This window comes from Capra hircus, chromosome 3, assembly GCF_001704415.2.
Source record: "Capra hircus breed San Clemente chromosome 3, ASM170441v1, whole genome shotgun sequence".
Taxonomy (NCBI): Eukaryota; Metazoa; Chordata; class Mammalia; order Artiodactyla; family Bovidae; genus Capra; species Capra hircus.
Window position 1 is genome coordinate 97,089,342 of NC_030810.1, and position 65,671 is coordinate 97,155,012.

At 39.0% G+C, this 65,671-nt stretch overlaps 2 protein-coding genes across 2 annotated transcripts; both read right to left on the bottom strand.

Annotated features, from left to right (window-relative positions):
- Nucleotides 26,737-28,878, bottom strand: LOC102177854 (disintegrin and metalloproteinase domain-containing protein 30-like). Its single transcript, XM_005677983.2, has one exon. It carries the CDS (start codon nucleotides 28,876-28,878, stop codon nucleotides 26,737-26,739), a length of 2,142 nt encoding a protein of 713 aa, XP_005678040.2.
- Nucleotides 43,102-45,249, bottom strand: LOC102177580 (disintegrin and metalloproteinase domain-containing protein 30). Its single transcript, XM_018046514.1, has one exon. It carries the CDS (start codon nucleotides 45,247-45,249, stop codon nucleotides 43,102-43,104), a length of 2,148 nt encoding a protein of 715 aa, XP_017902003.1.

Genomic DNA, 65,671 nt, shown 5'->3' on the forward strand with positions numbered 1-65,671 from the left:
TGATGAGGGCCATTTTGATTGGTGTGAGGTGATATCTCATTGTGGTTTTGATTTGCATTTCTCTAATAATGAGTGATGTTGAGCATCTTTTCATGTGTTTGTTAGCCATCTGTACGTCTTTGGAGAAATGTCTGTTTAGGTCTTTTCCCCAGTTTTTGATTGGGTGGTTTGTTTTTCTGGCATTGAGCTGTATGAGCTGCTTGTATATTCTGGAAACTAATCCTTTGTCATTTGTTTCATTTGCTATTATGTTCTTCCATTCCAAGGGTTGCCTTTTCACCTTGCTTATAGTTTCCTTTGCTGTGCAAAAGCTTTTAAGTTTAATCAGGTCCCACTTGTTTACTTTTGTTTTTATTTCCATTACTCTAGGAGGTGGGTCATAGAGGATCTTGCTTTGATTTATGTCATTGAGCGTTCTGCCTATGCTTTCCTCTAAGAGTTTTATAGTTCCTGGTCTTACATTTAGGTCTTTAATCCATTTTGAGTTTGTCTTTGTGTATGGTGTTAGGAAGTGTGCTAATTTCATTCTTTTACATGTAGCTGTTCAGTTTTCCCAGCACCATTTATTGAAAAGGCTGTCTTTGCCCCATTGTATATTCTTGCCTCCTTTATCAAAAATAAGGTACCCATAGGTGCACGGGTTTATTTCTGGGCTTTCTAGCTTGTTCCATTTGTCTATATTTCTGTTTTGGTGCCAGTACCATACTGTCTTGATGAATGTGGCTTTGTAGTAGAGCCTGAAGTCAGGCAGGTTGATTCCTCCAGCTCCATTCTTTTTTTTCAAGACTGCCTGGCTATTTGGGGTCTTTTGTGTTTCCATATGAATTGTGAAATTTTTTGTTCTAGTTCTGTGAAAAATGCCATTGATAATTTGATAAGAATTGCATTGAATCTGTAGATTGTGTTTCTTAGTATAGTCATTTTCACAATATTGATTCTTCCTACACAGGAACATGGAATATCTCTGTTTATGTCATCTTTGATTTCTTTCATTAGTGTCTTTTAATTTTCTGTGTACAGTTCTTCTGTCTCCTTAGGTGAGTGTATTCCTAGATATTTAATTCTTCTTGTTGCAATGGTGAATAGGATTGATTCCTTAATTTCTCTTTCTGATTTTTCATTGCTAGTATATAGAAATGCAAGTGATTTCTGTGTATTGATTTTGTATCCTACAACTTTGCTAAATTCACTGATAAGCTCTAGTAATTTTCTGATACTATCGTTAGGGTTTTCTATGTATAGTATCATGTCATCTGCAAACAGTGAGGGCTTTATTTCTTCTTTTCTGATCTGGATTCCTTTTATTTCTTTTTCTTCTCTGATTGCTGTAGCTATGACTTCCAGAAACTATGTTGAATAATAGTGGGAAAATGGACAACCTTGTCTTGTTCCTGATGTTAGGGGGAATGCTTTCAGTTTTTCATCATTGAGAATAATGTTTGCTGTAGGCTTATCATATATGGCCTTTACAATGTTGAGGTAGGTTCCTTCTATGCCCATTTTTGGAAGAGTTTTAATCATAAATAGGTGCTGAATTTTGTCAAAGGCTTTTTCTGCATCTATTGAGAGCATCATATGGCTTTTATCTTTCAATTCATTAATGTGGTATATCACACTGATTGATTTGCCTATATTGAAGAATCCTTGCATTCCTGGAATAAATCCAACTTGATCATGGTGTATGAGCTTTTTGATGTGTTGCTGAATTCTGTTTGCTACAGTTTTGTTGAGGATTTTTACATTTATGTTCATCAGTGATATTGGCCTGTAGCTTTCTTTTTGTGTGTTGCCTTTGTCTGGTTTTTGTATCACGGTGATGGTGGCCTTGTAGAATGAGTTTTGAAGTGTTCCTTCCTCTGCAATTTTTGGAAAGAGTTTTAGAAGGATAGGCAATAGCTCTTCTCTAAATGCTTGATAGAATTATCCTGTGAAGCCATCTGGTCCTGGGCTTTTGTTTTGGGGGAGATTTTTGATCACAGCTTCAATTCCAGTGCTTGTAATTGGGTTGTTCATAATTTCTATTTCTTCCTAGTTCAGTCTTGGAAGATTCAAGTTTTCTGAGAATCTGTCCATTTCTTCCAGGTTATCCATTTTGTTGCCATATAGTTGTTCATAATGGGCTCTTATAATCCTTTGTATTTCTGCATTGTCTGTTGTAACCTCTCCTTTTTCATTTCTAATTTTGTTGATTCAATTCTTCTTTTTTCTTGATGAGTCTGGCTAAAGATTTGTCAATTTTGATTATCTTCTCAAAGAAGCAGCTTTTAGTTTTATTAATCTTTACTATTGTTTCTTTCATTTCTTTCTGCTTGGATCTTTATGATTTCTTGCCTTCAACTAATTTTTTTAAAATTCTTCTTTTTCCAGTTGTTTTAGGTGTAAAGTTAGCTGTCTATTTGATATTTTTCTTGTTTCTTGAGGTAGGATTATATTGCTATAAATTTCCCTCTTAGGACTGCTTTTGCTGCATCTCTTAGGTTTTGAGTGGAGTATATCTCTCTCCATGGATACATCAGGAATACGCCTTCAGACACAGAAGTGCTTGCAGAACACCAGCTGAGAGCAGACAGGAGTGCCTGACCAGCATAAAAGAATATATAGACCCATGCAAAATTCGATGGAATCTTTGTTCCTGACCAGAGATCAAGCCCTGAGCCTTTGGAATAGAAGCACTGACTCCAAGACCCTAGACTACCAGAGAACTAACCCTAGGGTGTATCAGATAGTGAGAATTTTTTGATAGGAAGAGTTCTTTGATAGGTTTCCACAAAGGAAACCACTGGAATACGAGACCTGGCATCACCCAACCACCAGTAGTTCTCTGTGCAGGATGCCTCATCTAAACAGCAAACAAAACAAAAATAAAAACCCAATCACCAGCAGACAGAATTACTACATCACTCAGCCTTGCTCATCAGAGGAAAAGCAAACAAACAAACAAAAGCTCAGCACAAATCTCACCCTATAAGAAGCATACACAAACCATTGGATCAACCTTAGAAGGCAGAAACCAAAAGGAAGAAAGAATTCAACCTTGAAGCCAACACAATAAGGTAAAAAATAATAATGAAAGAGCAGAGAAATACTACACATATGAAGGAACAAAGTAGAAATACAGAAGTCCAAATAAATGAAGAGGAAATAGGCAAACTACCTGAAAAAGAATTCAGAATAATGACAGTAAAGATGATCAAAAATGTTGAAAACAAAATGGAGGAAATGCAAGAATCAATTAACAAAGACCCAGAAGAATTAAAGAATAAACATGCAGAGACAAACAACACAATTACTGAAATTAAAAATACTCTAGAAGGAATCAATAGCAGAATATCTGAAGCAGAGAAGAACAAATCAGTGAGCTAGAAGATAAAATGGTGGAAATAACTTCTGAAGAGCAGAGTAAAGTAAAAAGAATGTAAAGAACTAAGGATAGTCTCAGAGACCCCTGGGACAAGGTCAAGTGCACCAACATTTGAATTATAGAGGTCCCAGAAGAAGAAGAGAAAAAGAAAGGATATGAGAAAATTTTTGAAGAGATTATAGTTGAAAATTTCCCCAACATGGAAAAGGAAATAGTCAATCAAATCCAAGAGGTACAAAGAGTCCCATATAGGATAAACCCAAGGAGAAACAGGCCAAGACACATGCTAATCAAACTAACAAAGACTAAACACAACGAAAAAATACTAAAAGCAACAAGGGAGAAGCAACAAGTAACATACAAGGGAAACCCCATATGCTTAACAGGTGATCTCTCAGCAGAAACTCTGCAGGCCAGAAGGGAATGGCAGGATATATTTAAAGTACTGAAAGGGAAAAACCTACAACCAAGATTACTGTACCCAGCAAGGATCCCATTCAAAATTGATAGAGAAATAAAAATTTTTCCAGACAAGCAAAAGTTAAGAGAATTCAGTACCACCAAATCAGCTTTACAACAAATGTTGAATGGACCTATATAGTCAAGAAATAGAAGAGAAGAAAAAAGATCTACAAAATCAACCCTAAACAATTAAGAAAATGGCAATAGGAACATATATATCAATAACTACTTTAAATGTAAATTGATTAAATGCTCCAACCAAAAGACACAGACTGGCTGAATGAATACAATGAGAAGACCCATATATATGCTGTCTACCAGAAAGCCACTTCAGACCAAAGACACATATAGACTGAAAGTAAGAGGATGGGAAGATATATTCCATGCAAATGGGAAGCAAAAGAAAGCTGAAGTAGCAATCCTCATATTAGACAAAATAGACCTTAAAGAAGATTACAAGTGATAAGGAAGGATACTACATAATGATCAAGGGATCAATCCAAGAGGAAGACATAACAATTGTAAATATCGATCCACCCAACATAGGAGCACCTCAATACATCAGACAAACACTAACAGACATAAAAGGAAAAATTGACAGTAACACCCCACTTACATCAATGGACAGATCATCAAAACAGAAAATTAATAAGGAAACACAAGTCTTAAATGATACATTAGATGAGATGGATCTCATTGATGTCTTCAGGACATTCCATCCAAATGCAGAAGAATACACCTTCTTCTCAAGTGCACATGGAACATTCTCCAGGATAGACCACATCTTGGGTCACAAATCAAATCTCAGTAAATTTAAGAAAATTGAAATCATATCAGACATCTTCTCTGACCACAACACTATGAGACTAGATATCAATTAAAAGAAAAAAAAGTGTAAGAAACACAAACACATGGAGATTAAACAACACGTTCCTAAATAACCAACAGGTTACTGAAGAAGTCAAAAGGGAAATCAAGAAATTTCTAGAAACAAATAACAATGAAAACGCAACTTAATATAATTCTTAAGGGCCATAGGATTTTTTGAATGATAAATGAGTATTAGCTTCAACTTAAAGTCATTATCTTCATTAGCCCCTAACAAGAGTGAACTTATCCTTTGAAGCTTTGGAGGCAGGCATTGACTTCTCCTCTGTAGCTATTTAAGTCCTATGTAGCATCTTCTTCCAATACAAGGCTATTTCATCTTAATTGAAAACCTGTTGTTTAGTATAGCCACCTTTATTAATTATCTTTTGTTAGATAACTTCTGGATAGCTTGTTGCAGCTTCTATGTCAGCACTTGTTGCTTCACCTTGCACTTTTATGTTATTCAAATAGCTTCTTTCCTTAAACCTCATGAACCCACCTCTGCTAGTTTCAAACTTTTCTTCTGCAGGGAAGAAGGGAACATAGTTTTCTGTGCATTGGCATGGGAGATTCAGGATCTCATTGGGTTCTGCTTTTTTTATTAGCTGAGAGTCTTCAGGTAGCTACTTAGTCTCAAGAATACTGTTTTTTATTTAAAAAATAAGATATGAATTGTATATCTACCATAAGAAATCTTTGAAAATTAAATGAGATAATGAATGCAAAGAGTATTGCACAGTGCTTGGTATGTGGTAAGAACTTAACAAATATCAGGGTTTTTTTAAAAATGAACACCTTATAAAATGTATTCTGGGTGAGAATTATCTAGTGAACAGTCAGTCCTTAGTGTGGCTGGCGTGATGTGGGTGGCAGTTTCCCTCATTGAGGGATCTCCAAACAATCGAAATACCTCACTATCACAAAATATTTCAAACATAAAACAAAGTGAAAGACTTTTACAAAGGTGGTATACTTCTACCAACATGCTAATCACTTAGATTCTATCATTAGCATTTTACTAGTGGCTCAGTGTTAAAAAAAAAATCCTCCTGCAATGCAGGAGACACGGGTTCAATCCCTAGGCTGGGAAGAATCCCTGGAGAAGGAAATGCCAACCCACTCCAGTATTCTTGCCTGGGAAATCCCATAGACAGAGCAACCTGGTGTGCTATAGTCCGTAAGGTCACAAAGAGTTGGACATGACTTAGACACTAAACAACAACAAAAAACTGACAAAAAAAATCCTTGCTTTATCATACAGCTATACATTTATACATCTCCCAATTTACCTATCAATTCATGGGTCTTTTTGGATGTATTTCACATTATTCTGCTGACAAAGGTTTGTATTGTCCAATCTAAGGTTTTTCCAGTAGTCATGTACGGATGTGAGAGTTGGACCATAAAGAAAACTGAGCGCTAAAGATTTGATGCTTTTGAACTGTGGTGTTGGAGAAGACTCTTGAGAGTCCCTTGGACTGCAAGGAGAGCCAACCAGTCCATCCTAAAGAAAATCAATCCTGAATATTCATTAGAAGGACTGATGCTGAAGCTGAAACTCTAATATTTTGGCCACCTGATGTGAAGAACTGACTCATGGGAAAAGACCTTGATGCTGGGAAAGACTGAGGACAGGAGGAGAAGGGGACAACAGAGGATGAGATGGTTAGATGGCATCACCGACTTGATGTACATGAGTTTGAGCAATCTCTGGAAATTGGTGATGAACAGGGAAGACTGGATGCTGCAGTCCATGTGGTCACAAAGAGTTGGACATGACTGAGTGTCTGAACTGAACCAAACAAGGTAGTTTGTAGACATCTGTACACTTCCATCTAAATATTTCAACATACATATCAGTTACTAAAGTTTAATATTTATTTACATCTTTAAAATTTTTGAGGGAAAATTTACATACAACAAAATGCACAAATATCTAGTATACATTGCAGTTTTGACAAGTGCATACAAACATGTAAATCAAATCCCTATGAAGCTCTAGAATATTTCCATCACCGTAGAAAGTTCCTTGTGTCCCTTCTAGATCAATTCCTAACCCCATCCATAGGCAAGTGCTGTTTCAATTTTTTTTCCATCAAGATCAATTTTAAATTCCAGAATTTCTATCAGTGGAACTAAAGAGTATGTATTCTTTTGTGAATGACTTCTTCAACTCAATAAAATATTAAGATACATCCATGTTGTTTTGTATAATTTATTCCTTTTTAGTATTCCATAGAATGAATATATCATAGTTTATCTATCCTATTGATAGATACCTGAATGTTTTTAGTTTTTGTTATAATAATAAAGCTGCTATGAACATTCTCATATAAATCATTTTGTGGGCCTTTGTTTTAACTTCTCTTGGATAAATACCTAGGAATTATTGAGTCATAGAATCGGTAGTTATTTAGTTTTCTAAGAAATCTTTCAAACTTCTTCTTATAGAAGTTATATCATTTTACCTTCCCACCAATAATGTATGAATAGAGGGAAAGCTTTTGCTACTTTTGAAGGGATTTCTCTATGTATGTGTGAATTTTTCTGTCTAGGGACATGGCTAGTGAATTCAGAGGCAAAAGTAAGAGATACAGGGTCACTTTCACCACCACCATCATCCTGGACTCTAGGAAGTAGGTCAAATGGATAAGAATCCAAGGACCAGCATGAATTCCAGTCAAACCATACAGAGCATTCAAGTGATTAGCACATGGGAGGCCCTGGGTTCACTGGCACAGAAGCGTCTCGGGATGAATTATGATATCTGTGCCCATGGGGCAGGTACACACAGTCTCTGTCTCTTGGTAATCTTTGAAGATAAGGATGGTCAAACAAAATAACAGCATATCTGAAGAAACTCGAATCTTGGGAAGATTTAAAAGAGGAATGTTTTTCCCCCCAATTACATTTTAAAAAATAGAAGAATGCAGGCTTAATGCCAAGAAGCAATGAATTGGCATCAAATTTAAGCCTCAAGGTCATGGTGTAGAGTCAGAGGGAATGCTTTGGAAAAGGCCATCAGTTGTTTTTCTAGAGAAAATATAAGTTCTTTGTTTATTTTTTCCTTGATATAGCCCATATGCTCACTTCAAACCCCTGAATGATGTCCTTTGTTTAACCATCCCCTAAACATTCTTTAGATAAGAATTTTATGGCCATCCTTCACAGGGTTTGGCCTTAAAATCAATAAACCTATGGTTTTATTGCAATGTCTTGCCTTTGTTTCCTTTTTGTATGACAAAATTTATAATATGCAAGTTTGCTATCTGCCTCCTCCCTTTATGCACACGTCAAATGAGCAAACATTTGGCCATAACACAGATGGTCATGGAGTTGGTTCAATGTTTGTGAGTACAGCAACCTGAGAACCTCCTATCTGAAATCGCCCTAGGAATGCCTGGGCACAGTAGAGAGAAGGTGTTCAACTGGTTACTTTAGGATATGTACTTCCAAAATCAAAGTGATTGAAAAGGAACCAGACTTACAGAATGTCAAGGCCATAGGCGAATTTAGAGGTCATTGTTCCCTCCTCCTCATTTTATAAGGGAGATAGTGGAATCAAAGCAGGGATTAGACTTGACTTCTGCAGTCACAGTTCTTTGGAGACTGTGTACAGTTGATATTTTGTTTATGATGGAGAAATCCTCTCCAGCCAGTTCAAATTCTAGTGGGATAATTGAAAGTACAGAGAGCATCTTGCATAAATAAATCATGGCTAGGCCTTGTGGGCTCCCTGGGGAAATGAGAAGCCATTAGTGGCTGATGCAGATACTGACTCCAGGGTCGTCCAATGGTCTGTGGTTCCTTTTGGGCATCTTTTGCTTCTTCCCTTAGCTTGGCATTCTTTGTATGCTCCTCAACACATAATTGAACATGACTGCCCCAGGCCCAATGCTACCTGACCCTTCAGGGTCTAATCTGAAGAGCCAGAAATGGCTTGCCTTTTATAACATGTCTGTTGGAATGACAATTACAAACTCCAACACCTTGACTCCTGGTTTAGTGATTTATGCTGAGTTTTCTTTTCTGAATGTGAGCGCAAATGATGGGAGAACTTAGACTCAGTCTTCTCAGTTGCTAAGTTAGGGATAGGACTCGTTCTACCCTACAGGGTTTGCTGATGATTAAACCCATCCAACACACGTAAAATCTATAGAACAATGCCTAGAAAGTATATTAGCGCTACCTAATGTATTAGCTCCTGGAGAAGGGAATGGCAACCCACTCCAATATTCTTGCCTGGAGAATCCCATGGACAGAGGAGCCTAGCAGGCTTCAGTCCATGGGGTCAAAGAGTCGGACATGACTGTGTGACTACCACCACCACTAATGTATGAGCTAGTATTCCTTTGTTGTTTCACTCTCATCATCCCCACCATTTGTTCTCCACGCATCTCTACCCTGCTTTGTGACACTGAAGTCTGCTCTCCTTTAGGATGCACGCCTTGGACTCCCTTGCTTGCAGGCTCTCAGTTAGGTTTGGCCAATGGAAGGCACTAGAGGGAGGCTGGAAAGTGAGAAGAGAGTGAAATCGGTTTATCCCTCTCTTTCCCTGCTCTGGTACTGAGCATCTGACAGTAGCTGTATCCTTCTGGTATTTCAGTGGCCCCTCTTCCCCAGTCCCAACTCTCAAGAGGTCTGTGTAGCAGTATTTATCTGTTTCTTTGCCTCCCACCAAGGCATTAAGATATGCATGGATGAGAAGAGCACTGGTTTCCAGAAAAAGGCCTTATGGTTGTATTGTCCGTAGGCTGGAGGTGATGGTGGGAGATGCTAGCACAGATTTGGCTTCCAATATCCATGATGTTGATGGGAATAATAGGATTCTGGAGGAACACAGGACAGGTGGAGGCACTTAACTCCCTAGAGACAAGGTGGGAGCAACTACCTGGAGGGTCAGGGATATGCGGTGGTGATTAATCATCATACAGTCTCTAGGAGGGAAATAGACAAGAAGTCTGCTTCCCAGGTGGCGCTAGTTGTAAAGAACCTGCCTGCTAATGCAGGAGACGTAAGAGATGTGGGTTGGATTCCTGGGTGGGGAAGATCCCCTAAAAGAGGGTATGGCAAACCACTCCAGTATTCTTGCCTGAGAATCCTATGGACAAAGAAGCCTGGTGGGCTACTGGAGATCTATAGGGTCACAAAAAGTCAGACACAACTGAAGTGACTAAGCAGGCAGGCACTACTTCAAAATGGTTTGATTTACATAATAATTAGAAAAACTTTGGTTGAGGCAACAGCAACCTGATTGAGTCACTAAAGTAGAATCTGTGACCTCTCTTCCTGTTCTTAGACTTGGAACTCCTTGCCTGAGAGGAGACTGAGTTTCTCTGAGAAGGAATGAACTCTGCAATGCAGCCACAAATGTGGCTGACCTGACCTGTAAATCTTCCTCCAGGCCTTCTGCCGAGGGCTGTCTCTGTTAGTTGCTCAGTCACGTCCAGCTCTTTGCGATGTCATGGACTGTAGCCAGCCAGGTTCCTTGTCGATGGGGTTTTCTGGGCAATATTACTGAAGTGGGTTGCCATTTTCTCCTCCCAGGTAGAATCCACGTCTCTAATTCTCCGGTGTTGTAGATGGATTCTTTACCACTAAACCACCGGGGAAGTCTGTCTGTGGCCATTTCCAGAGGTGAGTGTGGAAAGAGAAATACCCAGACCTTCTAGGGTTTATTCAATTCTGGCTTTGAGTAACGCAAACATAGGAGGATATGTAGTGGCTATGAAAATACGCCACTCATGTTTCAAGCTGCAGAAAATATAACTAATCAGCAACCCCAGCAAATATCCTCTAAGTCCAGAGCTCTGACATCTTCCCAGGTTCAGGACTACCCTGTGAAAAGAAAGCATTTACTTCTCTCCAACTGAACACACGTGATGAAACTGTAACCTGTTTTCCTGTGGTAACTCTGACTTTTTCTCCCCAATCTCTTTTGTTTCTGCATATTAGCTTATTAAAAAGAGAACAGATATTTAGACTCCCATGAGTCTTTTATTGACTCTTGCAGTAGGAGAGTGATGTCAAATGTCAGGTGTTCTTGTCTACTCTGTACCATGTGACTGATTCTTCCACAGAACCCACATGGTGCCAAATCTTTTGTATAGTTGCTCATCTTAATAGACCACACTAATTAGCTGAGTAAGAAACAGACCCAATTCAACTCAGCATATAGGCATCCCTTCCCCATCATCTAGTACTTGTCACCACTCTAAGGTCTTTTTTATTTTATATTTGCTTCATTTCTTATTGTTGCATAACAAATTACCAGAAACTTAAAGCTTAAGCAAAACTATTTATTATCTCACAGTTTTGATGGGTCAAAAGTCCAGGAATGGGTTAGCTGAGCCCTCTGCCTAAGGTCTCATAGGTTATAATTAGGTTGTTATCCAGGTATTGTTTCTTTCTGGATTTTTGGGAAAGAATTCATTCCCAAGATCATTTAGGTTGTCAGCTAAGTTTAATTCTTTGTGATTATGGAACTGAGATTTCCATTTTCATACTGGCCACCAGCCGGAGGCCTCTCTCAGCTCCTGGAAGCCTCCCACATCTTTCGCCACATGCCCCCTCCCTCTAGCAAAGAAGGGACCAAGAAGCTGTGCAGAGAGGTGGCCTCTAAATTCCATGTGGGTATTTCATGTGAACACTTTACCAAGGATTAGGCTGCCCCTGTACAGGAACAGACTGGCTGAGGCTTAACAGAGAGTGGTTGAGTATAGATCAGAGGTCTTTGAGGTCCAGCAGTGTTGGTAAATAATTGTTGGAGTTCCTGCCCATCCAGGGTGTGGGGAGATCTCATTAATACCTCATTAGCACACCAGGTACTCACCAGAAAGGCTGTACCTTAGTAATAAGTACCATGCTTTAGAATAAAGCCTATTCTAGACTAGCCTTATCAAAGCTTAAAATAATATTCTGCTAAATAATACACTAGTCAAAAAATCACAAAAAAACTGAAAAATAAATCAAATTTAATGAAAATAAAAACACAATATACTAAAATTTGTGGGATCAGCTAAAGAGGCACCTAGAAGGAAATATATAGCTTTAAATGTTTATATTAAATATAAAAGTATAAATATAAATAAGAAAGCTTTAAACACAGTGATGTAAATTTCCATCTTAAGAACGCAGAAAAAGACAGTCAAGTTAAACACTAAGAGAGTGGAGCAAAAGAGATAATAAAGAACAGAAATCAATAAAATCAGAAGTAAACAACAGAAAAATCAAAACTTTGGTTTTGGAAAAGATGAACAAAACTGATAAACAGCTAGCAAATTAATCAAGAATTTAAAAGGTGATAGATTCTATATATATTAAAAGGGTAAAAATTACAATGAACAACTTTATGCCCATAAATGCAACAACAGATAAAATGGACAAATCTCTTGAAAAATATAATTCACCAAAAATGATCAGAGAAATATATAGTAATAATTTTCCTCTGTATATGAAAGAAGTTGCATTCATAATAAATAAAAACCTAAAACAAAATGAAATCCATGCCCAGATGATTTCTTATTGAATTCTCCTCTTTATTTAAGGAAGAAATGATAGAAATATTATATAAATTATTTCAGAAAATAGAGAGGGAGGAAACTTCCTAACTTCTCTATAAGAAAAAACATTATACACAATTATTTCTCAAACACACATATGAAAAATCCTCTACAATTATTAGAGGATTAAATCAAATCCAGGCATATATGAGGGGTATAATAAGCACATCCAGAACAAGCCTGAGTTATCTATAATTGCAGTTTGTTCAACATTTGAAAACTAATCAATATTATTCACTCTACTAACATAATGAAGTAAAATGCTACACAAACCATTTCAATAGATGAAGAAAAAGCATTCAACAACACCAGAACTCATTGATTCTTTTAGAAAGATACTCTCCACAACTAGGAATAAGATGAACTTTCTTCAGTCTGACAAAATGTACCTATGAAGAACATACAGATAATACCATGGCTGAAGATTAAGTGCTGCAAGCTTTCCACCAAAGACAGGGAACAATGTAAGGATGTCTGCGATCATCACTTCTATTCAATACTATTCTGGGGACCTTAGCCAATGGGGAAAAATAAAGAGAAATAAAGGGCTTCCCTGGTGGCTCAGATGGTAAAGAATCTGCCTGCAGTGCAGGAGACCTGGATTTAATCCCTGGGTTGGGAAGATCCCCTGGAGAAGGGAATGGCAACCTACTCCAGTATTCTTCTTGCCTGGAGAATTCGAGGACAAAGGAGCCCAGCAGGCTACAGTCCAGCCTGTTGCAAAGAGTCAGGCATGACAGAGTAACTAATGCTTTCAAAGGGAAATAAAATGAAATAAAGCATGGGAAATGAAATAAAACTGTCTGCAGAAAACAGGTGTACAGAAAATTCTAAGAAATCTTAAAATTATTAGTATTAATTTTTAAGTTTATCAAGGTCAAAAGATTTCAAGTCTATGTACAAAAAATAAAAATTCTCAACAAATAAAGAGATACAACATGTAGAATAAATGGAAGGGGACTTTCCTGGTGGTCCAGTGGTTTAGACTTCTCCTTCCAATGCAGGGGCTGCAGGTTTGATCTCTGGTCAGGAAAATAAGATTCCAGATGCCTCAGAACCAAAATATCAAAAAATATAAAACAGAAGCAGTTTTGTAATAAATTCAATTAAGATTTTAAAAATGGTCCACATTAAAAAAAAACAACTGAACTAAACAAAAAGAAAACTTGAAAGGCTTAATTATTATCAAACTGTTGTTGTTGTTTAGTGGCTAAGTCATGTCTGACTCTCCCCATGGACTGTAGGCCAGTCTCCACTGTCCATGGAATTTTCCAGGCAAGAATATACTGGAGTGCATAGCCATTCCTTTCTTTAGGGGATTTTCCTGACCCAGAAATGGAACCCAAGTCTCCTGCATTGCAGACGGATTCTTTACCCTTGAGCCAACTGTGAAGCCCAGTGTTATCAAATACATCCTTTTATTCTTTACATTTCCTGGGTGTCCAGTGTTAGTTGAAAAATGTGTTCCTAAGTCACCATTATAGATATGCTTTCTTAAATTTTCTTGAAAGTTTAAAAATTTTTAATTAAAAATTTATATTTAAGGTTTAAATCCATTTAGAATTTTTTTTCTTTTTGAGTATGAAGAGGCAAAGCTCCCACATTATTTCCTTCCAGATAAATAGATACCTAATTGTGCCAGCATTGGTTATTTTTTTTTAATTATATTTTGTTACTGATTTGATATGTCATTATCACATATCAATTTTTATAGACTATGATCTACATCTGAGTTCTCCATACACTTCTACTTACCTACTTATTTATATGCCAATACCATGCTATTGTTCTTTTTAGAAAACTAAAATATTGTTGATGTACAATATTATGTCACTTTCAGGTACACTACACAATGACTTGACATTTACAAACATAATGAAAAGGTCACATGATAAGTCTAGTAACCATCTGTCCCCATACAAAGTTAGTACATTAATACAGACAATATTCCTTATGTTGTACATTGTATCCCTGTGACTTATATATTATATAATGAAGCTTTATACTTAAGTTCCTTCACCTATACTGTCCACCTCTCATTCCCTTCCTTCTGGCCACTACCTATTTGTCCTCTGTATCTATAGGTCTATTTTAATTTTGTTTTGTTCTCATGTTTTGTTTTTTAGACTCTACGTACAAGAAAGATCATGTGATATTTGTCTTTCTCTGTCCGACTTATATCACTTAGCTTATCCTCTATATCTATCCATGTTGTTGCAAATGGCATAATCTCATTCTTTTTAGGCCTGAGTCATATTCCACTGTATATACATCTTTCCTTTTTTCCTATTCATCTATTGATTGCTTCCATATCTTGGCTATTATAAATGATGCTGCAATAAACATTACAATCTATATATCTTTTTGAATTGGTGTTTTTGTCTTTTTTTGGGTATATATATATATATACCCAGAATGAAATTGCTGGATTACATGGCAGTTCAAATTTTAATATTTTGAGGAAGCTCCATCCTGTTTTTCACAGCAGCTGTATCAATTTACAATTCTACCAACAGTGCACAAGGGTACACTTTTCTCCACATTATCATCATCAGTACTTGTTATTGTCTTTATGATGATGGCCATTCTGATAGGTGTAAGGTGGTATCTCATTGTGGTTTTAATTTGCACTTCCTTGATGATTAGTGATGTTGAATATCTTTTCTTGTGTCTGTTGGCCATCTTATGTCTTCTCTGTAAAAATGTCTATTTAAGCCCTCTGCTTTTTAATTGGGTTGTTTATTTTTATGTTGATTTGAATGAGTTCTTTGTAAATTTGTATATTTACTTGTTTTTAATTGGAAGATAATTGCTTTCAATGCTGTGTTGGTTTCTGCTGTACAACACAAATTAGCTATAATTCTGTATATATGCCCTCTCTCTGGAGCTTCCCTCCCTCCTCCCTCCCTCCCCCCACTAAGTCATTTCAGAGTGCCAGGCTGGGCTCCTTGTGTTATATAGCAGCCTCCCACTAGCTCTCTGTTTTACACATGATAGTGTATATATTGTGCAGTCATCTTCTCCTGCAAAGACACCAAAATCACAACTAGCTGAACAACCATCAACAGGAGGGTGTTGGAACCCACACATACACACAGAAAAAAGATATCCCACATCCAAAGACAAAGGAGAAGCTGAAACAAGACATCAGCAGAGTTTGAGAGAATAGCAAGGAGAGATAAGAAAGCTTTCTTAAGTGAACAATGCAAAGGAAAACAATAAAATGGGAAAGACTAGAGATCTCTTTAAGAAAACTGGAAATACCAAGGAAACATTTCATGCAAAGACGGGCATGATAAAGAACCGAAATGGCAAAGACCTAATAGAAGCAAAGTAGATTAATAAGAGGTGGAAAGAATACACAGAAGAACTATACATAAAAGGTATTAATGACCAGGGAACCACTTTGGTGTGGTCATTCACCTAGAACTGAACATCCTAGAGTGTGAAGTCAAATGGGCCTTAGGAAGCATTGCTATGAACATAGCTAGTGAATTTCTAGCTGAAAATCAAATTTAAAATCCTAAAAGATGATACTGTTAAAGCCCTACACTTAATATATCAACAAATTTGGAAAACTCGGCAGTAGCCACAAGAATGGAAAAGATTAGTTTTCACTTCAATCCTAAAGAAAAGCAATGCCAAAGAATGTTCAAACTACCATGCAGTTGTGCTCATTTCACATGCTAACAAGGTAGTGCTGAAAATCCTTCAAGCCAGGGTCAGCAGTAAGTACATCCATTTTTCAGATGTACAAATGGATTTAGAAAATGCAGAGGAAACAGAGACCAAATTGCCAACATCTGTTGGATCATAGAAAAAGCACAGGAGTGCCAAAAAAATCTACTTCTGCTTCATTGATTACGCCAAAGCCTTTGACTGTATAGATCACAACCAACTGTGGAAAATTCTTAAAGAGATGAGAATACTAGACCACCTTACCTGTCTCCTGAGAAACTTGTATGCAGGTCAAGAAGCAACAGTAAGAACCAGACATGGTTCAAAATTCAGAAAGGAGTATGTCAAAGCTGTATATTATTATCACCCTGCTTATTTAACTTATACGTGGAAAAGACTTTGATGCTGGGAGGGATTGTGGGCAGGAGGAGAAAGGGATGACAGAGGATGAGATGACTGGATGGCATCACTGACTCGATGGACGTGAGTCTGAGTGAACTCCGGGAGTTGGTGATGGACAGGGAGGCCTGGCATGCTGCAATTCATGCGGTCACAAAGAGTCGGACACAACTGAGCAACTGAACTGAACTGAGAGTAAATCATGTGAAATGCTAGGCAGGATGACTCATAACCTGGAATCAAGATTTCTGGGAGAAATATCAATAACCTCAGATATGCAGATGACACCACTCTAATGGCAGAAAGCGAAGAGGAACTAAAGAGCCTCTTGATGAAGGTGAAAGAGGAGAGTGAAAAAGCTGACTTAAAACTCAACATTCAGAAAAACTAAGATCATGGGATCCAGTCCATCACTTCATGGCAAATAGATGGGGGAAAAATGGGAGCAGTGAGAGACTTCATTTTCTTGGGCTCCAAAATCACATGGACAGAGACTGCAGTCACAAAGTTAAAAGACGCTTACTGCTTGGAAGAAAATCTATGACAAACCTAGACAGTATATTTAAAAGCAGGGACATCACTTTGCCAACAAAGGTCCATGTAGTCAAAGCTACATTTTTCCAGTAGTCATGTATGGATGTGAGAATTTGACCATAAAGAAGGCTGAGTGCCAAAGAATTGATGCTTTCAAACTGGTGTTGGAGAAGACTCTTGAGAGTCCCTTGGACAGCAAGGAGATCAAACTAGTCAATCCTAAAGAAAATCAACCCTGAATATTCATTGGAAGGACTGATGCTGAAGCTGAAGCTCCAATACTTTGGTCACCTGATGCAAAGAGCTAACTGATTGGAAAAGACCCTAGTGCTGGAAAAGATTGAGGGCAAGAGGAGAAGGGGATTACAGAAGATGAGATAGTTGGATGGCATCACAGACTCAATAGACATGAGCTTGAGAAAACTCTGGTGAAGGACAGGGAAGGCTGGTGTGCTGCAGTTCATGGGGGTCACAAAGAGTTGGACATGACTGAGCGACTGAATAATTGCAACAAATACTACTTTGGGAATTGTTTTCCCAATTTGGCAATGTATATATGTATCTCTTACTATATTACTTGTCCTCATACTATAACTTACTATTAGCATGATAAACCTCCTTATTTCTTACTTACTGAGGTGCAGACTGCTTATTTTTCCAGCCAATTCTCTGAACCTGAAACTGAAAGTAAGTCTTTCAGCAGACTATACATCTCTCAGCAGAACATGCAAATGTCAAATATTGATTTTTTATGGCTAAGCAATATTCCATTCTATCTATCTATATGTATGTATACATATTATATATATATATATGTACCACATCCTCTTTATCTATATAACTGTTGATGGATACTTAAGTTGCTTTCATATTTAGGTCCTTTTTAAATTTAAATATACATTTAACAGCATTCATTCATTATAAATGTATGATTCAATGACTTTTAGTAAATTCATAGAGTTGTGAAACCATCACCATAGTCCAGTTTTATAATATTTTCCTTACCTCCTCAATTTCCCTCCTCATTTAATTCTTCTGCAGTCAATTTCTACCCCTTTCCCAAACCTCAAGCAACCTCTGCTTTCTGTCTATAAAGCTTTTCTGTATGTTTTGTATAAATTGAATAAGATAATATATATTCTATTACAACTGGCTTCTTTCCCTTAGCATAATGTTTTTGAAGTTCATTTATGTTCTAACTTGTATCAGATTTTGTTGCTTTTTATTACTGAGAGGAATTCCTTTGTATAGAAACACCATATTTGCTTATCCTTTTATCAGTTGATGGGTATTTGAGTTGTTTACAGTTTTTGGCTCTTATTAATAATGCTTCTTTGAACATTCCCAAACAAATCTTGTATGAATCTATATTTTCATTTCTCTTGAAGATATTCATAGTAGTGGAGGTACTAGATCATTTGGTAAGGCTACATTTGACTTTTAAGAAACTGTCAAAGTGTTTTCCAAAGTGGATATATCATTTTACATTCCAACCATAAATGTATGAGGGTCTGGTTTCTCACATTCTTAGCAACACCTGGTATTGTCTGTCTTTTTAAAAAACATAACCCCATTAGTTGATGTAAAGTGATATCTTAGTGTGATTTTAATTTTTACTTTCTAATAACTAGTGCATCTGTAATACAGAAGACATGGATTTGATCCTTGGATCAGGAAGATCCCCTGGAGAAGGAAATGACAACCTGCTATAGTATTCTTGCCTGATAAATCCCGTGGACAGAGGAGCCTGTCGGGCTATAGTCCATGTGGTTGTGAACGAGTCAGACATGACTTAGTGACTAAACAACAACAGGCAGTCCTAAGATGGCAGAGGAATAGGATGGGGAGACCACTTTCTCCCCCACAAATTCATCAAAAGAACATTTGAACGCTGAGTAAATTCCACAAAACAACTTAACCCTGAGCTTCAATATACAGGCTGCCCAAAGTCACACCAAATCCACTGACATCTCATAACTCATTACTGGACACTTCATTGCACTCCAGAGAGAAGAAATCCAGCTCCACCCACCAGAACACCAACACAACCTTCCCTAACCAGGAAACCTTGACAAGCCACCCATACAACCCCACCCACAGCGAGGAATCTCCACAATAGAGAACTCCACAAACTGCCAGACTACAGAAAGGCCAACACAAACACAGCAATATAAACAAGATGAAGAGACAGAGGAATACCCAGCAGGTAAAGGAACAGGACAAATGCCCACCAAACCAAACCAAAGAGGAAGAGACAGGGAATCTACTGGGTAAAGAATTCCAAATAATGAGTGAAAATGATCCAAAATCTTGAAAAAAAAATGGAAACACAGATAAACAGCCTGGAGACAAGGATTGAGAATATGCAAGAAAGGTTTAACAAGAACCTAGAAGAAATAAAAAAGAGTCAATATATAATGAATAATGCAATAAATGAGATCAAAAACACTCTGGAGGGAACCAACAGTAGAATAACAGAGGCCAAAGATAGGATAAGTGAAGTAGAAGATAGAATGGTAGAAATAAATGAATCAGAGAGGAAAAAAGAAAAACAAATTAAAAGAAATGAGGACAATCTGAGAGACCTCTGGGACAATGTTTAATGCCTCAACATTTGAATCATAGGAGTCCCAGAAGAAGAAGACAAAAAGAAAGACCATGAGAAAATACTTGAGGAGATAATAGTTGAAAAATTCCCTAAAATGGGGAAGGAAATAATCACCCAAGTCCAAGAAACCCAGAGAGTCCCAAACGGGATAAACCCAAGGTGAAACACCCGAAGACACATATTAGTCAAATTAACAAAGATCAAACACAAAGAACAAATAAGGGAAAAACAACAAATTACACACAAGGGGATTCCCAAAAGGATAACAGCTGATCTTTCAATAGAAACTCTTCAGGCCAGGAGGGAATGGCAGGACATACTTAAAGTGATGAAAGAAAATAATCTACAGCCCAGATTATTGTACCCAGCAAAGATCTCATTCAGATATGAAGGAGAAATCAAAAGCTTTCCAGACAAGCAAAAGCTGAGAGAATTCAGCACCACCAAACCAGCTCTCCAACAAATGCTAAAGGATCTTCTCTAGACAGGAAACACAAAAAGGGTGTATAAACTCAAACCCAAAACAATAAAGTAAATGGCAATGGGATCATACTTATCAATAATTACCTTAAATGTAAATGGGTTGAATGCCCCAACCAAAAGACAAAGACTGGCTGAATGGATACAAAAACAAGATCCCTATATATGTTGTCTACAAGAGACCCACCTCAAAACAAGGGACATATACAGACTGAAAGTGAGGGGCTGGGAAAAGATATTCCACACAAATAGAGACCAAAAGAAAGCAGGAGTAGCAATACTCATATCAGATAAAATAGACTTTAAAACAAAGGCTGTGAAAAGAGACAAAGAAGGCCACTACATAATGATCAAAGGATCAATCCAAGAAGAAGATATAACAATTATAAATATATATGCACCCAACATAGGAGCACCGCAATATGTAAGACAAATGTTAACAAGTATGAAAGGGGAAATTAACAATAATACAATAATAGTGGGAGACTTTAACACCCCACTCACACCTATGGATAGATCAATTAACAGAAAATTAACAAGGAAATACAAACTTTATAGGACATTTCACCCCAAAACAATGAATTTCACCTTTTTCTCAAGCACACATGGAACCTTCTCCAGGATAGATCACATCCTGGACCATAAAGCTAGCCTTGGTAAATTCAAAAAAATTGAAATCATTCCAAGCATCTTTTCTGACCACAATGCAGTAAGATTAGATCTCAATTACAGGAGAAAAACTTAAAAATTCCAACATATGGAGGCTGAACAACACGCTCCTGAATAACCAACAAATCACAGAAGAAATCAAAAAAGAAATCAAAATATGCATAGAAATGAATGAAAATGAAAACACAACAACCCAAAACCTGTGGGACACTGTAAAAGCAGTGCTGAGGGGAAGGTTCATAGCAACACAGGCATACCTCAAGAAACAAGAAAAAAGTCAAATAAATCACCTAACTCTACACCTAAAGCAACAAGAAAAGGAAGAAATGAAGAGCCCCAGCATTAGTAGAAGGAAAGAAATCTTAAAAATTACAGCAGAAATAAATGCAAAAGAAACAAAAGAGACCGTAGCAAAAATCAGCAAAGCCAAAAACTGGTTCTTTGAGAGAGACTCATCAGGAAACAAAAGGAGAAAAATCAAATCAATAAAAATAGAAATGAAGAGATAGAGCGATCACAACAGACAACACAGAAATACAAAGGATCATAAGAGACTACTATCCACAATTATATGCCAAAAAAATGGACAACTTGGAAGAAATGGACAAATTCTTAGAGAAGTACAACTTTCCAAAACTGAACTAGGAAGAAATAGAAAATCTTAACAGACCCATCACAAGCACGAAAATTGAAATTGTAATCAACACTAATAGATGGAGAAATATATCATGATCATGGATTGGAAGAATCCCTATAGTGAAAATGAGTATATTACCCAAAGCAATTTACAGATTCAATGCAATCCTTATCAAGATACCAATGGTATTTTTCACAGAGCTAGCACAAATAATTTCACAATTTGTATGGAAATACAAAAAACCTTGAATAGCCAAAGCAATCTTGAGAAAAAAGAATGGAACTGCAGGAATCAACCTGCCTGACTTCAGGCTCTACTTCAGAGCCACTGTCATCAAGACAGTATGGTAATGGCACAAAGACAGAAATATAGATCAATGGAACAAAATAGAAAGCCCAGAGATAAATCCACACACCTATGGACACCTTATCTTTGACAAAGGAGGCAAGAATATACAGTGGAGAAAAGACAATCTTTTAAACAAGTGGTGCTGGGAAAACTGGTCAACCACTTGTAAAAGAATGAAACTAGAACACTTTCTAACACCATACACAAAAATAAACTCAAAATGGATTAAAGATCTAAACATAAGACCAGAAACTATAAAACTCCTAGAGGAAAACATAGGCAAAACACTCTCCGACATACATCACAGCAGGATCCTCTATGACCCACCTCCTAGAATATTGGAAATAAAAGCAAAAATAAACAAATGGGACCTAATTAAAATTAAAAGCTTCTGCACAACAAAGGAAACTATAAGCAAGGTGAAAAGACAGCCTTCTGAATGGGAGAAAATAATAGCAAATGAAGCAACTGACAAACAACTAATCTCAAAAATATACAAGCAACTCCTGTAGCTCAATTCCAGAAAAATAAACGACCCAATCAAAAAATGGGCCAAAAACCTAAACAGAAATTTCTCCAAAGAAGACATACAGATGGCTAACAAACACATGAAAAGATGCTCAACATCACTCATTATCAGAGAAATGCAAATCAAAACCACAATGAGGTACAATTTCATGCCAGTCAGAATGGCTGCGATCCAAAAGTCTACAAGCATTAAATGCTGGAGAGGGTGTGGAGAAAAGGGAACCCTCTTACACTGTTGGTGGGACTGCAAACTAGTACAGCCACTATGGAGAACAGTGTGGAGATTCCTTAAAAAACTGGAAATAGAACTGCCTTATGACCCAGCAATCCCACTGCTGGGCATACACACTGAGGAAACCAGAATTGAAAGAGACACGTGTACCCCAATGTTCATCGCAGCACTGTTTATAATAGCCAGGACATGGAAGCAACCTATATGTCCATCAGCAGATGAATGGATAAGAAAGCTGTGGTACATATACACAATGGAGTATTACTCAGCTATTAAAAAGAATACATTTGAATCAGTTCTAATGAGGTGGATGAAACTGGAGCCGATTATACAGGGTGAAATAAGCCAGAAAGAAAAACACCAATACAGTATACTAACGCATATATATGGAATTTAGAAAGACAATAACGATAACGCTGTATGCGAGACAGCAAAAGAGACGCAGATGTATAGAACAGTCTTTTGGACTCTGTGGGAGAGGGCGAGGGTGGGATGATTTGGGAGAATGGCACTGAAACATGTATAAAATCATATGTGAAATGAATCGCCAGTCCAGGTTCGATGCATGACACAGGATGCTCGGGGCTGGTGCACTGGGATTACCCAGAGATATGGTATGGGGAGGGAGGTGGGAGGGGGGTTCAGGATGGGGAACACAGGTACACCCGTGGCAGATGCATGTTGATGTATGGGAAAACCAATACAATATTGTAAAGTTTAAAAAAAATGGAATGAAAAAAAAATAGGTAAGAAACAACAGACAGCACACCCAGTGGTACACATACAGGGTGATTACCATATTTTGAGAAAGTACTCAAAAAAGTGAGGCTAAAAATAAATTTTAAAACGTGAAAAAACAACAACAATAACTAACGATATTGAGTAACTTTTCTTGTGTTTTTATCCAAGCCGTCTGCTAATCTTTAAAACTGGGTTGCCCCTTATCATTGAGTTAAAATAATTCTTTATATTTGTAAATAGAAGTGCTTTATCAGATAAATGGTTTGCAAACATTTCCTGCCAGTCTGTCATTCGTATTTTCCTTCTCATTATGTTTTTTTGAAACATAAAAATTTTTAATTCGATAAAGTTCAAATTATTTTTTTTTCTATTATGGCTTATGTTTTTGGTGTAGTGTCTTACAAATCTTTGCTTAACCCCAAATCGCCAAGTTTTTCTCCTTTGTATTTGTTGGTGTTTAGTTGATAAGTTGTGTCAGACTCTTTTGAGACCCCAAGGACTGTAGCGCGCCAGAATCCTCTGTTCTTGAGATTTCCCAGGCAAGGATACTGGTGTGGGTTGCCACTGCCTTCTCCAGCATATCTTCCTGGCCCAGGGAGCAAACCTGCGTCTCCTGCATTGTGGGTGAATTCTTTACCACCTAGCCACTTGGGTCCCTATTTGTATTTACTGGGACATTTTATACTTCTAAAAGAGAGTTGTGTTTCTGTACACCAACAATAAAGTACTGGAAAGAGATATCCTTCATTTGGAAAACATGACTGAATCTAGGGGGCATTATGCTAGGTGAAAAGAAACACAGAAATATACAAGCACTATACAGTATGATTAATTTGTGAAACAAAACAAAATACCATAGTCATATAAACCAAATACCCTGGTGGTTGCCAGGGGCAGGGTAGAGGGGAAAATGGGTAGATATAAGTCAAAGAGTATAATCTTTCAGTTATAATTAAAATAAGTTCTGAAGATCTAATGTATAGTATGGTAACATACTTCATAATACAGTATTTTATACCCGATATTTGCTGAGTTGCTTATAGGCATTCAGACTCCCTTAAAACAATTTAACTATGTGAGATGATGGATGTATTAATTATTTGATCTTGGTAGTTATTCTAAAATGTTTATGCATATAAAATAATCACATTGTACAACATAAATATATGTTAATATATTTGTCAATTTTTAAAAAAAAATTCTTTAATTTTGTTCCCCATCCTGAAACCCCCTCCCCCTTCCCTCCCTGTACCATCCCTCTGGGTCGTCCTAGTGAACCGGGCCCAAGCATCCTGTATCATGCATCGAATCTGGACTGGCAATTCGTTATATATGATATTATACATGTTTCAATGCCATTCTCCCAAATCATATTTGTCAATTATATTTGTCAATTATTCCTCAATATGGTAGGAAAAATGGTTAATATGATATATCACAATTAAATTTTTTTAAATTTACTAGGGTATAATGCTAAAGAATACACCTGCCAATGGCAGATATGTAGTTCTATCCCTGAGTTGGGAAGACCCTCTGGGGAAGGAAATGGCAACCCACTCCTCTCACCTGGGAAATTCCATGATCAGAGGAATCTGGTGGTTTATAGTCCATGGGATCACAAAGAGTCAGATACAACTTAGCAATTAAAACAACAGCAACAAAATATCCGTATAGTTTCTAAATAAATCCTTCTCACTAAATTCAATTTCCTGATATTCACATAATGCTCTCTTGATAATGTCATTACAGATCTGTTATGTAATATTTTAAAAGTTCTTTTTTAAATTAATTAATTTATTTTTAATTGAAGGATAATTGCTTTACAAAATTGTGTTGGTTTCAACCAAACATCAACATTGTTTCCCTCAATTTGTTTTTTGGAAAACTGTAAAATAATAATACCTACCTCACAGAGCTATATTCAGGACTATCCACATTAACATTGATGAAATGCTAAGAACATTGCCTGCCACACAGTCAAGTCACAATAAATGGTAGCCACCATTATCAGTATTGCAACTATAACTAGAAGTGCTTGCTTTTTAAGGACATTTTCTGGTGGCCAAGCTTGATAAATGTTAAAATTATAATCACAAGAATGGGGTTATCTTGATCTTTCTCCCCTGAGTAAGAAGAATCCCCAAGTAGTCAGGGCTCAGTTTTTACCATGAACCTCCCATGACATTTTAAGTCAGAACTATGTGGCTAAGAAAAGAAGAGTCTGAAGTGGGGTATAGTTGACCTGCAGTGCTGGCTGGAGAAGCATGAGCCCCGCGGAAGCTAAGGGAACAGCAGGAGGGTTCAGCCCCAAACAAGACCAAAATACTTCGGCTATCAACGGGCTGGGATGATGACCAAGAGGTGGTCACTGACTCCTCTGAAGGGGCCACTCAGTCCTCCTCTCCTCCCAGCCAAAGCACCAGGCAGAGGGGTGCTTGGAAGCAGACATGGGTGTACTTGGGATGAAAGGTATCCCTCATTGCCCTCTGCTCTCTTTAGGGGTGTGGCAAACCTAAGGCCAGATGTCCCCCAGCACACATTCACAAAAGTCTTGTCCCTGCAAGCAGAAATCCAAAGCACAGACTTCTGTTAAGGGTCTTGCCCACAGGATACTGCCAGCTCCTGTCATCATTTGTAGACTGTGGTACAATGCAGGAGTTATGATAGATTAGAGCCCTCGACCCAACTGAGGCCAACCCAAACACTGAGTCAGAGACCTGATTTCTAAAGAGCTACAGCGAACCGCACAGTCACTGTAACAGAGGAAGATCCTTAACTGAGGGACTCCCCTGGTAAACTATCACTTTATATATTTATATTTATATTTATATTTATAAAATATCAGAGAAGGCAATGGCACCCCACTCCAGTACTCTTGCCTGGAAAATCCCGTGGACGGAGGAGCCTGGTAGGCTGCAGTCCATGGGGTCGCTAAGAGTTGGACACGACTGAGTGACTTCACTTTCACTTTTCACTTTCATGCACTGGAGAAGGAAATGGCAACCCACTCCAGTGTTCTTGCCTGGAGAATCCCAGGGACGGGGGAGCCTGGTGGGCTACCGTCTATGGGGTCGCACAGAGTTGGACACGACTGACGTGACTTAGCAGCATATATAAAATATGGCAATCAATATTTATAGATCAGTGTGGAGCATAGACACAGGTGATTTTTATTCATGACAGTGAGGGAGGCAGAGGGAAAGGGAGACAATGGCTTTGTGTGCTGGGAACTGAGAGACAGGATTTTGCCCTGATACCCACTGTAATTCTATGAAACTCACAATGTGAGTGTTCAGAGAAGCTCCCAGGGCATTTTTTTAAGGATATTCAAAACCTGAACAGACACTAAAGGGAAAGTCAAATAGGAAAGCAAAATGCATTGATTTGATTCCAAATGAAGAATACCATTTATTTCCTTATCAAAACCTTAAAGAATTAATTGAGATAAATCGAAAGAGGAATGAAGATTGGTTTGGATAAATGAAAGCTTGTTCAATTTATGACCATGTGTAATAAAAGTAGTGTGTCAATTGTCTGATTACTTTTTTGATTAATTTTTTGGTGTTTTTTTCTTTTTATGCCTTGTTCTACTCCAGGGTTAAAGGGTGGTATTTCTTTCCCTTTGGATTAGATTCTTATGATTTTCCTGTAAAACACAACAATCACTGAGATAATTAAGAAAATAAGGCGCATTAATATAAGAATCACAACCTGAAGAGAGATGGGCATGTTTTTCCTTAGTGGTCCTGGAGGCCCACTGTCGATGCTTCCTCCATATCCGACCTCCTCACACAGCGGAGGGGCCCAACCATACAGGCAGTGGCAGTTTCTGTTACTGTTGCAGACTCCTCGGTGGTTGCACTTCTCAGGGAAACAGTCAAATTTCAGGACTGAGCTATTCACACATTTTCTATTAAAACACACCCGCTCCTTACCACAGGAGGTACCATCATTTATCACGCCCAGGTCAGGTAACCCCATAGGTACCATGGCTAGATGATAGCCAATGCCCCAGCACATGAGATTTTCTTCATGCAGGTGAGTGGATATCAGGATAGTGTGATCTGGCATATGAGGGAGGGTTTCGACATTTATACACTGTAGCCTGCCACATAAGGATCTTTCTTTGGGACACTGCTCATACTCATGAACTCCTAAAATACCACAGTTCCCATATTGATCACCTATTACATTAACTGCATCATAACACTGATGAGGAGCCCCCAAAGCATTAGCCCCAAAAATGTTTTGGCACTGCATAGTCCTGGATCGGCAGCCCTTTCTGACACAACGGGACCTGTACTTGCAAGGGGTTCCATCCTGCTTATAAGTATCACTTGGACAGAAAGCTGAGGTCCCATTGCAGTACTCCGCAAGGTCACATTCATTTTCTTCCATCCGACACATGTATCCAGATGGACGAAATCGACAGTTATGACAACAAAGTCCAGCACTACAGCTGGCTCCTTCTTTGAATTTACAATCTGGTCGACAACACCAGTCTTCTTTACACTCCTCTCCTGAACCACAGTCACATTCCTCATTCTCTTCCACAATTTTGTTTCCACATCTCTTAACCACATAGCCTAGGCCTGGGAGATTATTTAGACAGTTTAATCCTGAACTTACATGTGAATAAAATTCGGCATAACTACAATTACTAAACCCAGTTCGTCCAGTGCCCATGATACAACTATGCCTACCCTCACACTGGCAGTATTCATAATCATGGGTCATTCCCACACTATGGCCCAGAACATGAGCAGTCCAAGTGGCGGGGCCAAGGATGTTTCTATCTAGCACAGAACTTGTAGATCCAGAAGGCATCACACTACACACACTCCCCCAGTGATGAGCAAGTGCGTCCTTAAACTTTCTGTGAACGTACAGGTGCGCCCAGTCTGCTGGAATCCGAAGACGTAGGTCACGTGACCTGTACTGCACAAACTGGCCTAAGACTTGTGATAGCTGGCCGAAATTAAGTCTTATTTTGTTTCTGTCTGTCCATACTTCAACAGCTAATAGTTGTATTCTCATACGGACATCTTGAAAGTAAGAGTCTGCAATTGAAGTCAGAAGAATGGCATCACTTATGACTTGAGTAAGATTGGAGTTCAAATATAAATACCTACTGTTATCAAAGACCAGGGCTAATTCCAAGTACTTTTGGTGCATATATGAATTAGTAAATTCCGGTATCAGAGACATGTTCTCACGCTGGGCCATCTGCTCTACTGTTTCATCATCAGTTAAGCCACAGAAATCAGAGGGAAATTCCTCCTCTTTCTTCATGAGATATATCACGTGCTCAAAATTGGAAGAAGCCTTGCGGGGCTCGATTTGGTAATGATTGGCAGCAATTTTCAGGACGCCCCGGAGACCTCCCATGCATGTACTTATGGTAGCTTCAGAATCCGGATTTCCTTCAACCAAGCCCATATAGTTGCAGTCCTTGGGTACATAAGGGTGATCTTCCAAGAGGCTCCCCTGTTCTGTGAAGGAGAAAACCTGCAGATTCCGAGGCAACAGAAACCTCTTGGGCCACAGATGAAGGACACGGTTCTTGCCTTTTACCTGCAGGAGGTAGGACACGTGCCTGGCCGCTCTCTGCTCCCCTCCACGGAAGCTCAGCTTCTTGGGAATGGTGATTTCATAGGAGTCAAAGCCCCACTCAGGGTGAAAAATTAAATCCTTGCCAAGAGAGTCAACCAGGAGCACCGCCAGGACTAGCGACCGGCCTGGGGAGAAGCAGGTCCTCACTGACCTCATGGCACAGCCTGTTCCCCAGTGAGTCAGTCCCTGCCACTGTGGCCTTGAGAGTCAGCCTTCCAGGGACTTCCGCTAGAGGCGCGGGGAGCAGTGCGGAGGCTACTGACTTCCCCTGCAGCTGCACGCCCCCCCCAACGCATCCGGTTCGTTCTCTGGGCGGTGCCGTTGGGCGCACGTGGGAAGAATCCAAGGAAGGTGCGCGAGAATAAAATGAAAAGCAAGGCTGCTTCCAGGCTGTGGGGAGAAGGCACGGAGCAGCTTGAGAAAGGGAAAAGGACTAAAGAGTAAGAAGAACACAGAGACTGACAAAGGCTCTCTGTATCTTGGGCTATTTCTTTTGTTTCTATTGGCCTCAGGACACACCTGATTTTTCCATGGGCTGATGCGGCTATTTCACAGATGCTGTGCCCACCTCACCGTTACACCATTTTCAGTGTTCACGGGGAGTCTCTTGTAGCAAAGAGGATTCCTGGAGTCAGCCAGAGGACCACCAGAGCCTGAGAAAATCAGAGCTGACTCATGTCCCCACCTCCTTACCTGGCTTCAGGCAAGGGGACGTTTCTAAGTTCATTTTGCCAGATGGTTCTTTCTGCTGTGTGTCCTTAGGATGCCAGGGATCGGCATGCTTTTTGGTGTGGGTGTGCTTTGGAGGTAGAATCTAGAAACAGTCAAATCCTAGGAAAATCCACGAAGACTAAAATCAATTCCAGTTGTATTACAGGGAAAGGTCAAAAAATAGGACGGGGCTTGTATCTGGGAGACTAGTTAAGATGATCTTGTAACAATCCAGGCAAGTGATGTTATCTATGGAACAGAAACGGCATGCAGTTCCATAAAATACATAGTATTTTTGGAAAGCTTATTGTGTACCCTCCACTATTCTCAGCTCTTTTTATGAATCAGTCCATTAACTCTTCACAAAAATGCCTAGTGTGCAGATAATGATAACGCTTATCGTCCATACTTCACACATGCTGCTGCTGCTGCTGCTAAGTCGCTTCAGTCGTGTCCAACTCTGTGCGACCCCATAGACGGCAGCCCACCAGGCTTCCCCGACATGAGGGAACTGAAACTCTACTTTTGCTCTGATGGTGTTACTGTGTGCCACTGTTGCCACACACAACCCGGTCCTCCTGACCAACACACAACACACGATGTTTAACACTTACCTCTGCTCTCACTCTGGGGGGTGGGGGGACAGGAGTGGACAGCTTCAAAAAATAGGCTGCTTGATTTATATGATTGAATGAATTCTCCTAAATGAAAGAAGCTAGAATTAAAAAGAATATTCCCATTTCTGGCTTCTGTATTTTGGTCTTGACACTCAAGGAAAAAGAAAACATCAAAACAAGTTGACTTACCTATGGAGGAGAAATATGACAAGCTCTTCTCAGGAAATGGAGATTTTTAAGGTGCCATTCTCCTGTGCTGTGAGAAAGCGCCAGAACACAGCCCTGCTTAGCTTCTAGCAGAGAATGGGGAATGCCTTGAAACGGCCACTTTCGGGGGGTGGCAAAGGAGGAGGCCTGTGTACTGTGGAGATGACCTGGTTGGCAGGCAAAGCCCTGAGTATAATTAGCAGACAGTAAGGGAGGGCCCGTCTAGAGGTTTAGGTTCCCAGTCAAGTCAGTTGCTGAGCTGAGAGGCAGTGGAGGTAAAGTACATGAAGAAGGGAAGAACTCAGCAGAGAACTGACTGGGGATAAATCAAAGTTTCACCTAGTGTGTCGAGCTCCTAATTCAGGTTGGAAACCAAAAATCACAGTTTCTTCAGTCTGTCAATCTGGTTGACATTTTTAATTGCCCATCAACCTAAATTGTGGAGGACAGTTGAGAGCTATCTTCTATATTCATTCTATTTTATCATCATTTTCATATGTATACCATTTGCCTTTAGAGCACTGGAGTATTTCCTGATTGAAACACTAATTCTGAAGCTCCTATTGCTACAGTATTATCTTAGAGCTAACCTCTGCAATATCTGTTAACAAAAACCTTTGTGGAAATAGCCTGCTTTGTCCTGTTTCTTATTTACAAAATTATACGTATGTATTGTAAAAGGTGGAAACAATCCTAGGTGACATAGAGTAGAAAATGCAAGCCTTTCCTTTATCTCCAACCTACATGTGATTTCAACAAACTTATTCTTTCCCCACAATACCAAGAAAAGATGGTAGTTGAGGGTTTTCTTCCAAATAGAAGACATCATGTATAAGCGTGGTGGTTGGTATGGGGGCTGAGAATTTTGGAAGGATAAGCTCTCTGATGAGAGAATGTGAATAGTGATGAACCAAATCCCATTTCCATCTTCTGTGTAGTTCACTTCATGCTCATCTGGGGAGCAGATGTTTTTGACTGTGCTCTGGAGTCCTCACAGAGGTATTTTGTTGGTTTGTAGTGGAAGAAGCAGTGTCAGGGCTTCCTAGTCTGACATCTCATTTATGACTACAGTCTCTTGGAGGGATCTTTTTGCAATGATAGAAATGTTACGACTGTTCAGTATTGTAGCCACTAACCACCTGTGTTTATTGACCACTTGAAATATGGCTATTGTGGCTGAACAGCTGAATTTCAACTCAATTTGAAATTTGAGAGAATTTAAATTTAAATAGCCACATGTGGTTACTAGCTGCCATAGTAGCACAGCTCAAGAAGGCCTTATTTCTACAACATTTCCAGTAGTGTTTATTATCCAGTTCATTTGTAGACTCACTTTAGAAAAAGATAGCTCAGTTGCATTCTGTGGTTATTAGTGAGGTTGAACATATACTGTCTCAACCAATCCACTTAAGTTTCTTTAACATTCAGTAAAACCTGCTGTATAACATTATAGTAGTTTCAGGCATACAACATAATAATTCAATATATGTATATATTGTAAAACCATCACCACAGTAAATACAATTAACATCCATCACCACCAATAATTATAATATTTTGTCTTATGATCAGAACTTTTAACATTTACTGTCTTAGCCACTTTCAATACACAATACATTACTCAATAATTCTTACATTTTTCTGTTCATATCCATTGCCCATTCTTCTATTACAAACTTTGCTCTGCTTTTCAATTTAATGGAGCTACTTATAAATTGGAAGTCAATTCGGCCAATCTGTTATTTGTTGCTTTACTTTTTAGAGTGTCCTTTATTATACAGAACATTTATAAGCTAGAAAGTATTTTGGTCTTGGCACTCAAGGAAAGCTTCTAGCTTCTGAGTTGCATGTCATTTTGCTTTCCTTCCTCACCCTCAGTTCAGTTCTGTTCAGTCACTCAGTCATGTCCTACTCTTTGTGACCCCATGGACTGCAGCACGCCAGGCCTCCCTGTCTACCGCCAACTCCCAGAGCTGGCTCAAACTCAGGTCAGTTGAGTTAATGATGCCATCCAGACATCGCATCCTCTGTCATCCCCTTTTCCCATGCTTTTGATTTTTCCTAGCATCAGGGTCTTTTCTAATGAGTCAGTTCTTAGAATCAAGTGGCCAAAGTATTAGAGCTTCAGCTTCAAAATCAGTCCTTTCAATGAGTATTCAGGACTGATTTCCTTTAGGATTGACTAGTTTGATCTCCTTGCTGTCCAAGGGACTCTCAAGAGTCTTCTCCAACACCACAGTTCAAAAACATCAATTCTTTGGTGCTCAGCTTGCTTAATGGTCCAACCCTCATATCCATACACGACTACTGGAAAAACCATAGCTTTGACTAGGTGGACCTTTGTTGGCAAAGTAATGTCTCTGCTTTTTAATATACTATCTAGGTTTATCTTCTAAGGAGCAAGCGTCTTTTAATTTCATGGCTGCAGTCACCATCTGCAGTGATTTTGGAGCCCAAGAAAATAAAGTCTGTCACTGTTTCCATTGTTTCCCCTTCTATTTGCCATGAAGTGATGGTATCGGATGCCATGATCTTTGTTTTTGAATGCTGAGTTTTAAGCCAGCTTTCACTCTCCTCTTTCACTTTCATCAAGAAGCTCTTCAGTTCCTCTTTGCTTTCTGCCATAGGGTGGCGTCATCTGCATGTTGTGTATTGTGCTGTGCTTAGGCACTCAGTCGTGTCTGACTCTTTGAGACCCCATGGACTGTAGCCCGCCAGGCTCCTCTGTCCATGGGATTCTCCACGCAAGAATACTAAAGTGGGTTGCCATGCCCTCCTCCAGGGGATCTTCCCAACCCAGGGATTGAACCCAGGTCCCCTACATTGCAGGCAGATTCTTTACCATCTGAGCCACCAGGGAAGCCCAAGAATACTGGAGTGGGTAGCCTATCCCTTCTCTGGGGATTTTCCTGACCCAGGAATTGAGCCAGGGTCTCCTGCATTGCAGGTGGATTCTTTGTCAGCTGAGTCACTAGGGAAGCATAGTCTGAGGTTATTGACATTTCTCCCATCAATCTTGATTCCAGCTTGTGCTTCATCCAGCCCAGCATTTTGCATGATGTACTCTGTATATAAGTTAAATAAGCAAGGTGACAATATATATCCTTGAAATACTCCTTTCCTAATTTGGAACCATTGTTTCATGTCCAGTTCTAACTGCTGCTTCTTGATTTGCATGCAGATTTCTCAGAAGGCAGGTAAGGTAGTCTGGTATTACATCTCTTTAAGAATTTTCTACAGTTTGTTGTGATCCACACAGTCAAAGGCTTTAGTGTTATCAATTAAGAAGTAGATTTTTTCTAGAATTCTCTTGCTTTTTCTATTGGCAGTTTGACTCTGGCAATTTCCTCACCCTATGATTGTAAAAATATCTGTGCAACATGCACTTTAAAAATACCGCTTAGTACCTCTCTCATTTTTTTGCAGGAAATACAACACTGTCTTCCAAGTGTGCTATCTTTCTATCCTATCACTGAATCAAATATTAAGTAATCCTATAATCAACACAGGGCACTATGAATATTAATACTTCTGACAAATCAGTGAGAAAAAGAAGGATAATCTAAAAAAAAAATATGAGCAGGTAACTTCTATAGATACATCACAGAAAATTCAGGGAGCCAAAAAAAGTAAATGGAAAATTCTCAGCCACATTATTGAGAAGAGTATTGCCAATTAAAGCTTCTATCTGAGGCTACATCTATCAGGTTAGCAAAGATTTAAGAAATTAATAATATGAAGTCTTGGTGAGGCTGTAGAATAGTGACTCTCTTACCTAGAGTGGCAATGTAAATCAGTAAAACCACTTTAGAACCATGTTTGTCATTAGCTTACATAGTTTAAAATAAGCACTATGATCCAGAAATTCCATTCCCAGGTATATACCCAACAGAAATGTGTACAATTGTACACAAGTATACATGGACATAGCAATACACTCCAAACTGGAAACAGTTTTAAATTCCACCAGGTGACTGTGGCAATGGAGATAATGAATCAGAGTTACATGCCACATCATGGATGAATATTACAAACAGAAGCAAAAGAAAAAGGACAAAATCAGGTAAACTTGAACTTTATTTTTTAGAGATACATACATAACTGATAAATATAATGAAGTGATGATGATAATTGTCAGGAGAGTTGATAGTTCTAGGAGAAGGCAAGGGGGTATAATCAAGAATGGATGGTAGAGGGGCAGGTTATGGTTTGTGTAGCTTCCAGGGGACTGTGGTGCTGGTAATATAATTTTTAAGCACTAGTTTTGCTGTACACATTTGTTACACCATTCCAGGGCCCTTTATGCTCATTTCTGTACATACTATATTTTACAGTCAAAAAAGTTGAATCACAATTTTTAAAATCTATTTCTAAGATAAGACATTTGACTATGTTTTGTTACTATTGATCTTTAAGAGATCCGCAGTTTAAAATGATCACATGTATATATAGATTGCTATATAGTAACACCATGGTAATCACAAACCAAAAATCTATAACAGGTACATACACAAAACAACAACAATAAAAACCTAATACTAAACAGAGTCATTGAATCACAGGACAACAGAAGAAAAAATGAACAGAAAAGACCAATAAGACAATTAAAAAACAATTACCTTCCTTGTTAGCTCAGCTGGTAAAGAATCCACCAGGTAATGCAGGAGACCCTGGGTTGATTCCTGGATCAGAAAGACCCCCTGGAGAAGGAATAGGCTACCCAGTCCAGTATTCATTCGATGGCCTTCCCTGGTGGTTCAGATGGTGAAGAATCCACATGCAATGTGGGAAACCTGGGTTCGATCCCTGGGTTGAGAAGGTCCCCTGGAGGAGGGCATGGCAACCCACTCCAGTATTCTTGCCTGGAGAATCCCCATGGACAGAGGAACCTGGCAGGCAACAGTCCATGAGTGCATAAAGAGTTGGACACAACTGAGCGACTAAGCATCGCAGCAAGATTGCAAGAAAACATACATATTAATAACTAAATAAAGGTGAACTAAATGTTCTAATCAAAATATATATAGTGGCTGAATAGATACAAAATTGAGAACTGTATGTATACCACCTACAGGAGACTCACTTCAGGTCTAAAGAAAGATGCACACACAGACTGAAAGGAAGGGATGGAAAAGGTATTCCACACACATGGAAATCAAGAGAAAGCCAGAATATTTATATCAGACACAATAGACTTTCAAATAAAGACTGTTAAAGAGACAAAGAAGGCCATAACCCAATGATCAAGGGATCAATAAAAAGAACATACCATATTATGAATATATGAATATACAGTAAAGACAAGACAATCTCATCAATAAGTGATATTGGGAAAACTGGACAGTTACCTGTGAAAAAAGTGAAATTAGAGCATTCTCTAATACCATATGCAAAAATAAACTAAAAAAGGATTAAAAACCTCTTTTAATCTAAGGCCAGAAAGCATAAAACTCACAGGCATAACACTCTTCAATATAAATGAGAAATATTTTTAGTAACTGTCTCCTAAAGCAAAGACAATAAAAGCAAAAATAAACAAATGGAACCTAATTAAACTTAGAAGCTTTTGCACAGCAAAGGAAACCAGCAACAAGAAGACAACCTACTGAATGGGAGAAAATATTTGCAAATGAGAGACTAAGAAGAAGTTAATATCCAAAATACACAAACAAGTCATAAAATTCAACATCAAAAAACCAACAACCCAATAAAAAAATGTCCAGAAGATCTGAACAGACAAATTTTTCCAAAGAAGACATGTAGATGGCCAATAGGCACATGAAAGTCATACACTATCATTAATCATCAGAGAAATTTCTTATTAAGACTATGTGAGATATCATACCACACCTGTCAGATTTGCTGTTATGAAAAAAAAAGACCACAAATAACAAATATTAGCAAGGATAGGATAAATGGGAACTCTCCTAAACAGTTGGTGGAAATGTAAATTGGTGCAGTTCCTATGGAAAACATGTGCAGGGTCTTCCAACAACTAAAAATAGAACTACCATACACTGTAGATTTCTATCCTGGGTATTTATTTTTTTTAAAAGAAAGAAAAGACTGAAGTGAAAAGATACAATCACCCCAATGTTTACCACAGCAGTATTTACAAATGCCAAGATATATGAAGCAACCCAAGCATTCATCAACAGATGAAAGGATAAAGAAGATGTGATGTACATAGTAATTTGGAAAATTCATCAATGGCCACAGGACTGGAAGAGGTCAGTTCTCATCACAATCTCAAAGAAAGGCAATGCCAAAGAATATTCAAACTACCATACAATTGCACTCATTTCACATGCTAGCAAGGTAATACTCAATATCCTTCACCCCAGGTTTCAACAGTACATGAACCAAGAGCTTCCAGATGTACGAGCTGGATTTAGAAAGGGTAGAGGAACCAGAGATCAAATTGCCAATATCCATTAGATCATAGAAAAAGCAAGGGAATTCCAGGAAAACATCTGCTTCAGTGACTGCAGGAAAGCCTCTGACTATATGGATCACAACCAACTGTGGAAAATGCTTAAAGAGATGGAAATATCAGACCACCTTATTGAAAAAAAACTGTATGTAGGTCAACAAGCAACAGTTAGAACCAGACATAGAACAACAGACAGGTGAAAAATTGAGAAAGGATTACATCAAAGTTGTATATGGTTACCCTGCTTATTTAACTTCTATGCAGAGTACATAATGCAAAATGCTGGGCTGGGTGGATCACAGGCTGGAATCAAGATTGATGGGAGAAATATCAATAATCTCAGATATGCAGATGATACCACTCCACTGGCACAAAGCAAAGAGTAACTAAAGAGCCTCTTGCTGAGGGTGAAAGAGGAGAGTGAAAAAGATGGCTTGAAACAACTTTCAAAAAACTAAGGTCATGGCATGTGGTCCCATCATTTCATGGCAAATAGATGGGGAGGAAGTGGAAACTAGCAAATTTTATTTGAGGGGGCTCCAAAATCACTGCGGATGGTGACTGCAGCCATATTATGACAAACGAAGACAGCATATAAAAAAGCAGAGACATCACTTTGCCGACGAAGGTCTGTATAGTTAAAACTATGGTTTTTTCAGCAGTCATGTATGGATGTGAGAGGTGGACCATAAAGAAGGCTGAGTGCAGAAGGATAGATGCTTTTCAATTGTGGTGCTAGAGAAGACTCCTGAGAGTCCCTTGGACTACAAAGATATCAAATCAGTCAATCCTAAAGGAAATCAACCCTGAATACTCATCAGAAGGACTGATGGTGAAACTGAAGCGCCAATATTTTGGCTGCCTTATGCGAAGAGCTAACTCATTGGAAAAGACCCTGATGCTGGGAAAGACTGAGGGTAGGAGGAGAAGAGGGTGACAGAGGATGAGAAGGTTAGATAGCATCACCAACTCAATGGACATGAGTTCTAGCAAACTCTGGGAGATAGTGAAGGACAGGGAAGCTTGACTTGCTGCAGTCCATGGGGTTGCCAAGAGTCAGATATGACTTAAGACTGAACAATAACAAAAACAAAAATGCATATTAGAATATACAATGGACTACTACTCAGCCATTAAAAGAATAAAATGTCATTTTCAACAACCTGGATAGACTTGGAGGGTAATATGCTAAGTGAAATAAGTCAGAAAAAGATGTTCTCTTATAGGTAGAATCTGAAAAATATACATAGTGAATAAAACAAAGCAGAAATAGACTCACAGATAAAGAGAACAAACCAGAGGTTACCACTGGGGAAAAGAAAAATTGGTGGTGTGGTGGGGGTGAGACTGGGGACAGGGAATAAGAGGTAAAAACTACTATGTATATAATAAATAAACTACAAGACTATGTAATACAACAGAGGAAATATAGCCATTTCTAATAACTCCAAATGACTGTGGCCCACGAGGCTCTTTTATCCACAGAAATCTTTAGGCAAGAGTACTGGAGCGCGTAGTCATTCCCTTCTCCAGGAGATCTTCCCGACCTGGGGACTGAATCTGGGTCTCCTGCATTGTAGGCAGATTCTTTACTGTCTGAACCACCAGGGAAGCCCATAAATGTACTATAACCTTTAAAAATTGTGAATCTCTATGTTGTATGCCTGAAACTTGCATATATTTTACACTGAATATACAGAGTTAAAAAGAAAGAGAAAAGGAGGAAAAAATAATTACTAACTATAACAGGAGATTGGAATAACAGGAGGTTAGCTATTAAAATATGAAGAAAATCTGAATATTTTGTAATAGTGTAAGCAGCTTTTGCTCAGAAAGTGCTCTTTGCAGGAAAGAGCTCTCTGAAAGAGGCCCCTCTCTTCTTGTCACTATAATCTTAAACTAGGCAGCCATGCTCTGCTTATCTCTGGCCCTAGCGTGTCTTTCCAATCTTTAGATCACAGATTGCTTTGCCTAACCTGTTGGTTCTTTCCATAGATCAAAGAAGTAGAAATAAAGAATAGGTAATTAGCATGACTAGTTCTCTTCCCTAGTTTCTCCTTCAGCAAACTTGTGAACAAACTGTGTGAACAAGCTCTCATCTAAGGAAAGATCACAAGAAGTCAACAAGCTTGCACATACAAGGGGCTGGTGATGACTCTGAACCCCTACCTCAAAGATTAAATGAGATTACTTCCTTTTTCCTCTTTAAAACCTTTCATGGCTGAGCAGACTCTTTGGAGTTGGTCTTGGGACGTGAATCCATCTTCTCCCTAGACTGCCAGCATTCTGATTAAAAGCAGTGTTCCTTTTTACCACCATTTGCCTCTCTTTTAGGTATTGATTTTTGAGCAGCAAGAAGCTGGACCTGAGTTCAGTAACAGTAGTGGATACAATGCATAAATGATATTGATGATAAAATATATTATTTATGATATAGCCACCACCCATAAGGGTGAATTTTAGCATCCATGGCCAGAAGAGTTAACCTCTTCTTAGGGCTGAGATCCAGATCTTCTTGGAGGGCACAGCCCAGCTGAACAGCAGAGAAATCACTGAGAACCGCTCTGGTGGGTCTTTCCGGAAGTCTAACCTCTAAGGTCCTGGGGAAAGCTGTTCACAGGAAAGTGTCTCACTGAGACACTGCAGGGCACTGGAGAAAGTTGTTCATGGAAAGGTATATCCCCGAGGCATTCCAACACACTCTACTACAGAACCACCTGGGGAAATGTGGGTTCCTGGAATTGCTATTAATACTAGTTGCTGGATACCTCTGGCGGCCTACACTGCAGACTCTGGACACTTCAGAGGCAGTCTACAATTCAGGTTCCTGGCACTTGGGAACCTACTTACTTGGCCAGAGGATCCTGTGTAGGGAGCACTAGAGCACAGAAAGCAAATCTCTCTTAAATTTTCTCTCCAGCACCCTCTCCTGAAAAAGGATAGCATAGTGCCAGCTAACAAAGCTAAGATATTTAAAGGCCCACATCCATTTGCACAGAATAGGCAGAAAGGGTGATAGTAGAGCTAACTGGTAATAAATTGATAATCTACACAATCTGCTCTGAAGAGTTATATTTGTCAGTCAGGACAGGCAAGATTACAGAATTCAAGTTAGAGCTCAATTTGCTCTCACCAAAATATTTGAGGCTGGAATGAGGACTGCATGCTTTCAGGGTAGTTCTTCCTGAGGTACAAGTGAAACAGTTGAAACTCATTTTTTTTTCCTCCATCATTGTTCTTCCCTAGGTCAACAGAGATCTTCAAATCCATACCCCTCAAAACCCCAGTTTTTCTCACTTGACGTGGGTGGATAGACTCCAGTACTCCACTGCTGCTGCTGCTGCTAAGTTGCTTCAGTCGTGTCTGACTCTGTGCGACCCCATAGACGGCAGCCCACCAGGCTCCCCCATCCCTGGGATTCTCCAGGCAAGAACACTGGAGTGGGTTGCCATTTCCTTCTCTAATGCATGAAAGTGAAAAGTCAAAGTGAAGTGCCTCAGTCGTGTCCGACTCTTCACGATCCCATGGACTGCAGCCTACCAGGCTCCTCCATCCACGGGATTTTCCAGGCAAGAGTACTGGAGTGGGGTGCCATCGCCTTCTCCGCCAGTACTCCACAGCCACATGTAATGTCCTTCAGAGCTTACTCAGATTTATCTAAACACCGCAAGATCACAATTTTTAAACTTCTCCTTGTTAACAGCAGAAAGTTCTAATAGTCTATACTATCTCTTTGACTTTCTATGTATATGACCAGATGGTCTATAAGTGGTGATTGTCACTGCTGTTTTGTTTTCTGGGCTAAAACTAGGACTTCCAGGTCAAGTTGAATAGAACATATGTAGTTGGCATCTGCTTTATACCTGTTTATAAGTTCATCATTATTATTTTGCTATAGATGGTGGTAGATACCATTAATTAGTTTTGGAAGTTCCTCTCTGTTTCTAAATTGCTGTGAGATTTAATAATTTTTATCACAAAGATTTAATTTTGCCTCTTACTGTCTTGAGTCTATTCACAGGGTTGTATCAATCTTCCAAAGGTGATGCCATCTATTCATTGATTTACTAATGTTAACCATTCTTTTATTCCTGAGGAAGAAAAATCCTGGTCAAGATGGGTTTATATAACATTCATTGCTCGTTTTAGCTTGGAAATGATTTATGCATTTCCCTCTATGTTTATAGATAAGATGAAATATAATTTTTCTGATTTGTGCTGTCCCTGTAAGAATTTTACTAACAAAGTCATAATAGGTTCATAAGTTGAACTGAGGTGTATTTTCCTCATTTTTAATTTTCTGGGGGGAGTTTATGAGAGGGACTATCCTATTGGTTCTTTCCAAGTAAGGTGATGGATGTGTTAATTATCTTGTTCTTAGTAGTAATTCTACAATCTATGCATATTAAATTTTCATGCAGTACACTTTAAATTAATATACTTGTACATTCTATCACAATTAAAAATTTTAAAACATTTATGTATATTAAATTTCCATGTGGTATACTTTATATATTTGTACATTTTTATCACAATTTAAAATCATGTTTAAACAACCTTAAGTTTTTAAATGAACTCTCCTCCCTAAATTCAACTTCCTAATATTCATATAAAGCTACATTGAATGATGTCATTATTAGTTATGCAATCTTGAGTGTTTTATTTAAACTCATTGTCCTCAAATGTGCTTTGAAAAATGAGAAAATGAAAACACCTGCCTCACAGAGTTACTTTCAGGAATATGCACATTGACGCTGGTGAAATGTGTGGAGTATTGCCTGGCCAGAGCGAACATTCAGTTAATGGTAGCCAACATTATTAGTACTATAGCCATAGTTTTATCAGTCCCAAACAGTCAAAGGGGACACTCTTTATCATGAACCTCCCACAGCTTCTTTAGTTAGAAGAACTGCATGGCTAAGAAGAGTCTGGAGTTGGGTTTAGTTGACCTGCTGTACTGCCTGGGGAAGGAGGAGCCCCGCGGAAGCTCAGGGAACAGCAGGAGGGTTCAGCCCAGAACAAGACCAAAACACTTGGGCTGTCACAGTGCTGGGATGATGAACAAGATATGGCCATTGACTCCTCTGAAGGGGCCACTCAATCCTCCTCTCTTCCAGCCAAAGCACCAGGCAGAAGGGTACTTGGAAGCAGACATGGGTGTACTTGGGATGAATGGTGTTCCTCAGTGCCTTCTGCTCTCTTTAGGGGTGTGGCAAACCTAAGGCCAGATGTCCCCCAGCACACATTCACAAGAGACTTTTCCCTGCAAGCAGAAACCCAAAGCACAGGATTCTTCCACCAGGACCCTGCCAGGTCTTGTCATCCTTCGTAGACTGTGGTGCACTTCAGGAGTTACGGTAGATTAAAGTGTGGCTGCTTAGTCGCTCAGTCATGTCTGATTCTGCAATCCCATGGACTGTAGCCTGCCAGGCTCCTTTGTCCATGGAATTTTCCAGATAGAACACTGGGGCAGGTTGCCATTTCCTTCTTGAGGTAATCTTCCCAACCCAGGGGTCAAACCCACATCTCCTGCATTGCAGCCAGATTCTTTACCACAGGTGCCACCTGGGAAGCCCCGCACCCAACTGAGGTCAATCCAAACATTAAGTCAGAGATTACATGCAAACAGAGCTACAGTGAGCCGCACAGTGACTGTGACAGGGCAAGGTCCTTAACTGAGCTACTTCCCTTGTAAACTGTGTGTGTGTTACTTGCTCAGCTGTTTCTCTTTGCGACCCCATGCACTGTAGCCTGCCAGGCTCCTCTGAGCATGGACTTCTCCAGGCAAGAATACTGGAGTAGATAGCCATTCCCTTCTCTAGGGGATCTTCCCGACCCAGGGATTGAACCTGGGTCTCCACATTGCAGGCAGATTCCTTACCGTCTGAGCCTTTTAAACTATGGTTTCTATATATTAATAAAATGTGGTAGCCACCATTATAGATCAGCACAGAGCACAGACACAGATGATGTCACTGATGATCCTGAGGGAGTCAGGGGGAAAGGGAGACAATGACTTTGTTTGCTGAAAACAGACACAGGACTCTACCCTGAAATCCACTGTAATTCTATAAAACTCACAATTCTAGTATTCAGAAAGCTGTTAGGGTGTTCTTTTCAGGATATTCAAAACTTGAACAAAAATAAGAAAGCTAAGAAAGTAAAATGCACTGATCTGTTTCCAAACTAAGAATATCTTTTATTTGCTGATCAAAACCTCAAAGAAAATTAGGTTAAGGAATAGTAGGAAGAAGGAAGAACTATAGATAAAGGAGAAGCTTGTTCAATTTATGACCCTGTGTAATAAATAGTGACTGTGGATTGCCTGATTACTTTTTTGCTTTCTTGATATGTTTTTGTCTTGAATTGTTCTTCTCCAGCATTAATTAGTGATGTTTCTTTTTAGATTCATCAGCTTTCTATGATTTTCCTGTAAAACACAACAATCACTGAGATAATTAAGAAAACAAGGCGTGTTAATATAAGAATCACAACCTGAAGTGAGGCAGACACCTCCTTCCTTAGTGGTCCTGGAGGCCCACTGTCGATGCTTCCTCCATATCCTACCTCCTCACACAGCGGAGGGGCCCAACCATACATGCAGTGGCAGTTTTTGTTATTGTTGCAAACTCCTCGGCGGTTGCACTTCTCAGGGAAACAGTCAAATTTCAGGACTGAGCTATTCACACAGTATCTATTAAAACACACCTGCTCCTTACCACAGGAGGTACCATCATTTATCACTCCCAGGTCAGGTAACCCCATAGGTACCATGGCTAGATGATAGCCAATGCCCCAGCACATGAGATTTTCTTCATGCAGGTGAGTTGATATTAGGATAGTGTGATCTGGCATATGAGGGAGAGTTTTGACATTTATGCACTGTAGCCTGCCACATATTGAATTTCGCTTGGTACACTTTCTAAAATCACGAAGCCCTGAAATCCCACAGTTCCCATATTGGTCACCTAATAAATTAACTGCATCATAGCACTGATGAGGAGCATCCTCGGCATCAAGTCCAAAAATTTTTTGGCACTGCATATACCTGGATTGACAACTCTGTTTGAAACAATGGGCTTCGTACTTGCAAGGGGTTCCATCCTGCTTATAAGTATCACTTGGACAGAAGGCTGAGGTCCCATTGCAGTACTCTGCAAGGTCACATTCATTTTCTTCCACCCGACACATGTATCCAGACGGACGAAACTGACAGTTATGACAACAAAGTCCAGTGCTACAGTTGGCTCCTTCTTTGAGTTTACAATCTGGTTGACAACACCTGTCTTCTTCACACTCCTCTGTCGAACCACAATCACATTCCTCATTCTCTTCCACAATTTTGTTTCCACATCTCTCAAGCACGTAGCCTAGGCCTGGGAGATTAGTTAGACACCTTGCATTTGAAGCTCTATATATGTGTGCAAAATAATGGGCATAACTACAATTACTAAACCCATATCGCCCAGTACCCATGATGCAGCTATACCTTCCCTTACACTGGCAGAATGCTTCATCATGTAGCATTCCCACACTGTGTCCCAGTACATGAGTGGACCAAGTAGCGGGTGAAAGGATATTTACATCTGGAAAAACACTTACAGATCCAGCATAAAACCGACTACACGCATGTCCCCCGGACTGTGCAAGTAAATCTGAAAAAGTTCTTTTAAGATATAGGTGTACCCAATCTACTGAAACCCGAGTATTTAGTACACTTGTTCGGTATACCAAAAACTGGCTTAAAACTTGCTCTATCTTTGAAAAATTAACTCTAATTTTGTCATTATCTGTCCATACTTCAACACTAAATAGATGTATTCTTAGACGGATATCTTGGAAGTAAGAGTCCATGATAGAAGTCAGAAGAATGGCATCATTTATGACTTGAGTAAGGTTGGAGTTTGAAAATAAATACCTACTGTTATCAAAGACCAGTGCTACTTCCATGTACATTTGATGTCTATATAAGTCAGTGAAGTCTGGTGTCCTAGCTATGTTCTCATGCTGGGCCATCTGCTCTACTGTTTCATCATCAGTTAAGCCACAGATCTGATTAGGAAATTCCTCCTCTTTCTTCATGAGATATACCACGTGCTCAAAATTGGAAGAAGCCTTGCGGGGCTCGATTTGGTAATGATTGGCATCAATTTTCAGGATGCCCTGGAGACCTCCCATGCATGTACTTATGGTAACTTCAGAATCCGGATTTCCTTCAACCAAGCCCATATAGTTGCAGTCGTCGGGTATATAAGGGTGATCTTCCAAGAGTCTCCCCTGTTCTGTGAAGGAGAAAACCTGCAGATTCCGAGGCAACAGAAACCTCTTGGGCCACAGATGAAGGACACGGTTCTTGCCTTTTACCTGCAGGAGGTAGGACACGTGCCTGGCCGCTCTCTGCTCCCCTCCACGGAAGCTCAGCTTCTTGGGAATGGTGATTTCATAGGAGTCAAAGCTCCACTCAGGGTGAAAAAGTAAATCCTTGCCAAGAGAGTCAACCAGGAGCACCGCCAGGACTAGCGACCGGCCTGGGGAGAGGTAGGTCCTCACTGACCTCATGGCACAGCCTGTTCCCCAGTGAGTCAGTCCCTGCCACTGTGGCCTTGAGAGTCAGCCTTCCAGGGACGTCCGCTAGAGGCGCGGGGAGCAGTGCGTGCCCTGGGGAGCTCGCCGGTGCTTGGGAGCGCAGCCCTGGGCCAAGCAGGGTCAGGCGGAGGCTACTGACTTCCCCTGCAGCTGCACGCCCCGCCCAACGCATCCGGTTCGTTCTCTGGGCGGTGCCGTTGGGCGCACGTGGGAAGAATCCAAGGAAGGTGCGCGAGAATAAAATGAAAAGCGAGGCTGCTTGCAGGCTGTGGGGAGAAGGCAGGGAGCAGCTTGAGAAAGGGAAAAGGATTAAAGAGTAAGAACAACAGAGAACTTGACAAAGGCTCTCTGCATCTTGGGCTATTTCTTTTGTTTTTATTGGCCTCAGGACACACCTGATTTTTCCATGGGCTGATTTGGCTATTTCACAGGTGCTGTGCCCACCTCACCGTTACACCATTTTCAGTGTTCACGGGGACTCTCTTGCAGCAAAGAGGATTCCTGGAGTCAGCCAGAGGACCACCAGAGCCTGAGAAAATCAGAGCTGACTCGTGTCCCCACCCCCCACCTGGCTTCAGGCAAGGGGACGTTTCTAAGTTCATTTTGCCGGGTGGTTCTTTCTGCTGTTTGTCCTTAGGGTGCTAGGGATCAGCGTGATTTTTGGTGTGGGTGTGCTATTTGGATGGAGAGTCTAGGAACAGTCAAATACTAGGAGAATCCAGGAAGCCTAAAATCAATTCCAGTTGTATTACTGCTAAGTCACTTCAGTTGTGTCCGACTCGGTGCGACCCCATAGACGGCAGCCCACCAGGCTCCCCCATCTCTGGGATTCTCCAGGCAAGAACACTGGAGTGGGTTGCCATTTCCTTCTCCAATGCATGAAAGTGAAAAGTGAAAGGGAAGTCGCTCAGTCGTATCCAACTCTTCGCGACCCCCGCGACCGCATGGACTGCAGCCTACCAGGCTCCTTCCTTCATAGGATTTTTCAGGCAAGAGTACTGGAGTGGGGTGCCATTGCCTTCTCCAGTTGTATTACAGGAAAACGTTAAAAAGTAGGACGGGCTTGCATCTGGGAGACTAGTTAAGACGATTTTGTAACAATACAGGCAAGCAATGCTGTTTGTGGACCAGAAAAGGACTGCGGGCTCATAAAATACATAGTTATTTATGGAAGGTTTACCGTGTATCAGCCACTGTTCTCAGCTCTTTGGGTGAATCAACTCTAACTCATCACAAAGAAGCCTAGTTTGCAGATGTTATTGTCATGGATACTCCACACTTGATAGAAATGAAAGTCTACTTTTGTTCATGTGGTGATGTTAGGTGGCACAATTGCCACACACACTTAGGCAATCACCCCTCCCCCACAACCTGTAGTCTTTATCAGTTACCTCTGCTGTCTCTCTGGGGATGGACAGAAGCGAACCCTGTGGATATATATGATTGAATGGCTTCTCCCAACATGAAAGAAGCAAGAATTAAAAAGAATATTCACATTTCTGGCATCTGTATTGTGGTCCAGATACTCAGTGAAGCAGAAACGCCAAAACAAGTAGACTTCACCTGCAGAGAATATGACAAGATCTCAGGAAATGGAGATTTTTAAGGTGCCATTCTCCTGTACTGTGAGAAAGCGCCAGAACAGAGCCGTGCTCAGCTTCAAGCCGAGGATGAGGAATCCCTTCAAATGGTCCCCCTCATGGGGCAGCAAAGGAGGAGGCCTGTGTGTGGAGACGACCTGGTTGGCAGGCAGGAGAAGCCCTGAGTGTAATTAGTAGACAGTAATGGTTAAGGTACTGATTCGTTGGAAACAACCCTGATGCTGGGAAAGATTGAAGGCAGGAGGAGAAGGGGACGACAGAGGGTGAGATGGTTGGATGGCATCATCAACTCGATGGACATGAGTTTGAGTAGGCTCCGGGAGTTGGTGATGGACAGGGATGCTTGGCATACCGCAGTCCATGGGGTCAGAAGGAGTCAGACATGACTGAGCAACTGAACTGAACTGAAGGGTTAAGCACCAGTCTGAAGATACAGGTTCCCAGTCAAGTCAGTTGCTGAGCTGAGAGGCAGTGGGAGCAAAGACATGAAGAAAGAGCTGACTAGGGATAAATGAGAGTTTCAGCAAGTGTGCCGAGTTCATAGTTCAGCTTGAAAACCAGGAATTACAATTTTCTCAGACTGGAAATCTGGTTAATGTTGTCAGGTCTCCAGCAGCATAAATTGTAGAGGGCAGTTGGGATCTATCCATTCATTTTTATTAACATTTTCATACCTATACCATTTTCATTTAGGCCATTGAAGTATTTCTTGATTAAAACACTAATTCTACAACTCCTATTGTTATAATATTATCTTTGGGCTAAACTCTGCAACATCTGTTTGTTAACACAAAGCTTTATGGAAATATCCTGTTTTGATGTATTTTTCCTTATTTACAAAATTATGCATATATATTTTAAAAAGTGGAAATAGCCCTGAGTTACACAGAGTAGAAAATGCAAACCATTCCTTTACTCTCAACTTGCATATGTCTCCAATAAACTCATCCCACACTGAGACAGAAATCTTAGGTATGATTATTTTTCCATCTTAGAAAATTCCATTTAATATAGAAAATAAATCATATTTTAAAATAGTACATGCCATTCATATACTTTTGACATTGCCATTTTCATATACAATATATTGTAAATAATTTTCTAAGCCATTGGTAAGAGATGTAGATCATTGCCCATAACAAATACAAAATACTCTATACTATTCACATAATTCTTTATTTAAATGTTTCCTTTATGTATTCATGATACAACCATTGTTTCACATTTTTACATTCTTCTTGTTGATAAATATATTCTATTCTGGTGATTAAGATAAATTTATGTGTAAATATATACAAGCACATACCTTCTTTGCCAGTTCTGATGGATTCTTAGAAATGTTAGATCGAGGTCTCTAAAATCAAACAGAACTTAAACAGTTCTGTATTGGTTTACCAACTATCTGCAAAGCAGTTTGTTCAATAACACAATTTAAACATCCAGGTTAAAAAAAGTAGCATTAAATGTACCATCTTAACCATTTTGAAATGTACATTTCCATAGTGTTAATGTATATTCACATTTTTGTTTACCAGATCTCTAGATCTTTTGCATCTTGTAACAGTGAAACTCTATACCTAAAAATCACTAATGTCATCCCTATTGCCTATTCATAGGAAGTATCTTTCTGTTGCTATGATTGTGATTACTTAAAATATTGAATATGAGTACAATCACATTGTTTTTTCTTTTGTGAGTGGCTTATTGCACTTAGCATAATATCCTTGAAGTTTCTTCGTGTTGTCGCATGTGACAGAATTTTCTTCTTTTTAAGCATGCATGCTCATCTATGTATGTATGTACCACACTTCTTAGTCATTCATCTGTTGGTAGATATTTGGATGAATAATGCTGCCTTGAAAATGGGTGTCAAATATCTCCTGGAGATCCTGCTTTGAGTTCTTTAGGACATATACCCAGAAGTTGAATTGCTAGGTACTTTGTCAGTTTAGTTCAGTCACTCAGTCGTGTCTGACTCTTTGCAACCCCATGGACTGCAGCACGCCAGACTTCCCTCTCCTTCACAATCTTCCAGAGTTTGCTCAAACTCATGTCCATTGAGTCAGTGATGCCATCCAACCATCTCAGTGCCTGTTGCCTCCTTCTCCTCCAGCCCTCAGTTTTTCCCAGCTCAAGGTCTTTTCCAATGAATTGACTCTTTACATTAGGTAGCTGAAGTATTGGAGCTTTAGCTTCAGCATCAGTCCTTCCAATTAGTATTCAGGGTTGATTTCCTTTAGAATTGACTTGTTTGATCTTGCAGTCCAAGAGTCTTCTCCAGCACCACAGTTCAAAAGCACGAATTCTTTGGTGCTCAGCCTTCTTTAAGGTGCAGCTCTATCCATACATGATTATTGGAAAAAAACATAACCTTGACTGTACAGACCTTTGTGGGCAAAGTGATGTCTTTGCTTTTTAATGTGCTGTCTAGGTTTGTCATACCTTTTCTTCCAAGGAGCAAGCTTCTTTTAATTTCATGGCTGCAGTCACTGTCCACAGTGATTTGGGGCCCAATAAAATAAAGTCTCTCACTGTTTCCATTGTTTGCTCCTCTGTTTTCCATGAATTAATGGGTCCAGATCCATGATCTTAGTTTTTTGAATGTTGAGTTTTAAGCCAGCCTTTTCACTCTCCTCTTTCACCTTTATCAAGAGGCTCTTTAGTTCCTCTTCACTTTCTGCCATTAGAGTGGTGTCATCTGCATATCTGAGGTTATTGGTATTTTTCCCAGAAATCTTGATTGCAGTTAAACCATCATAATGACTATCAATTATTATATCTTAACAATATTAAGTCTTCTATTGCATGACCTTGGTATACACCAAATCAGCGACACCAATTTGTATGAATTTCCATTAATTTGAAGCATCTTCAAGTTTTGCTTTTTTGGGGGGGAGTGTTTTACAGTTTTCTACTTTTACTGCTTTGGTTTAGAACACTTCTAAGTGTTTTATACTTTTTAAGGCTGAAGTATTACAGTATTTTAGTATAAAGGGATTGTTTTCTTAATTTCCATCTCTGTTTGCTCATTGTTAACATATAGGAATGTCCCTAATTTTTGAGTGTTGATTTTGTATTCTGTATCACCAACTCAATGGACATGAATCTGAGCAAAACCTGGCATGCTGCTGGTCATGGAATATGATCGCTTTAATGTGTCATTGAACTCATGGGGTCACAAAGATTTGGATACAACTCAGTAACTGAACAACAACAACTTTGATGAATTCATTTTTTAGTTCTAAAAGGTTTTCTTTTTTTTTTTTTTTTGGCAGAATCCTTTGGTTTTTCTGTATATCAGACCATATCATCTGCAAACAAGGTTTAATTCTTCTTTTCCATTTTTCCATTTTATATGTCTTTTATTTCTTTTTTATGTCTATTCTGGCTAGAAAGTCATGTACTGTGGTGGAATAGTAATGACAAGTGTGAACATCTTTGCTCAATTGTTCTTGATCTTAAAGGAAAAGTTTTTCCCATTGATTATGATGTTAGCTGTCAGCTTTTTATTTATGACTTTTATTATGTTGAGGTAGTCTTTTTCCCTTCCTAGTCTGCGAGGCATTTTTGTCATAAAAGTGTATTGAATTTTTTCAAATACTTTGTCTGTGTCTATTGAGATGCTTATATGGGTTTTGCCCTTTGTTCTGTTAATAAGGTTGATTGAATGATTTCTCATGTTTTGTACCATCCTTATATTCAGTATAAATCTCATTTGGTCATGGAATATGGTCTATTTAATGTGCTGTTGAACTCAGTTTGCTAGTAGTTTCTTTAGGATTATTGTATCAATATTCATGAGAGATATTGCCCTGTGATTCTCTTTCCTTATCTTTCATCTGGTTTTGATATCATGGTAATGCTGGTCTCGTAGAATGAGTTTAAGAATGTCACTACCTCTTCAATTCTTTGAATGAGTTTAAGAATCCTGGATGTTAATTATTCCTTAAATGTTAGGTAGAATTCTCCAGTGAAACCCAATGATCCTGAGCTTTTCTGGGTTGACAGGCTGTTGAACCATCTTGAGTATCCCAATAGTTATAGATCTGTTTGTATCTTTTATTTCTTGTTATTCATCCTTGGTAGTTGTCTGTTTCTAGAAATTTATCTATTTCTGAGGTCATCCAATTTGTTAACATGGAATTATTCATAATAGTCTCTTGTAATTCTTATTTTAAATGTGATGTTAGTTGTAATATTTCCTCATTCATTTCTATTTTAGATATTTGAGTCTTCTTTTTTCTTACTTAGATTCATTAAAGGTTTGTCCATTTTGTTGATCTTTTCAAAAAATCAACTCGTTCCACTGATTTTTTTTAAAACTAACTTTTGCAACCACCAGTCTGTTCTCTATGTCTGTGAGTCTTTTCTGTCTTGTAGATAAGTTCATTGTGTAATTTTTAGATATCACATATAGGTGATATTATGCAGTATGTCTTTCTCTGACTTGTCTCAGTGTGTTCTCTAGGTCCATCCACTTGTCACAAATGGCAGGATTTATTTTTCTTTTTTTTAAATCAGCTTAGTAATACTCTGTCTTCCTAAGCCAATCATCTGTTGCTTGGCGCCTGAATTGCTTCCACACTTTGGCTGTTGTAAATAGTGAAGTTATCAATGTTGATGAGCATGTATCTTTTTGACTTAGTATTTTCATTTATGTGAGAGTTAGACTGTGAAGAAGGCTGAGCACTGAAGAACTGATGCTTTTGAACTGTGGTGTTGGAGAAGACTCTTGAGAGTCCCTTGGACTGCAAGGAGATCCAACCAGTCCATTCTGAAGGAGATCAGCCCTGGGATTTCTTTGGAAGGAATGATGCTAAAGCTGAAACTCCAGTACTTTGGCCACCTCATGAGAAGAGTTGACTCACTGGAAAAGACTCTGATGCTGGGAGGGATTGGGGGCAGGAGGAGAAGGGGACGGCCGAGGATGAGATGGCTGGATGGCATCACAGACTCAATGGACATGAGTCTGAGTGAACTCCGGGAGATGGTGATGGGCAGGGAGGCCTGGCGTGCTGCAATTCGTGGGGTCACAAAGAGTCGGACACAACTGAGTGACTGAACTGCACTGAACTGACTGAACTGAGACATATGTCCAGGAGTAGAATTGATGGGCCATATGGTAGTTCTATTTTTGGTTTATTGAGGTACCTCTATACTGTTTTCCACTGTGGCTATACCAATTTGCATTCCCATCAACAGTGTAGAAGGGTACCCTTTTCTCTACACCCTCTTCAGCATTTGTTATTTGTAGCCTTTTTAAATGATGGCATTGCTGACCACTGTGATGTCATGTGTTACCTCATAGTTTTGATTTGCATTTCTCTAATAATTAGCAATGGTGAACAGCTTTTCCATGCCTGTCAGTCATTTGTATATTGTGTTTGGAGAAATTTCTATTCAGGTTTTCTGCCAATTTATTGTGGGTTTTGTATTTTTTTTTAAAATGTTTGAGACATTGGCATGTTTTGGATATTAATACTTGTCTGTTGCATCATTTACAGATATTTCCTTTCACTTTATAGGTTATCTTTTTGTAAACTGTGCAAAAAGCTTTAGGTTTATTTAGATTCTATTTATTTATGTTTTCATTTTTTTGACTTAGAAGGCAGATCAAAAAAAATTGCTAGGATGGCTTCATTCACATGTGGGGTGATAATCTTTTAACTGGTTTTTGGATTTCTCATAGAGGTATTGTATCAGTTTGTAGTAGAAGCAGGAGTGTCAGGGCTTCCTATTCCACCATTTTGCTGATGTCTTTAGTCAGTTCAGTGGAACTTTTTGTAATGGTAGAAATGTTATATAGTCTAATACTGTAGCCACTAACCTTCTGCAGTTATTGACCGATCAAATGTGACTTTTGTGTCAAGGCAACTGATTGTCAAACTTATTTTAATTATGGTTAATTTAAATAGCCACATGTTCCTACTAGCTGCCATATTAGCCAGCACAGTTATGGAAGACTCAATTTCCCACATTTCCAGCAGTATTTAATATCCAACTTTTTAATATGGGCTCATTAGAAAAAGATAGCTCATTATTTTAAATGACTTTCTCTGATTATTGAGAATGAACTTACTATAGTAGCTTAATGTCAGTCTACTTCTAAACTGAGGTATAATTGGCAACATTATATAAGTTGTAAGTAGGCAAGATATGTGGGTTTCCCAGGTGGCTCAGTAGTAAAGAATCCGCCTACCAATGAAGGAGACATAAGAGACTCAGGTTCAGTTCCTGGGTCAAGAAGATCCCCTGGAGGAGGGCAAGGCAGCCCACTCCAGTGTCCTTGCCTGGAGAATCCCATGGAGAGAGGAACTTGATGGTCTACAGTCCATAGGGTCACAAAGAGTTGGACACAGCTGAAGCAACTAAGCATGTATGCATGCATGCTAAAGATGCAAGTTTGTCCTTGAAGTACAAAATGAAGCAGGGCAAAGGCTAATAGAATTCTGCCAAGAGAATGCACTGGTCATAGTAAACACCCTTTTTCAACAACACAAGAGAGGGCTTCATACTTAGATATCACCAAATTGTCAGTACCCAAATCAGATTTATTACATTCTTTACAGCCAAAGATGGAAAAGCTCTAGATAGTCAGCAAAAACAAGACCTAAAGCTGATTGTTGCTCATATCATCAGCTCCTTATAGCAAAATTCAGGATTACACTAAAGGAAGCAGGGAAAAACCACTAGGCTGGTCAGTGAAAGTGAAAGTTGCTCAGTTGTGTCCAACTCTTTGTGACCCCATGGAATTCTCCAGGCCAGAATACTGGAGCCTTTGCCTTCTCCAGGGCATCTTCCCAACCCAGGGATTGAACCCAGATCTCTTGCGTTGCAGGCAGATTCTTTACCAGCTGAGCCACTAGGTCAGTCAAGTATGACCTAAATCAAATCCCCTGTGATCATACAGAGGAGGTGATGAATAGATTCAAGGGATTAGATCTAGTAAACAAAGTGCCTGAAGAATTATGGACAGAGGTTCATAACACTGTACAGGAGTCACTGACAAAAACCATCCCAAAGGAAAAGAAATGCAAGAAAACAAAATGGTTGTCTGAGAAGGCTTTACAAATAGCTGAGGAAAGAAGAGAAGCAAAAAGTAAGTGAGAAAGAGAAAGATATATCCAACTGAATGCAGAGTTTCAGAGAATAGCAAGGAGAGAGAAGGATGCCTTCTTAAATGAACAATGCAAAAAAATAGAGAAAAACAATAGAATGGGAAAGATTAGAGATTTCTTCAAGTAAATTGGAGATATCAAAGGAACATTTCATGCAAAGATGGGCACAATAAAGGCCAGAAACAATAAAGACCTAATAGAAGCAGAAGAGATCAAGAAGAGATAACAAAAATACATGAAGAACTGTACAAAAAAAGATCTTAATGATCCAGATAGCCATGATGGGGTGGTCACTCACCTACAGCCAGACATTCTGGAGTGTGAAGTCAAGTGGGCCTTAGGAAGCACTGCTGCCAATAAAGCTGGGTGATGAAATTCCAGGAGAACTATTTAAGTTCCTAAAAGATGATGCTATTAAAGTGCTGCACTCAATATGTCAGCAAATTTGGAAAACCCAGCAATGGTCACAGAACTGGAAAAGGTCAATCTTCATCCCAATTCCCAAGAAGGCAGTACTAAAGAATATTCAACATAATTGATAATTGTACTCACTTTCCATGTTAATAAAGTTATGCTCAAAATCCTTCAAGCTAGGCTTTAGCAGTACATGAACTGAGAACTTTCAGATGTGTAAGCTGGGTTTAGAAAACACAGAGGAATCAAAGATCAAATTGCCAACATTTGCTGGATCACAGAAAAAGCAAAGGAATTCCAGAAAAACATCTACTTCTGTTTCATTGACTATGCTGAAGCCTTTGACTGTGTGGATCATAAAAAAAAAAGAAAATGTGGAAAATTCTTAAAGCGATGGGAATACCAGACCATTTACCTGTATCCCGAGAAACCTGTGTGTAGGTCAAGAAGCAACAGTCAGAACCTTATGCAGAACTGACTGATTCAAAATTGAGAAAGGAGTATCACAAGGCTGTATGTTGTCACCCTGTTTATTTAAATTATATGTAGAATACAACATGTGAAATGCTGGGCTGGATGAGTTACAAGCTGGAATCAAGATTTCTGAGAGAAATATCAATAACTTCAGATATGCAGATGATACTCTAATGACAAAAGGTGAAGAGGAACTAAAGTGACGCTTGATGAACGTGAAGGGGGAGAGTGAAAAAGCCTGCTTAAAACTCAGTATTAAAAAACGAATATCATGACATCCAGTCCCATCACTTCATGACAAATAGAAGGGGAAAAGGTGGAAGCAGTGATGATTTCTTCTTCTTGGGCTCTAAAGTCACTGCAGATGGTGATTGCAGTCATGAAATTAGAAAACGATTGTTTCTTGAAAGGAAAGCTATGAAAAACCTAAACACCATATTGAAAAGCAAAGACATCACTTGGCTGACAACAGTCCATATAGCCAAGGCTATGGTCTTTCCAGTAGTCATGTACAAATGTGAGAGTTGGACCATAAAGAAGGCAGAGTGCCAAAGAACTGATCCTTTCAAACTGTGGTGCTGCAGAAGACTCTTGAGAGTCTCTTGGACAGCAAGGAGATCCAACCAGTCCATCCTAAAGGAAATCAACCCTGAATACTTATTGGAATGCCTGATGCTGAAGTTGAAGTTCCAATACTTTGGCCACCGGAGGCAAACAACCAACTCATTGGAAAAGACCCTGATGATGGGAAAGATTGACGGCAGAAGAAGAGGGAGACAGAGGATGAGATGGTTGGATGGCATCACTGACTCAATGGACATGAACTTGGGCAAACTCTGGGAGATGGTGAGGGATGGGGGGCCTGGCATATTGTACTCCATGGGGTCACAAAGAGTCAGACACATTTGGCAACTGAACAACAACAACAAGTTGTGGGTGCATCACCTAATAATTCTCTACACAATACTCTTCCCTTGCCTGTGGGGGATAGATTCCAAGGCCAACAGCAGATGCCTGAAACCACAGATGGTACCAAGCCATATGTCTATTTATACTCTTCTTTACCCTGTACATGCATATCTATGATAAATTTTAGTTCATGAATTGGCACAATAAAAGATTAACCAGAACAACTAATATTAAAATAAAATAATTGCAACAATATACTTTAAGAAAGTTAGGTGAATGTGGCCCTCTCTCTCTCCCTCAAAATATCTTACTCTTCTGCACTCACCTGAACATATGAGATATTGAAGTTCGACCCAATGAGATCAAGTGAGGTGAATGATGTAGGCACTGTGAAGGGAATTTTCCTTTATAGTTGACCGTTGAACAATATGTGCTTGCATTGTTGCCTAATACAAGATTTTTGAAAAATAAAAGTGGTACTGTGTGATCTTTGGTTGGTTAAATCCGCAGATGCAACAGATGCAGGTTCATTCATAAATATTTAAGATTTTTCTTTTTCCATGACTTGATAGTTCATTTCTTTTTACCACTGTACAAAGTTGCAGTTATATAGGATGAAGAACTAGAGATATAATATATAACATGATGACTGTAAATAATACTGTATTGTATACTGAAAATTTGTAAAAGAGTACATTTCATTGTGCTCTCACCACATAAACAAAAAAGTGAGTATGTGAGGAAATGGATTTCTTAATTGACTTGTTGGTAGTAATCATTCCACTATGTATCAAAGCACCAGGTTGTTCACCATAAATATGTACAATTTTAATTTAAACAACACAATCAGCAGAGAGAAGAGTCAACTGATAGAAGAAAATATTTGTAAAAAATACAGTTGATAATGGGCAAAGAACCAGACTACATAGAGAACTCCTACTACCCAACAATAACAGCAACAAAACCAAAAACAATCAGATTTTAAAACGAGCAATGTATTGTTGGATTTGATTTGCTAATATTTTGTTGAGGAATTTTCATATTTATGTTCATCAGTGATATTGGTCTAAAATTTTCTCTTTTCCATGGCATCATAGTATCTTTGTCTGGTATTGGTATCAGGGTGATGGTGGCCCCATAGGATGAGTTTGGGAGTATTCCTTCCTCTGCGATTTTTTGGAAGAGTTTCAGAAGGATAGGTGTTAACTCTTCCCTAAATGCTTGACAGAATTTGCCTGTGAAGCCATCTGGTCCTGGACTTTTGTTTGTTGGGAGTTTTTAATCATAGTTTCGATTTCAGTACTTGTGATAAGTCTGTTCATATTTTCTATTTCCTCTTCGTTCAGTCTTAGATCATATCTTTCTAAGAATTTGTCTATTTCTTCTAGATTTTCCATTTTATTGGCATATAGTTGCTTGTAATAGTCTGTTATGATCCTTTTTATTTCAGTGGTGTCAGTTGTAACTTCTTTTCCATTTCTGATTTTATTGATTTGAGCCTGCTCCCTTTTTTTTCTTGATGAGTCTGGCTACAGATTTATCAATTTTGTTTATCTTTTAAAGAAACAGCTTGTAGTTTCACTGACCTTTTGTACTGTTTTCTTCATCCCTATTTCATCTATTTATGCTCTGATCTTTATGATTTCTTTCCTTCTACTAACTTTGGGTTTTGTTCCTCTTTATCTAGTTGCTTTAGGTGTAGGTTAGGTGGCTTATTTGGAATTTTTCTTGTTTCTGGAAGTAATATTATATTGTTATAAACTTTCACTTGCAAACCAAATCCAACAATATATTAAAAGGATCATATACCATTATCAAATGGAATTTATCCCAGGCATACAAAGATTTTTCAATATTTGAAAATTAATCAGTGTGATACACAACATTAACAAATTAAAGAATAAAAGCCACATGATCATCTCAATAGATGCAGAAAAATCTTTTGACAAAATTCAATATCAATTTATGATGAAACCTTTCAAGAAAGTGGGCATAGAGGGAACGTATCCCAATACATGGCATATAATACATATATATAATGGCATATAATACATGCCATTATTACAAACCTACAGCCAACACACTTAATGGTGAAAAGCTGAAAGTATTTTCTCTAAAATCAGGAACAAGACAAGGATGTCCACTCTCACCACTTTTATTTAATAGTTTTGGAAGTCCTGGCAATGGCAATCAGAGAAGAAAAAGAAATAAAAGGAATCCAAATCAGAAAATAAGAAGTTAAACCATCACCATTTGTGGCTGACATGATACTATACACAGAAAATCCTAAAGAGTCTACCAGAAAACTACTAGAGCTCATCAATCAACTTAGTAAAGTTACAGAATATAAAATTTACTCACAGAAATTGCTTGAATTTCTACACAGTAACAATGAAAGATCAGAAAGATAAATTAAAGAAACAATCCCATTTACTACCACATCAAAAAGAATAAAGTACCTAGGGATAAACCTACCCAAGGAGGCAAAAAACTTATACTATGAAAGCTATAAGATGGTGATGAAAGAAATAAAAGATGACACAAACAGATGGAAAGATATACCATATTCTTAGATTGGAAGAATCAATATTGTCAAAATAACTGTACTACCTAAGGCAATCTACAGATTCAGTGCAATCCCTATCACATTACCAAGGGCGTTTTTCAAAGAACTAAAACAAACAAAAATCTTAAAATATGTATGGAGACACAAAAGGCCCTGAACAGTCAAAGCAAGCTTGAGAAAGAAAAACAGAGCTGGAAGAATCAGGCTCCCTGACTTCAGACTATGCCAGAAAGCTATACTCATCAAAACAGTGTGATACTCACACAAAAACACAAATATAGATCAATGGAACAGGACAGAAAGCCCAGAAATAAACCCACACACCTATGATCAATTAACCTGCAACAAAGGAGGCAAGAATACACAAGAGAGAAAAAGCAATGTCTCTTCAATTAGTGGTGCTGGGCAAAGTGGACAGCTACACATAAAAGAATGAAATCAGAAAGTTCTCTAATACAATATGTGTGTGCGTGCTCACTCAGTTGTGTCCAACTCTTTGTGACCCCTTGGACTGTAGCTCACCACCCCTCTCTGTCCATGGGATTCTCCATGCACGAATATTGGAGTGGGTTGCCATTTCTTCTTCCAAGGGAGCTTCCCAACCCAGGGATCAAACCCATGTTTCCTGCATTGCCTTGCACTGGCTGTCAGATTCTTTACCACTGATCCACCTGGGAAGCCCCTCTAACAGCACAATTCTAACACAAACATAAACTCAAAATGGATTAAAAACCTAAATGTAAGACCAGATACTATAAAACCCTTATGGGAAAACCCAGGCAGAACACTCTTTTACATAAATCACAGAAATATCTTTTTTCCCCAAACTTTAAACTTTTTATTTTGTATTGGGGTGTAGCCAAGTAACAAAGTTGTGGTAGTATCAGATGAACAGCAAAGGGACTCAGCCATACAAATACATGTATACATTCTCCTCCAACACCCCACTTCTCATCCAGGCTGGCACATGACACTGAGCAGAGTTCCATGTGCTACACAATAGATCCTTGTTGGTTATTCATTTTAAATATAGCAGTTTGAACATGACATTCCCATAGTCCCTGCTGCTGCTAAGCTGTTAAGTCGCTTCAGTCATGTCCGACTCCTAGCGACCCCATGGACTGCAGCCGACCAGGCTCCTCCATCCATGGGATTTTCTAGGCAAGAGTACTGGAGTGGGGTGCCATTGCCTTCTCTGCCCATAGTCCCTAACTACCCCTAAAAAGAAATGATACAAATGAACTTACTTACAAAACAAAAAGAGACACATAGACTTAGAAAATAAACTTAATGGTTATGGGGGGTGGGGTGGGCCGGGGAGGGGGATGGGCGGGGGGATGGGCGTGGGTGATGGGCAGGGGGTAGTTAGGGAAAGTGTAGTTAGTAGCAATATCTTTTTTGATCTGTCTCCTAGAGTAATGGAAATGAAAATAAACAAATGGATCCTAATTAAACTCAAAAGTTTTTGCACAGCAAAGGAAACCATCAACAAGATGAAAAGATAACTCACAGAATGGGAGAAAACATTTGCAAATTATGCAATTGACAAGATATTAATCTTCAGAATTTATAAACAACTAATGCAACTCAATATAAAAAAATATCAAACAATGAGCAGAAATCCTAAATAGATGTTGCTCCAAAAACATACAAAGGGACAAGAGGCGCAGGAAAAGATGTACAACATCACTAACTATGAGAAATGCAAATAAAAACTACAATGAAATACCACCTCATACTGGTCAGAATGGCCATTATAAAAAAAATTTACAAAAAGTAAATGCTGGAGAGTATATAGAGAAGAAGGAACACTCCTAAACTATTGATTGGAATGTAAATTGGTATAGCCACTTTGGAGAACAGTATAGAGGTTCCTTAAAAAACTAAAAATAGAGCTATCATGCATGCATGCACACAAAGTCACTTCAGTCATGCCCAACTCTTTGCAACCCTGTGGGCTGTATCCCATCAGGCTTCTCTGTCCATGGGATTCTTCAGGCAAGAATACCAGAGTGGGTTAGCATGCCCTCCTCCAGGGGATCTTCTGATCCATGGATCGAACCTGGATTTCCCGCATCAGCAGGCAGGTTCTTTACCACTATTGCTGCCTGGGAAGCCCAGAGCTACCATATGACCCAGCAATCCCACTCCTGGGCATATATCCAGAGAAAAACATGGTTCCAAAGGGTATATACACCCCAATGGCATTGCTGCCTACAAGAGCCAAGTCATAGAAGCAACCTAAATGCCCACAGATGAATGGATAAAGAAGATGTGGTATATATAATTTTTTTCAGGAACCAAAAAAAGAATATATAACATCATTTGCAGCAACATGGCATTTTCAACAACATGGATAAACATGAAGATTATCATACTAAGTGAAATGTTAGAGAAAGATATCATATGATATCATTTATATGCAGAATCTTTAAAAATGATAAAAATAAGTTTACTTACAAAACAAACATCCTAACAGACTTAGAAAACAAACTTACAGTTACAAAAAGGGGAAAGATGGAGGCAAGAGGGATAAATTGAAAGTTTGGGAATGACAGATACACACTGCTATATATGAAATAGCCTTTCCCAGGTAGCTCAGTTGGTAAAGAATTTGCCTGCAGTGTGGGAGACCTGTGTTTGATTCCTGAGTCAGGAAGATCCCGTGGAGAAAGAAATGGCAAATCACTTCAGTATTCTTGCCTGGAAAATCCCATGAACAGAGGATCCTGGTGGGTTACCCATGGGATTGCCAGAGTTGGACACAACTTAGCGACAAAACCACCACCATATAGGAAATAGATAACCAAGAAGGACCTACTGGGTAGCACAGGGAACTCTCCTCGATAATCTGTAATAACCTATATGGGAAAAGAATTTGAAAAAAATTGATATATTTATGTGTATAACTGAACCATTTTGCTCTATACTTGAAACTAACACAACATTGTAGATCAACTATATTCCAATATAAAAAAAAATTGTTTAAAAATTGACAATGGACTTGAACTAAAATTTGTTCAAAGGGAATATGCAAATGGCCAATAAACCCACAAAAATATGCTCAACACCACTAATCATTAGGGGAAAGCAAATCAAAACTACAATAGATAACCACTTTATATCCACTAGAATGGCTAATATCTCTAAACTAGAAAATAGCAAAGTGTTGGCAAGAGTGTGAAAAACTGGATTTCTGTGCACTGCTACTGGGAATGTGAAAGGATGCAATTGCTATGACAAATAGTATGGTGTCTTCAAAAATTAAAAATAGAATTACCAAAGCACCTAGTGCTGGGAGCCAGCGTGAGGAGCTCCACCTGTGGCAAAGGTCATGAGGAAGGAGGCTTCGGCATACACAAAGGCAGGATTGAGCCTCAGGAAACCCCCTGCTCCCAAGCATCTACACCCAAAACCAGAGTCTGCCTACTTTACTGCTTTATGCTCTCACCTATACCTCTGACTTTACGGTAGGCTGTCCCCCACCTCTTTTGGAGAAGGAGTTAACCTACAGCTCCAGTTAATAAAAATCCCTAGGCGTGACAAGGGTGTCTCAGGTCAAACCTTTCTGCTGGCAGAATAGCTTGTGTGACAGGATTATCCACACTCTTGCCACTATGTACATGATTGTTTACAACTTCTCAACCATAAATAGCACAGAGAGTTTGGAGTATTTTGAAAGTCTTAGTTAGCATTGGGTTTTTCTAAAGATAAAAATTGTAACCCACTACACCCTCACCCTATAGGAATGCAACTTTATCTGGTACCTTTGGAGGGTGGTGCCTGGTTTAAGAAAAGTCACCTCTGGAAAATAAGTTTCTGGCTGACTGACTGTTATCAGAAAGAAAGGATCATAAAATGTTAGTGGGCCCCCTGGCCAGAAGATGATGTAAAACCCCAAAAGACCTTTTTGTACACATTTATATGAAGCACCTGATTTTGATAAAGGTCAGGACTGCTGACCCCCACTTGACTTTAACATTTCCATTTGTCTCTGTGTGTAACAAAAGGTATACAAGGAAACCTGAAAATAAAGAAATTGGATCAGTTTCTGGAAATACTGATTCCCCTGTGTCTTTTTTTCTTGTTCTCCGTTTTTCTGGCTGAATTCCCATCTGGAGCGTGGGTGCTCGCCAAGCCTGTTAATTTTGCCCTGGCTTCTAAGATCCACTGGAGAGGGAGCCCAAGGCGGGGCACCCTCTGCTATTCAAGTGGGCACCGGTGGCCTACGTAGGTGGTGCAAATCTCTTGTCTTGAGATTTTATTGGTACCCCACATAAACCTTCAGCCTCTTTTTCTCCACTAATTTTCCTACTACACTATTCTTTTCTAATCTTTCTTTATACTTCTAATTAAATAGCTTTTTCCTAGGATGCCAACTCCATCTCCACTTCGAATTACCCTGGATCCACCGGGGCTGGACCCCAGCAACCTAGCAATTCCACTTCTAGGTATTTCTCCAAAGAGATAAGAAGCATAAACAGATTTTTGTACATTCATGTTCATAGCAGCATTAACACAATAAGTAAAAGATGGAAGCAACCCAACTTTCCATCAACAAATGAACAGATAAACAAAATGTGATACATACATATACTACAAAGAAGGAAACGGCAACCTACTCCAGTATTTTTGCCTGGAAAATCCCTCAGACAGAGGAGCCTGGCAGGTTGCAGTCCATGGAGTCGCAGAATTGGACATGACTAAGTGACTGAGCATATATATAATAAAACATAATTCAGGCTTTAAATGGAAGGAAATTCTGTCACCTGCATAAGAATGCAGACATGGATGAATCTTGAAGACATTATGCTAAATTAAATAAGCCAGTAACAAAAATTACTATATGATTTCATTTAGATGAGGTACCTAGATAGAAACATAAATTCATAGAGACATAAAGTAGAATAGTGGTTTCCACAGGCTGCAAGGGAAAGGGAACTGCTTTTATTTAATGTGTATGCTGGTTCAGTTTTGCAAGATGTAAAGAGTTCCAGACACTGGTTTCACAACAATGTGAATGCATCTCTAACACTACTAAACTATACACTTAAGAATATAAAGCCTGAAAGTTTAAAACTCCTAGAAAAAAGACTTAGGGAAAAGATTTTTGACATTGGTCTTGGCAATGGTTTCTTAGATAAGGCCTCCCAAAAACACAGGTAGCAAAAATCTAAAAAAAAAAAAAAAAAATTAGAAGGATTACACCAAACTAAAATCCTCTGTACAGCAAAGAAAGCAATCAATAAATTGAAAAGGTAACTCACATAATAGGAAAAATATTTATAAACCATACATCTGATAAGGGTTTAATATCCAAAATATATGTGCTATTCTTAGAATTCAACAGCAGAAAAGCAAACAGTCCAATTAAAAAATGGACAAAGGACTTGAATAGATATTTTCCCAAAGAAGACATTCAGATGACAGTAAGTAGGTGAGAAGGTACTCAACATCACTAATCGTCAGGAAAATGCAAATCAAAACCACAATGCAGTATCACCTCACATCTCATTGAATGGCTATGATCATACAAACAAGAGAAAACAAAACCAAACGTTGGTGAGTAGCGGGAAAAAAAGAACCCTTTAACACTGTTCTTTGAAACATAAATGGTACAGCCATTATGGAAAATACTATGGCAGGTCCTCAAAAAATTAAAAATAGACCTACTTTATAATCCAGTAATTCCACTCCTGGCTACATACCCAAAGCAAGTTAAGTTAGTACCTTCAAGAGATATCTGGAGTCTCTCATTCATTGCTGCATTATTCACTATTACCAAGACTTAAAACAACCTAGATGTCCTTTAATGTATGGATGGATTAGTAAACTACACGCATGTGTATACACAATGGAATATTATTTAGCCAAAAAAAATCCTGCCATTTGAAGAATCATGAATGAATCAGGAGGGCATTATATTAACTAAAAATCTACACAGAAACAAGGTACTATATGCTATTACTTACGACTGAAAAAAAAATTTTAAGGGACCAATTTGGAGAAATAGAATAGAGTGATGGTTGCTAGGGACTGAGGAGAGGGGGAAATGGGTAGATGTAAGACAAAGGGTACAAAATTTCCATTGTAATTAAATATGTTCTGAAGATCTAATATACAGCATGACAAATAGAGTTAATAACATGGTATTGTATATCTGAAATTTATTGAGAGTTGCTGCTAAGTATCCTTCCCCTCTGAGAATTGAAGTATGTGAGGTGATGGATGTGTTATTACCTTGATCTTGGTAGTCACTCTGCAATATATATGTATATTAAATTATCACACTGCATACATGCTTTATATAAATAATAGCTATATATTTTATCACAACAAAAATGTTGAAAATATCTATGATGTATAATAAGCTTAAGTTTTTAAATAAATCCTCCTCACTAAATTGAATTTCCAAATATTCATATAAAGTTCATTGAACAATGGCATCAATTATTAGTTGTATAATCTTGAGCAGGTTATTTAACCTCATTGTCCTCCATTTCCTTTTTAGAAAACAGGAAAACACCACCTACCTCACAGACTCAAATTCAGGACTGTGCATAGGCCACCCACTCCAGTATTCTTGGGCTTCCCTGGTGGCTCAGCTGGTAAAGAATCCAGCTGCAATGCGGGAGACCTGGGTTCGATCCCTAGGTTGGGAAGATCCCCTGGAGAAGGGAAAGGCTACCCACTCCAGTATTCTGGCCTGAGGAATTCCATGGACTGTATAGTCCATGGGGTTGCAAAGAGTTGGACAGGACTGAGTGACTTTCACTTTCATGGATATTGGCACTGGTGAAGTGCTTAGAACATTGTCTGCCACAGAGTAGAGACAATAAATGGTAGTTACCATTTTCAGTATTGTAGCTACATAACCACATGTCCTTGCTTTTTTAGGATTTTTCTGATGATGGCTAAGTTTGATAAAAGTTAGAATTATGATGATCAAAAAATTATCTTGATGTTCTTTCTACTCTGAATTAAGAGGAGTCCCCAAATAGTCCAAGGAGACACTCTTTATCATGAGTATCCCACAACTTCTTTGTGTGTGCTCAGTCATGTCTGACTCTTTGTGACTCCGTGAACTGTAGCCCACCAGGTTCCTCTGTCCATGGGGTTCTCCAGGCAAGAATAGTGGAGTGGGTAGCCATTCCTTTCTCCAGGGGATCTTCCCGAGCCGGGGATCGAACCCGGGTCTCCTGAATTGCAAGCAGATTTGTTACTGCCTGAGCCACTAGGAAAGCCCCACAATTTCTTTAGTTAGAAGAACCACATGGCTAAGAAAAGAGGAGATTGGAGTGAGATATAGTTGA

Coding starts and splice junctions, on each gene's coding strand:
- LOC102177854 (XM_005677983.2), bottom strand. CDS start 28,878: ATGAGGTCAGTGAGGACCTGCTTCTCCCCAGGCCGGTCGCTAGTCCTG.
- LOC102177580 (XM_018046514.1), bottom strand. CDS start 45,249: ATGAGGTCAGTGAGGACCTACCTCTCCCCAGGCCGGTCGCTAGTCCTG.